The sequence below is a fragment of the Delphinapterus leucas genome, chromosome 18 (genome assembly GCF_059928025.1).
Source record: "Delphinapterus leucas isolate spDelLeu-1000000601 "Yukka" chromosome 18, BTC_Dleu_Yukka2, whole genome shotgun sequence".
NCBI lineage: Eukaryota > Metazoa > Chordata > Mammalia > Artiodactyla > Monodontidae > Delphinapterus > Delphinapterus leucas.
The window spans coordinates 60,931,954-60,988,250 of record NC_143146.1 but is presented as its reverse complement, the minus strand read 5'-3'; the positions used below and the strand labels follow the sequence as shown (position 1 = coordinate 60,988,250).

General features: G+C 37.6%; 1 protein-coding gene across 3 annotated transcripts; it reads right to left on the bottom strand.

The window, feature by feature from the left end:
• Positions 1-2,063: 2,063 nt before the first annotated feature.
• CDADC1 (cytidine and dCMP deaminase domain containing 1) lies at positions 2,064-42,784 on the bottom strand. 3 transcript variants are annotated; one of them, XM_022574819.2, is made up of 10 exons: positions 42,587-42,784; positions 41,756-41,853; positions 35,427-35,501; positions 31,840-32,017; positions 25,923-26,492; positions 20,160-20,209; positions 16,783-16,952; positions 14,994-15,076; positions 8,641-8,701; positions 2,064-2,546 (listed from the first exon to the last, which is right to left on the bottom strand). In XM_022574819.2, exons 1-9 carry the CDS (start codon positions 42,666-42,668, stop codon positions 8,667-8,669), a joined length of 1,341 nt encoding a protein of 446 aa, XP_022430527.1. In that variant the 5' UTR covers positions 42,669-42,784; the 3' UTR covers positions 2,064-2,546; positions 8,641-8,666. The 3 variants fall into 3 exon arrangements, with proteins under 3 accessions (XP_022430527.1, XP_022430528.1, XP_022430526.1); XM_022574820.3 differs by having other exon boundaries at positions 14,887-15,076; positions 42,587-42,782; XM_022574818.2 differs by lacking the exon at positions 35,427-35,501 and having other exon boundaries at positions 14,887-15,076.
• Positions 42,785-56,297: the final 13,513 nt, after the last annotated feature.

Sequence of the window (56,297 nt, the reverse complement as noted above, 5' to 3'; positions counted from 1 at the left end):
ACAGGAATGCTGGGCCCCGCCCCCAGAGTTTCTGACTCAGTAGATTTGGGTGGGCCTGAGAACTTGCACTTCTAACGAGTCCCCAGGCGAGGCTAATGCTGCTGGTCCAGGGACCCCCTTCTGAGAATCACTCTATTGCTTGATTTCATGCCTGCAACTTCCGCTAGACTGTGAGCTTCTTGAGGTCAGGACGCATTTCTTACACATATCATCTACAGGGTCTAGCCAGAGTCTAGCAGTCATTCAGTCAATCAACAAATATTTATTGAATGCCTGTTATGTGCCAGACACTGTTGTAGGTACTGGATTCAGCAGTTTAAATAACACGTGCGCGCGCGCGCGCGCACACACAGACACACACACACACACACACACACACATCCCTACACTCAAAGAGCTTTCCTTCTGGTACTACATGGTAAACTCTCAATAAATGTTGAAATCCGGCCAGTTGTACAGAAGAAAATATGGCATTATCATGACCATTTTAATAGTGCTACAGAAATAACCAGTTTTCCATTTCCTAATCATAGCTCTTCCCATTTGTATGTTTCTCCCTTCTGATATTCCCCACTATGTCCAACACATAAATCCACAAAACTGGCAAAACATTTGCTCATTGATTTACAAAATAGTTGATGTAGCTGACATCAGTTGAAAACAACACATCATATAAGATGAACTTAAGCATAATGTAAACAAATCTCAATATTTAATATCGATAAATGTTAAAGAATAGCTTAACCACTGGTTTTCAAATTAGCCTTAGTTACCTCTAAAGGCATCTTTTCTCCCATCCCTCTCTATTCCATGTCCTACATCTGTGGTGAAATGTTTACAGCAGTTCTCAACTGCCAGGTATGATGACTAAACCCCCGGAGGACCTAAGCTGCTGTCCAAGCAGGGACATCGGTCAACATGTGGATTGTCCTGTGTAAAATTCTGAGAAACTGATAGGAGGCCTTGTGATGATATGTGATGCCCTGGAAAGGGGGCAACAGCAGAGGCGAACCTGATTCCCCACATATAACCAGGGCAGTCATTCCTCAGCATGTCACACCCCAGGCCTGCAGGCCATAGGCCATGCAAATCCCTCTCTGACTCGGGCTAATTTTCTGAAAGTTTCTCAGCAAATAAAAATGAGAGGACTCACGAAGAGCAATTTGGAAAATAACTGAACTGACCATAACATTTACTTTCAAGACTTTCAGTATTCTTAAGGTTTGCAAGTGTTTTTATAAGGCTTTCCATTCAAAGCCATGAGACATTCTGTGCTAATTATATGGAGGGAATAATGGGCAGCGTTTATGAATGGAACTTGAAAAAGGCTAGTTTCAGTATTCCAGACTAAAATATTTCTTCTCTGTTAACATCATAACCAAATTTGAAGTTTGTTGTTAGTGGTTTAGAGAGTCAGTGATATCAAATAGTAATACTGTCTCAGAATTATATTCTCTTCCTTTGCTACCCAAAATCAGTGATATAAAAACACCCTAGTCCAACAAATGATCGTGATTTCTACATATCGAAAGACTGAAGAAAAATTAATAACCTTGTTAGGAATGTACTTTTATAATGGAGACCAGGTCCACCAACTTCATTTTTATGACTCAATCCTAATTAAGTAAATTCTGATTATTAGAAAGCTTTGAGTATAAACGGGAACTTTTGGTGAGCCACACACTGACTTAAAAATGGCCAGGTTGCCGTTTATTTTCCTGGAGTAGTTTACTAATTATCACCTTCATAATCCAAAAGAATTAATATTTCTGGGCTTCCCTAGTAGCGCAGTGGTTAAGAATCCGCCTGCAAATGCAGGGAACATGGGTTCAAGCCCTGGTTGGGGAAGATCCCACATGCCGCGGAGCAACTAAGCCCGTGTGCCACAACTACTGAGCCTTCGCTCTAGAGCCTGCGAGCCACAAGTACCGAAGCCCGCGTGCCTAGAGCCCCTGCTCTGCAACAAGAGAAGCCACCGCAATGAGAAGCCCGCGCACCGCAACGAAAAGTAGCCCCCGCTCGCCGCAACTAGAGAGATCCCGCGTGCAGCAACGAAGACCGAATGCAGCCAAAAATAATAAATTTATTTTTAAAAATTAATATTTCTGAAAAGGTATGTAATTCTTTGCTGAGATGTGTGATCCAATAAACCAGCCCCTTTCAAACTGGTTAATGTAAAGCTAAGACAAGGAGAAATCAATCTGTATGGCCGATTGAACTGGGTCTCATTAAATTATTGATACCTCATTCAGTGTAATAAAAAAACACACCACTATACTCTAGAAAACACACAAATCTAAAATAAAAATATTCTCATTAATATCATTCATATGCTAGTAATAAATTAGCTTTCTTTAAAAATTTTTTTCAATTATATCCAAAATCCATTCTTATTTTCTGAGTTAAGAAGGCTGGATTTTAAAAGTGCAATAAAAATTCTTGAGGCCTTCACCCTAGTTTACACAAGACTTCTTAGTGGTTTGCAAGACGCAGCTTCTTGTTTTGGTGCTGTTCTTCATCCCGGGGTATGGGTCCCAACACACCATCTAGTGTTCAAGAATAACGTAACGTCAGAAAAACGTCACTTCAAATAAATGACTATTTGTTAAAGTCACAGAGGTTGTAAGATCAAAATAATGCTTAAGTTAAAAAGGAATACTGATCTTATCTTAAAATAATTCTCAACTGTTGAAGAACAGATTCTAGATAACTCACTCAGGTAACACAATATCTGACCTTTTAAAAACTGGATTCATTCAACAGTGTATAGCCAACAATTCATAAAACTGTTTTGGGGGGACAGTTATTCTTACTAGGCTGGTGGAAACAAAATGCACCTACTTGTTTCTCTCTTTCTGACATACTTCACTCTGGATGACAGTCTCTAGATGCATCCACCTCTCTACAAATAACCCAATTTAGTTCCTTTTTATGGCTGAGTAATATTCCATTGTACATATGTACCACATCTTCTTTATCCATTCATCTGTCGATGTGCATTTAGTTGCTTCTATGACCTGGCTATTGTAAATAGTGCTGCAATGAACATTGGGGTGCATGTGTCTTTTTGAATTATGGTTTTCTCTGGGTATATGCCCAGTAGTGGGATTGCTGGGTCATATGGTAATTCTATTTTTAGTTTTTTAAGGAACCTCCATACTGTTCTCCATAGTGGCTATATCAGTTTACATTCCCACCAACAGTGCAAGAGGGTTCCCTTTTCTCCACACCCTCTCCAGCATTTGTTGTTTGTAGATTTTTTGATGATGGCCATTCTAACCAGTGTGAGGTGATACCTCATTGTAGTTTTGATTTGCATTTCTCTAATAATTAGTGATGTTGAGCATCTTTTCATGTGCTTCTTGGCCATCTGTATGCCTTCTTTGGAGAGCTGTCCATTTAGGTCTTCTGCCCATATTAGGATTGGGTTGTTTGTTTTTTTAATATTGAGCTGCATGAGCTGTTTATATATTTTGGAGATTAATCCTTGGTCCTAAGATTCGTTGGCAAACATTTTCTCCCATTCTGAGGGTTGTCTTTTCGTCTTGTTTATGGTTTCCTTTGCTGTGCAAAAGCTTTGAAGTTTCATTAGGTCCCATTTGTTTATTTTTGTTTTTATTTCCATTACCCTAGGAGGTGGATCAAAAAATATCTTGCTATGATTTATGTCAAAGATTGTTCTTCCTGTTTTCCACTAAGGGTTTTAGAGTGTCCATTCTTACATTTAGGTCTCGAATCCATTTTGAGTTTATTTTTGTGTATGGTGTTAGGGAGTGTTCTAATTTCATTCTTTTACAGGTAGCTGTCCAGTTTTCCCAGCACCACTTATTGAAGAGACTGTCTTTTCTCCATTGTATCTCCTTGCCTCCTTAGTCATAGATTAGTTGACCATAGGTGTGTGGGTTTATCTCTGGGCTTTCTATCCTGTCCCATTGATCTATATTTCTGTTTTTGTGCCAGTACCAATATTGTCTTGGTTATTGTAGCTTTGTAGTATAGTCTGAAGTCAGGGAGTCTGATTCCTCCAGCTCCATTTTTTTCCCTCAAGACTGCTTTGGCGATTCGGGGTCTTTTGTGTCTCCATACAAATTTTAAGATTTTTTTTTTCTAGTTCTGTACAAAGTGACATTGGTAATTTGACAGGGATTGCAATGAATCTGTAGATTGCTTTGGGTAGTATAGTCATTTTCACAATATTGATTCTTCCAATCCAAGAACATGGTATATCTCTCTATCTGTTGGTATCATCTTTAATTTCTTTCAACAGTGTCTTATAGTTTTCTGCATACAGGTCTTTTGTCTCCCTAGGTAGGTTTATTCCTAGGTATTTTATTCTTTTTGTTGCAGTGGTAAATGGGAGTGTTTCCTTAATTTCTCTTTCAGATTTTTCATCATTAGTGTATAGGAATGCAAGAGATTTCTGTGCATTAATTTTGTATCCTGTAACTTTACCAAATTCATTGATTAGCTCTAGTAGTTTTCTGGTGGCATCTTTAGGATTTTCTATGTATAGTATCATGTCATCTGCAAACAGTGACAGTTTTACTTCTTCTTTTCCAATTTGTATTCCTTTTCTTTTTCTTCTCTGATTGCCGCGGCTAGGACTTCCAAAACTATGTTGAATAACAGTGGTGAGACTGGACATCCTGTCTTCTTCCTGATCTTAGAGGAAATGCTTTCAGTTTTTCATCATTGAGAATAATGTTTGCTGTGGGTTTGTAGTATATGGCCTTTATTATGTTGAGGTAGGTTCCCTCTACGCCCACTTTCTGGAGAGTTTTTATCATAAACAGCTGTTGAATTCTGTCAAAAGCTTTTTCTGCATCTATTGAGATGAATATATAGTTTTTATTCTACAATTTATTTATATGGTGTAGCACACTGATTGATTTGCATATATTGAAGAATCCCTGCATCCCTGGGATAAATCCCACTTGATCATGGTGTATGATCCTTTTTTTTTTTTTTTTTTTTTTTGCGGTACGCAGGCCTCTCACTGTTGTGGCCTCTCCCATTGCGGAGCACAGGCTCCAGACGCTCAGGCTCAGCAGCCATGGCTCACGGGCCCAGCCACTCCGCAGCATGTGGGATCTTCCCAGACCGGGGCACGAACCCGTGTCCCCTTTATCGGCAGGTGGACTCTCAACCGCTATGCCACCAGGGAAGCCCGGTGTATGATCCTTTTAATGTGTTGTTGGATTCTGTTTGCTAGTAGTTTTTTGAGGATTTTTGCATCTATATTCATCAGTGATATTGGTCTGTAATTTTCTTTTTTTGTAGTATCTTTGGCTGGTTTTGGTATCAGGGTGATGGTGGCCTCATAGAATGAGTTTGGGAGTGTTCCATCCTCTGTAATTTTTTTGGAAGAGTTTGAGAAGGATGGGTGTTAGCTCTTCTCTAAATGTTTGATAGAATTCAATTGTGAAGCCATCTGGTCCTGAACTTTTGTTTGTTGGAAGATTTTTAATCACAGTTTCAATTTCATTACTTGTGATTGGTCTGTTCATATTTTCTATTTCTTCCTGGTTCAGTCTTGGAAGGTTATACTTTTCTAAGAATTTGTCCATTTCTTCCAGGTTGTCCATTTTATTGGCATAGAGTTGCTTCTAGTAGTCTCTTAGGATGCTTTGTATTTCTGCAGTGTCTGTTGTAACTTCTCCTTTTTCATTTCTAATTTTATTGATTTGAGTCCTCTCCTTCTTTTTCTTGATGAGTCTGGCTAATGGTTTATCAATTCTGTTTATCTTCTCAAAGAACCAGCTTTTAGTTTTATTGATCTTTGTTATTGCTTTCTTTGTTTCTATTTCATTTATTTCTGCTCTGATTTTTATGATTTCTTTCCTTTTGCTAACTTTGGTTTTGTTTGTTCTTCTTTCTCTAGTTCCCTTAGGTGTAAGGTTAGGTTGTTTCTTTGAGATTTTTCTTGTTTCTTGAGGTAGGCTTGTATAGCTATAAACTTCCCTCTTAGAACTTCTTTTGCTGCATCCCATAGGTTTTGAATCGTCGTGTTTTCATTAGCATTTTTCTCTAGGTATTTTTTGATTTCCTCTTTGATTTCTTCAGTGATCTCTTGGTTATTTAGTAATGTACTGTTTAGCCTCCATGTGTTTGTGTTTTTTACATTTTTTTCCCTGTAATTGATTTCTAATCTCATAGCCTTGTGGTCAGAAAAGATGCTTGATATGATTTCAATTTTCTTAAATTTACTGAGGCTTAATTTGTGACCCAAGATGTGATCTATCCTGGAGAATGTTCCATGTGCACTTGAGAAGAAAGTGTAATCTGCTGTTTTTGGATGGAATGTCCTATAAATATCAATTAAATCTATCTGGTCTATTCTGTCATTTACAGCTTGTGTTTCCTTATTAATTTTCTGTTTGGATGATCTGTCGATTGGTGTTAAGTGAGGTGTTAAAAGTCCCCCACTATTGTTGTGTTACTGTTGATTTCCTCTTTCATAGCTGTTAGCAGTGGCCTTATGTATTGAGGTGCTCCTATGTTGGGTGCATATATATTTATAATTGTTATATCTTCTTCTTGGATTGATCCCTTGATCATTATGTAGTGTCCTTCCTTGTCTCTTGTAGCATTCTTTATTTTAAAGTCTATTTTATCTGATATGAGTATTGCTACTCCAGCTTTCTTTTGATTTCCATTTGCATGTAATATCTTTTTCCATCCCCTCACTTTCGGTCTGTATGTGTCCCTAGGTCTGAAGTGGGTCTCTTGTAGACAACATATATATGGGTCTTGTTTTTGTATCCATTCAGCAAGCCTGTGTCTTTTAGTTAGAGCATTTAATCCATTCACATTTAAGGTAATTATCAATATGTATGTTCCTATTACCATTTTCTTAATTGTTCTGGGTTTGTTTTTGTAGGTCCTTTTCTTCTTTTGTGTTTCCCACTTAGAGAAGTTCCTTTAGCATTTGCTGTAGAGTTGGTTTGGTGGTGCTGAATTCTCTTAGCTTTTGCTTGTCTGTAAAGCTTTTGATTTCTCCATCAAATCTGAATGAGATCCTTGCCGGGTAGAGTAATCTTGGTTGTAGGTTCTCCCCTTTCATCACTTTAAGTATATCATGCCACTCCCTTCTGGCTTGTAGAGTTTCTGCTGAGAAATCAGCTGTTAACCTTATGGGAGTTCCCTTGTATGTTATTTGTCATTTTTCCCTTGCTGCTTTCAGTAATTTTTCTTTGTGTTTAATTTTTGCCAGTTTGATTACTATGTGTCTCGGCGTGTTTCTCCTTGGGTTTATCCTGTATGGGACTCTCTGTGCTTCCTGGACTTGGGTGGCTATTTCCTTTCCCATGTTAGGGAAGTTTTCGACTATAATCTCTTCAAATATTTTCTCGGGTCCTTTCTCTCTCTCTTCTCCTTCTGGGACCCCTATAATGCGAATGTTGTTGCATTTAATGTTGTCCCAGAGGTCTCTTAGGCTGTCTTCATTTCTTTTCATTCTTTTTTCTTTATTCTGTTCCACGGCAGTGAATTCCAGCACTCTGTCTTCCAAGTCACTTATCTGTTCTTCTGCCTCAGTTATTCTGCTATTGATTCCTTCCAGTGTATTTTTCATTTTAGTTATTGTATTGTTCATCTCTGTTTTTTGTTCTTTAATTCTTCTAGATCTGTGTTAAACATTTCTTGCATCTTCTCGATCTTTGCCTCCATTCTTTTTCCCAGGTCCTGGATCATTTTCACTGTCATTATTCTAAATTCTTTTTCTGGGAGATTGCCTATCTCCACTTCATTTAGTTGTTTTTCTCAGGTTGTATCTTGTTCCTTCATCTGGTACATAGCCCTCTGCCTTTTCATCTTGTCTGTCTTTCTGTGAATGTGGTTTTTGTTCCACAGGATTGTTCTTCTTGCTTCTGCCCATAAAGGCTTATATTTCCTGATTTTTCAGAGTAGTCAAATCATTGTTATTATCAAGAAAATTTTACTTTTTATACTAAGCTTCTACTTACCTTGAATTGAATTCAAACAGATAACATGGCTCATATTTTAACATAATATTGTACAGTTAATAATAATTAATGTTCCAAATTATGTGCCTGAGGAACTGCAAGATATCCCAAAGATTGTATTACATTAAAAATATCTGGTTAATATGCAAATAATAAAGCTCTGAAGATTACTAATTCATTTATGGTAACTGTGATGACTCTTAATTAGATTATTCAAATAACCAGAATATTTCCACTCTCTGACCAATCTGAGCTAATGTGGCTTTACTCTAATAAGAAAGTACATATCCTCATAATTTGGCCCTAATCCATCTGTATTAATTATATGTATTTTTCCTTTCTAACTGCCCAAGAGGCTTTTGTTTTGGTATAGAAGAGCACTGTCATCTACTTTCTCATGTAAATTTAATTTATAAATTCAATTTGTTCATGATTATTTGTATTAAACTGCAGAGCCCATAGGACTAGTCATTAATCAGCAGTTTCCATGACACCTAGCAAAGAGTAGATACACAAACGTCTGTGAACAAATTGAATGGCGAAAATGTAACCTGCAAAAAGAATATACTCCATCTCCAACCACATCAGTTTCCAACACCTGATCATTATAATTCACTATGTTTCTTTTCTTCTTAGCAGCAAAGTTAACCTCAGTAAAGGACTTGTAAATACTTACTTTCTCTGCTTTCAGGCTCATTTTGCTCAAGAACACAAGTTCTTGATGGATTCATTTGCCACTGTAAAAGGACACAAACATTTTATTTATATGTTTAATAAATAGCATTTCAGGGCTTCCCTGGTGGCGCAGTGGTTGAAAGTCTGCCTGCCGATGCAGGGGACACAGGTTTGTGCCCCGGTCTGGGAAGATCTCACATGCCGCAGAGCGGCTAGGCCCACGAGCCATGGCTGCTGAGCCTGTGCGTCCGGAGCCTGTGCTCCGCAACGAGAGAGGCCACAACAGTGAGAGGCCCACGTACCGCAAAAAAAAAAAAAAAAAAAAAAAAAGTAGCATTTCAGCACTGTGCTTTCAAATATCAAAACAGCTTAAAATAATGTAAGAAAAAAGAGTTAGTGTGTCATACCAACCAAGCCCTAATGAGGACTCTGAATGACCCTGAATGATATGACTTCTGAAATGAGAATCAATATTCTTAGAGAAGGAAGTGTAAAAATCCTCCTTTACCCTCGTTTTACAGGTAAGGAAGTGGAAGACCAGAGAAGCATAGTGACTTGCCCAAGGTTACATACTGACTAAAGACAGCAGTAGCACCAGAACCTGGGTCTGCCCATGCCCAATACTATAGAATTTCCACCACTTCATATTCTAGCTCCAGGTCCTACAGAATCTTATAATAGCTAGAGAAGACCTAGATAGAAAGAATGAAAATAAGACAAAGACTATCTTGCCTTTTAATATAGTAATATAATATATACTATTATTTTTATCATAGCATACCATTCATTGTATCATATCATATCATATCACATCTCCTCTGATTATAGTTTTCCATCTCAATCATTCAGAAAGAAATACAGAAGCATGAAGATTCTCAGATATTACAGTGAAGACTGGAGCAGCAGATAAGAAAAACTGCGTGTAATCAATATCTCAAAGCACACCCTTCCTTTCTTATTTGCCTAGAAATCCCCATCATCAGAAACACTAATGACTTAACCAAAAAAGCCCCACTAGGGCACTCTCTCCAGAAAGACACAATTAAGTGGATAGTTCCTGGGGGCCTCTTCCAGAAGCATCAGTTAGTTCATCAGATGAAGTCATTAATATCATGGGCCTTGAGGGAGAATGAGATATAAGACAGACATTTTACCATGTATAAAAAAGTCCTTGGAAGGGGAAGACATCTAGAACTGGTTGGTCACCTATAGAAATGGGACGGTTAGGATTAGCACCAGGAAAAAGGAGGATTTCCAAGCAATGGGAAGATATATGTGAAATTAAAAAAAAAAAAAAAGTCATGTTCAAAACATGTCAAACCATTAAAATCTATTACTTTGGGCAAAGTAAAAACTAATAACCTTGAATTTACATTTAAGGATCATCATAAAAAGACTATGTCTAACTGTGAAAACTTAGAAGCAATCTAGGTGTCCAACAAAAAGGGAATGGTTAAATAAGTTATGTCCATAGGTTGCAATACTGTGTAATCATTAAAAATTATTTCTGAAGAATTTTCAATGACACAGAAAATATAGCAACATGTTAACAGTGGTATCTATGAACTGTGGGATAATATCTGTTCTTTTTTTATTTTCATTTATATATCTGTTCTTTTTTCTATTTCCTCTATAATGAGCATACATTACTTTCACAATTAAAAAAAAAGTAATATAACCTAATAAAGAAAAATTTACATGTATTAAACAGAAAAAAAAATAGTTTCTCAGTAAATGGACTTGGGTTTACACAGGTAAAATATATTCTTGGAAATACTGTTGCCCAGCCCTAGCCTAGTCTGCAACAACCCCACAGAACAGAACCTCTTACCTCAAGGCATATGGTAACACCTCAAAGAGAAAAGAAAAAAATTTTCAAACAAAATTAATTTCAATTGGTTTAATGTTTAAAAAAATGAAATTTACTGGTACTCATGCTACTTTTGACAGTCTAAAAGCAATATAATCATTATAAAAATTCCAATGTGGAACAAATACTAGTTCGTGTTAGTTACTGGTATTTACAAAACTAGGCATTTAGCTATAACCAAGTAGTTTAAATCATTGACATAATATTGCAAGCCAGGCCAGATGAGGGAAAGGATGAGAGGGTGGAGAGCTAATCTTCACTGGAAGGAGTACAGAGAGACCAGGTGTACCTGAATGAGGGCACTCCTGGGTGGGTCTTGGCCCAACAGGTATTTCTGAATCCCATCTCTGCCCGAGGAGCCTTCACTCCCTTTGTCTTCCTGTCTCTTCCTGCTTCTCTTGCCCTGTCTTACATTCTTCTGATCTCTTCATTCTCTTTACGGTGGAAAAGCTACTAAAATCCACCAGTAAGCAAGATATTTCAGAATTCACTTAACCCAGCACTGACAGTCCTGAAGAGCTAGGTCACTTACACTTTATAAAGAGAATTATTTCCTCCCAATCTTCAGGAGGAATGAAGGAACAGAAAACAAAAATACAGAACTGGTGATTTCCCTTTTGATTAGATGGATACAAACTTGTTTAGTTTTACAAGAGGCATCTGTCCCACCTCTCCCTTCTTTCAGTGCCCCCCTTTTCTTTTTAAAATCATGTCTTTTAAATAAGACAACTGGAAATAAAAAACAAAAATATACTAATGATGAAAAATCTGAAAGTGAAATCAAGAAAACACTCCCATTTACCATTGCAACAAAAAGAATAAAATATCTAGGAATAAACCTACCTAAGGAGACAAAAGACCTGTATGCAGAAAACTATAAGACACTGATGAAAGAAATTAAAGATGATACAAATAGATGGAGAGATATACCATGTTCTTGGATGGGAAGAATCAACATTGTGAAAATGACTCTACTACCCAAAGCAATCTACAGATTCAATGCAATCCCTATCAAACTACCAATGGCATTTTTCACAGAACTGGAACAAAAAATTTCGCAATTTGTATGGAAACACAAAAGACCCCGAATAGCCAAAGCAATCTTGAGAACGAAAAAAGGAGCTGGAGGAATCAGGCTCCCTGACTTCAGACTATACTACAAAGCTACAGTAATCAAGACAGTATGGTACTGGCACAAAAACAGAAAGATAGATCAATGGAACAGGATAGAAAGCCCAGAGATAAACCCACGCACATATGGACACCTTATCTTTGATAAAGGTGGCAGGAATGTACAGTGGAGAAAGGACAGCCTCTTCAATAAATGGTGCTGGGAAAACTGGACAGGTACATGTAAAAGTATGAGATTAGATCACTCCCTAACACCATACACAAAAATAAGCTCAAAATGGATTAAAGACCTAAATGTAAGGCCAGAAACTATCAAACTCTTAGAGGAAAACATAGGCAGAACACTCTATGACATAAATCACAGCAAGATCCTTTCTGACCCACCTCCTAGAGTAATGGAAATAAAAACAAAAATAAACAAATGGGACCTAATGAAACTTCAAAGCTTTTGCACAGCAAAGGAAACCATAAACAAGGCCAAAAGACAACCCTCAGAATGGGAGAAAATATTTGCAAATGAAGCAACTGACAAAGGATTAATCTCCAAAATTTACAAGCAGCTCATGCAGCTCAATAACAAAAAAACAAACAACCCAATCCAAAAATGGGCAGAAGACCTAAATAGACATTTCTCCAAAGAAGATATACAGAATGCCAACAAACACATGAAAGAGTGCTCAACATCATTAATCATTAGAGAAATGCAAATCAAAACTACAATGAGATATCATCTCACACCAGTCAGAATGGCCATCATCAAAAAATCTAGAAACAATAAATGCTGGAGAGGGTGTGGAGAAAAGGGAACACTCTTGCACTGCTGGTGGGAATGTGAATTGGTTCAGCCACTATGGAGAACAGTATGGAGGTTCCTTAAAAAACTACAACTAGAATTACCATATGACCCAGCAATCCCACTACTGGGCATATACCCTGAGAAAACCAAAATTCAAAAAGAGTCATGTACCAAAATGTTCATTGCAGCTCTATTTACAATAGCCCGGAGATGGAAACGACCTAAGTGCCCATCATCGGATGAATGGATAAAGAAGATGTGGCACATATATACAATGGAATATTACTCAGCCTTAAAAAGAAACGAAATTGAGTTATTTGTAATGAGACTGATAGACCTAGAGTCTGTCATACAGAGTGAAGTAAGTCAGAAAGAAAAAGACAAATACCGTATGCTAACACATATATATGGAATTTAAGAAAAAAAAAGGATGTCATGAAGAACCTAGGGGTAAGACATGAATAAAGACGCAGACCTACTGGAGAACGGACTTGAGGATAAGGGGAGGGGGAAGGGTGAGCTTTGACAGGGCGAGAGAGAGTCATGGACATACACACACTAACAAACGTAGTAAGGTAGATAGCTAGTGGGAAGCAGCCGCATGGCACAGGGATATTAGCTCGGTGCTTTGTGACAGCCTGGAGGGGTGGGATAGGGAGAGTGGGAGGGAGGGAGACGCAAGAGGGAGGACATATGGGAACGTATGTATATATATAACTGATTCACTTTGTTATAGAGCAGAAACTAACACACCATTGTAAAGAAATTGTACCCCAATAAAGATGTTAAAAAAAGTAATAATAATAATAAAAAAAATAAAAATAAATAAAAAGGATAAAAATATATGATTCTTCACACACAAACTAGAACACTAAATAGTGTGTTGCTATATTAATTTTTAAATAAATTTTTAAATATATATATGGTTTAGTAAGTAATTTTTAGGTGCCTTATATGTTCCAGGCACCCTGGATTCAAACAGAAAAGTAAAGTTGAAATTTATAAACAGTTCTATCATATGCCTTTTGTACCCACTGCAAACTACAGTATATAAATATTATATTAAATGCCAGAATTATGGGACTTCCCCGGTGGCGCAGTGGATAAGACTCCGTGCTCCTAATGCCAGGGGCCCAGGTTCGATCCCTGGTCAGGGAACTAGATTCCACATGCATGCCACAACTGAGTTCACATGCCACAACTAAGGAGCTGGCAAGCCGCAACTAAGGAGCCCACCTGCTGTAACTAAGGAGCCCATGTGCTGCAACTAAGGAGCCAGCGAGCTGCAACTAAGACCCGGTGCAACCAAATAAATAAATATTAAAAAAAAAAAAAGCCAGAATTATCAAAGCAACATATGATTCTGGACAGGATCCTTTTGCTGTATAGAACTTTATTGGGACAACTGGTAAACCGTGACTGGACTCTGTGGATTAAATGGTAGCAACATATCAATGATAATTTCCTGAGTTTTGTGGTGGTTATGTAGGATAATATACTGTTTGAGGAAATATACAAGAAAGTATCTGAGAGTGATCTGGCATCATAGCAACAACTTAACTCTCAAATGTTCTGGAAAAAAAATTATTTGTAGTATTTTTGTAACTTCTGTATGCTTGAGATTATTTCTAAAAAGAAAAAGGTTTTTTTGTTTTTTTTTCCGGTACACGGGCCTCTCACTGTTGTGGCCTCTCCCGTTGCGGAGCGCAGGCTCAGCGGCCATGGCTCACGGGCCCAGCCGCTCCGTGGCATGTGGGATCTTCCCAGACCGGGGCACCAACCCGTGTTTCCTGCATCAGCAGGTGGACTCCCAACCACTGCGCCACCGGGGAAGCCCAAGGAAAAGTTTTTTATAAACATTCTTTGTAACTTTTCTATATGCTTGAGATTATTTCTAAAAACAAAAAGTTTTTTAGAAACCAAAGTAGTAAAAAAGCACAAAGAATTAAAGTTCTGAGTTTTCCACAAACCACCCCAGCACTTTTTTGGAAATGTCAAATATTAAATTCTTATTTTTTCCTGGTTTTTCTCATGAGAAATGCACACGTGTGTGTGTGTGTGTGTGTGTGTGTGTGTGTGTGTGTGTGTGTGTGTGTCCGTGTCCCCTTCTTTTGGGTAATCTTAAACTACTTTCACCTCTGTCTACCACTTCAATCCAGAAAGAAGGGTGAGGGAAGAGGTGGGTCAAGGATTTTCTTTTGTTAGCCACCAGATGGCACCAAAGGACTAACTAATTCAAGGTCTGCAAGGTCAAGGCACAACTCTTGACAGAGATCTATATTCATAAGGCAGATCCTAAGCTGAACATTTGTAGTTAAGCAAGTGCTTGCACATAAAAATAAACTCAATGATAACTCTTTAAAAGGGTAAGAATCACTAATTTAAAATATGCAGCAGAGTACCTAACAATATAATAAAAAGTATATTTGAAAAAATGTGTATCTACTTACTGTAAATTTGCTAACACCTTCAAGTTCCCCAAATCTCATGTAAGAGATGTCTGCCTTCTTTTTTCCAACATCTACATCCCCTGCATAGATTTGTTTTATGCCCGCACCTTTAATTAAAGGTACACATTCATCACATGGGCACTTTGTCACAAAAATCATACTTCTTTCTTCTGGTTTTATCTCTTGACACCTACAAAAAATATATATAAAATATCAGGAAGATAGTTTCTAAAAGGGTAAGTTATGTTTTAGAAAAATCTTTAAACATTAAAATTGAGCTGCTTTAGGAACAGATTTACAACATTATACACAATAATGATCAAGCCTTATTCTTGCTGAATTAGTCAATGGCAAGATTTTCAGTATTACATTACAAAGGAAATGAAAAGAGAGAGAGAGAGAGAGAGAGAGAGAAAACAATGCTTTCTAAGTAAGAAACTCTTTATAATGCCAGAATTAGGGGCTAGAACTAACACCCTCCCTAAGAATGTACCACGTGTGATTAGACATTAAGTCATCATGGTAGCCAAAAGGTCTACCTCTTATCTGGTAACTAACAGATATTTAATAATGCTTACTAAATTGATAAATTAATATTAGAGTTCTGTTTTGAGTTACAGTTCCCTTACTCCCTTCCCTAACACAGGATAATTTTATTTAACAAGCATTTGGATTTGACAAAACAAAGCAAGTAATCTGTAATGAAGAGCACAAGGAAAAAAAACAGAGGAGTTTGGTGAAATTTTACATGCCAGGGGTAGTTTAGGACTAAGGAATGCTTCATCTGAGGATACAGGAGTTGTACTTCTGGGTTCTATGGTTTACACTGCTCTCAGTCTTACATTCCCCACCACCAGCCTTCTGCATCCATGTCCTTAGTTCAGATTCTCATTCTGTTCCCCTGTACTAGGGCAGCAGAATTGTACGCATCTAGTCTGTTCAAACAATATGCTTGCAACCTAAGTAATCATTAGTGTGGCTCTGTCAATGTCATTCAATTTCTCCACTACCTACCAAATGAAGTCTAAACTCAAAGTCCTCCCTTGTCAGTCTCAACCGATCCCATGTGCTCCATGGTGCAGCCTAAGTGGAACATCTGTGTTCCTAAACACACAAGCATTTTCCTACTTCTAGCCCACTGCTATGCCTGAAGCAAGAATGGTTTCCCTTCAAGTAAGCATCTCCAATGGCCATAATCCTACCAAACCTTTAAAGCACAGCTCAAATGCCAGTTTCTCCATAAAGCTTTTCCCTCTCACTCCCCCTCCATCCGTAGCAGCCCCTGAATTTCCACCCACTTTGTGTTGGCCTTTCCCACACAACTGACCATGTTAGGTTGAATACAGTCTTATATCCCATACTGTGTTATAAGCTCCTCAAGGACAGAAACCATGACTTATGCAGATTTAAATCCCCTAAGATCACCCACTTAATGGTAAATGCTGAGAAATGTTTGTGGAAATGATCTAAATTAACATTAGAAGGAGGTAATAATGCCAGTTATAATCTCTAACAAAAACTATGTTAAAGCAATTTGATTCATAATAAAATCTATATATTCATAAATATAAATATATGGGCTCTACATTTAGAAAACAAAACTGATTATATAATGCAGAAATATGCAAGACCCTAAGGACAAACTTCAAGCAGTTTTATACCGGACAGGGAAAGAAGAAAGGAAAAAAGACTTGCTCAATAAATTTGAAGGCCTGCAGGATCCCTGACAATGGCTTCAGGTCAGGTAGCAAAGACCAAGTAGGACCAAAGTTATACTTCTGAAAAGAATATTTCTTGGAATTTTTAAAAAAGGCAATAAATTACAGCTAAAATAAAACTAATTTTAACTAACCCTTGCTACATTTTATAGAAAATACATGCGAACAAATTTCATACCTAAATGTCAAGGCATTCTGTTCTGCGTGTACAATGTATCTGAATTTCCTTATTTCTCTGTCTTTCTGTTTGTCATCCATGTGCGGGAAGTCAGCATACTCAGATCCAACAGGAAAAGCATTATAACCACATCCTATGAAGTACATTGCTCCTGTTCCATCACAATTTCTCTATGAAAAGTAAGCAAACCAACAAAGCTGTTTTCAACATTCTGAAAAGGCATCTTACATTGTATCTTTAAAGCCTAGTATCATACTTCTTATAATGAATTCACTTTTCCATGATAAACTGAGCCACCAGAAAAATACAATATTAGATTTTCCTGCCACAGTGTGGTCTTGTCGAAGTTAAATTTCAAGCAGCCTGATCATCTCTAGTATATAATCTCAAGGCAGTCCTTTGTTTTAGCAGTTAATTAAATAGTAGCTTAATTCACAAACTGTTTCATTTGATTCAGACACCTCTCCCTGAATAGGTTATAAGATCCTAGAGAACAGAAACCATGTTTTATACCTCCTCTCTACCCCTTAAAGTAGACCTATTACAGTGTTCCATACACAGCAGGTACACAATAAATTATTGTTAATTTCTTATATGCTCTGTGCTGTGCTACTGGTTAGCAAGTCAGAAATCCTAAAAATATTTTGAACAGACAATTTCTGTTTTGGGCTAAAAATGTGTTAGTGTATATAGTTGGAAAATAAATAATGCACTTTCCTTTAATTTTCATGTTTACTGAGCCTCTACTGTGTTTTTGTGTATATGTGCGTGTGTGTATGTGTGTGTGTGTGTATGTAATAGAACTTCCTACTTAAGCGGTTTTTTTATTTCTCCTGGTCAGTGGCATATTAGGTGTCAATATGAATGTTTTATCAACTATAAAAGTAAAATATTTTATAAATCAGAACTGTTTATAATAGTTTGGAATATGCCATAAACCTCACTAAATTTCAATATATTATACATAGTTACTCATGTGATAGTTTCAACAGACTCAGTACTATAGCAGCTTGATAAAAAATCATTGTTATGATGAGCCGACAGAAGCTTACAAATAATATCTCATTAATAATAAATTATCCTTGAGCATTCACTAAAGGTTAAACATCATGCTCACTTTTATATGTGTTACTTCATTTAATTAATCCTCACAACATCCTAGACAGTAGTACTATTACTATTCCCATTGTATAGATAAGGAAACTGAGGCCAAAAGAGATTAAATAACTTGTCCAAAGTCACAAAGCTGGTAAGCAACATAGCCAGAATTCAAGGAGGGGTTGCTTGGCTCCAAACCCATGTCCTTCCACTTTACCATGCTGCCTACACTCTAGATAATATAACTGGAAACCTAAATTCTCCAAAAAGTAGTTGAGAACCAGGTGTTAAGCCAAAAGGCTGCTGAGCATTTATATAAATCCAAGGGAGAGTTCCAACCATAGGCCAGGCCCTGTGCTAGGTTCTGGGAATACACTGGTAAATGTGACAGAGAATCCCAGCCCTCATGAACCTTCTGATCTGGAGACGATAAGAAACTGGACATGTAAATTTAACTGTCATGAGCGTCACCATGGAGTTGTACAGAATACTATGGGAGCTTCTGGCAGAGGAACCTATTCTAATAGGTGCTAACAATTTGCGAAGAAATAAGAGTCAAGAGATAGTCTGAAGGTGGAATTCACAGCATTTGGTGATTGATTGTTTGAGTGGAATGGGGAATGGGATGGTGACCACTAGTGAAGGAATAGGTTAGCCGGGAAGATACTGAATGTATTGGCTAGGTTGAACTTGAGGGGCTCATGACATATCCAGCCAAATAGTAAAATTACTTGCTATAAAGTCTGTTGAAAGACACTTAGGCTGCCCTACTCATCTTTTAGTCATCCTCATAGTTACGAAGTATCTCTTGGTTCCATGCCCTGCCAACCCATCCACAGAATTCCAAGTCCTCATCATCTCTTTTTATTAACCTCCCTAGTTCCTGTCTAGCCCCACTTCATTTTTTACATGCAAATCTAATCAAATCATTTTCCCACTTGAAATATTCTTGGATTGCTCTGTCCAGTATAGTAGCCAGTAGCACCATGTGGTCAGTGCAAACTGAGAGGTGCTGTAAGTATAAAATACATACAGGATTGTGAAGAATCAATACTCCCCCCAAATGCAAAACATTTTATTAAAAACATTAACCAATATTTTTATATTGGTTACATGTTGAAATGATAATATTTCTGGACAGACGATTAAGTAAAATACATATATATATATTTTTTGGCCGCGCTGCACGACACGTGGGACCTTAGTTCCCCAACCAGGGATCGAACCCGTGCCCCCTGCAGTGGAAACGCGGTGTCTTCACCACTGGACCGCCAGGGAAGTCCCAAGTAAAATATATTCTTAAAATTAATTCACCTGTTTCTTTTTATTTTATTTATTTATTTATTTATTTTTTGCGGTACACGGGCCCCTCACTGTTGTGGCCTCTCTCGCTGCGGAGCACAGGCTCCAGACGCGCAGGCTCAGCGGCCACGGCTCACGGGCCCAGCCGCTCCGCGGCATGTGGGATCTTCCCGGACCGGGGCACGAACCCGTGTCCCCTGCATCGGCAGGTGGACTCTCAACCACTGTGCCACCAGGGAAGCCCTCTTTTTATTTTTTTAATGTGGCTCCTAAAAAAATTTAAATCACGTATGTGGCTTGCCTTTTATTTCTGTTGGTTAGCACTGTGCTAGTGTATCCCACTTTATCTGATGGATAAAGTCTAAACTCTCTATGTGGTATACAGAGTTCTTCATGGTGCAGCCCAATTTTTTGCTACTCTGCTAGACACAGGACCCTGGACTTCAATGTGCCAAATCACTTGCATTTCCCCACATTCTCACGCCCTACCTCTGCATGTTACCCTTCTAGTCCCACTAACTTGCTCTGCCTGATGAACTCCTACTCATTCTTCAAGACTAATAGCACCTGACCTCCCCTAATAGTATTTTACTCATTTCTCCAAGCGGAGTAAAGGTGCCTCCTCTGTGCTCTCACGGTATCAGGTTATAATTACAGTTATATACCAGTCACTTTTTCACCTCTGTCTCCATCTCTAGACTATATAAGGCTATGAAGGGTGGACTATGTGATCCTTAACTCCCCATTGTTCACTGTGGCACAGAGCCTACCCTGTAGAAGGTGTTTAATAAATGTTCACTAAATGAATAAATCTATATAAAAAACTGTTGAGAGAATATGCAAATGTTTATAAGACTTAATAAATACACCAGTAATATTAATCCCCAGGGGTCAACAAAATGTCATGTACTTAAGATCAAAATATGTTTAAACAAAATCAAGTTTAAATGTTTATAAAGAATTATTTTCATACTCACAGATTTTCCTTCTGCCCAGATGACTGCTCCAACTCCTGTTTTATGATCCTCTGAAAGATACATGGCATGTAACTCAGTAAAAATCAATGATTTGTGAGTTTCAGAAATACATTTTTTCCAAAAATAATAAACATGTATTTATTGAAATATACTTCATAAATGTAGCAGCAATCCTTGATAACCTAATTACGGAAAAATATGAAAATAAATATTGTCAAGCATAGAATATATGGGAGCTAGGTACGAACTAACTATAGACAGTGTCACTACCAACCCAATCTCACATGATCTATGTGCAGAGATAACACAGTGGCAGTGCCCGCACTCAGGTGACTTCAAAGCTGTAACCAGAACTGAGTGTAACTTTATTGAATTTCCACCAACTAGTCAGTTTTTAAATGACTATTTCTAATAGACGATGAAATCAATTAAGAAAGAAGTTTCTGAACTAATGGATTTAGTGTAATAACCATTCACAACAATCAAATCTGTCTTCTCCTAGCATTTTTTGCACTCTAATCATGGAAAATACATTTCATGAAAGTGTTCTTGCTATGAAAAAAGTTCACATTCATAATACAAACATAAATCTTTATGGGCTTTCATATATATATATATATATATATATATATATACACACACACACACACATATTTTTTTTTGCTGGAAGGTACATGAAAGGAATTTTGATTTAAATAAAATGATGCCCTTTCCCTGACCTTCACAGTTTACCTTGAGGGGGAAAGAATGCCAAGTTAGTGACATGATGCGCGTTTCTAAATCAAGTGGCAGAAGTCACAAATATAACATTATAATTTCCCTGCAGAACCAACCTATTTACTTTGCAACAAGAAAGGCTGTATTTCTTAAAACTATTAACCTTAAACAAAAAATACAAAACCAAAATAGAAATTCTAAATATTAAGAACTGACTTTTTCTTTCTACTACTACTAAGGGTGAGTTAAAAATTTCTAAGACAATTATACACAAATTATAAAAATCATAGTATTTATCAAAATCTTAATAAGAGACCAATATAGTTAAGTAGGTACATTTACACAGAGAAAGTGAAAATTATCTGTGAACTTGCCCTCAGGCATTTTCATATTGATGAGGATTAAACGAAACTGTGGCTTCACCCCACAATTTCCTAAAAGTTAATCCTTCCAATAATAACATATTTAAATACTTTTCTAGTAAAAGTACAAAGAAACATTATTCTACCTATGCATGAAAAACTAGGATGCCTGATAAAGTTAATTTTTAAAGAAAGTTATGATACTATAATGAAATTCCCCATCTTCAGGTCAAGCAAGCTTGGGTTTTCAAAATTATACCACAAAGCATTTTTATAATTTATTTTAAGCACTTGTTGTCCATTATCTCATTTTTATCCTAAAGGTAAAGCAGACAAAATTTCCTTTTCTAGATGAGAAAACAGGCAAAGAAATTAAATGACTAAAATTTAGCCCTCCACACCCAACCGGCTTGCCTCCCTCCAATGTGAAGAATTTTGTAACAAAGGTTCCCCTTTACTGAATACCTGAGTGCCTATACTCACGAAGCTTATGGTCCAATGGAGAAGGAAGATGGTAACAAGGAAACATCTAAGAACCTAGGTGCTGTGCTGGACTATGAAGGCAAGGAGCAGGATGCTGAGGAACAGTGTATGGGAGAAACATACTTTATAGAGTGGAGACTGTCAGGAAAGGAATTTGGGGGTAAAAGTTTTGTTCCATCCAAGATTGTCAGAATACAACATGAAGGGAAAAGAATATAATTATGGCTTTATGCTCCTTTCTAAGGTAAGCAGTATAGAAGTTAAAAACCTAAGATTATATTTCATTTATATTATAAATGAAAGCCTTTAAGTAAAATTGTACTTAATACATGTATAAATCTGAAACAGAAAATGAAAAACTCAAATAGAAACTCTTCATATCAAGAGTCTACTTTTCCTACCATTGATACTAAGTATTTTTCATATTATTATTTTTTAGTCCAGGAGCCACTTTTTCTGTTTCAGTCTAGGGACAGCCTAAATCTTGTCAGGAGGAAAAAAAATGTGATTTTTTAAACTAAGCTCAGGGACTTCCTTGGTGACACAGTGGTTAAGAATCTACCTGCCAATGCAGGGGATAGGGGTTCGAGCCCTGGTCTGGGAAGATCCCACATGGCGCACAGCAACTAAACCCGTGCGCCACAACTACTGAGCCCTCATGCCACAACTACTGAAGCCCACGCACCTAGAGCCCGTGCTCCGCAACAAGAGAAGCCACCGCCATGAGAAGCCTGCACACCGCAACGAAGAGCAACCCCTCTCACTGCAACTAGAGAAAGCCTGCGCGCGGCAACAAAGACCCAACGCAGCCAAAAATAAAGCTCTACTGCTTAGCTAAGGTTAGTTTCACCAAGAAAATATTCTTTACTACATGTCTTTTGAAATCAGAATAAAATTTCATCCATATACTATGAGTAGATTTCACCCAGCCCCCAAGGTTGGATGACAGATGAGGTAATTTCTCAAAAATCTTTTCACATCAGTACTTTTTATGTAAAGTTTCTCAAAAAGCTTTCATGTCTGTAAATTGCTCCCCAAGATCTGGTCATTCACAGGATTTTCTCTGTATACCCTTGAAGGAAAGGTCAACTTAAAATCACTGAGCCAAATTCCTGAGACTCTTCGGTCACTGAAAGTCAGAGGACTCTTTATCCTATGGTTCTGGAACACAGGCATGGTTATTTTAGCTCCCAATACTGTGGTCATGTCAGGGTTTGTCCAAGTGTGGTTCACAAACCAACTGCATCAGAATGACTGGACGCTTGTTACAAAGGCAGACTCCTGGCTCCCATGGAAATTCCATGAATCAACCTCTCCAAGGGAGGCGGCAGACTCAGGAATCTGTACTTCTCATGAGCATCACCTCTGATTCGTAGGCAACTAAAAATTGAGAACCGCTGAGTTATGATTTGAAACAGTTAACTTTCTTGGCTACTCGAACCTACTTTCATCATTAGCGTTGTGGTTCAGAAGGAGGGCATAATCGTCAGCTTTGGAAAACGCCTAGTCTAATGGGAAACAGGACATAAAAAGAAATCAAAACTCACACTTAAACCAGGTAGGTAAGATGTGATGCCCTCCTATCTGTTTTTTTCCCCTAGAGTCTAAACAAATTTTGTCACTTTTTTGCTACCCTCAAAGTAGCTTAGAAACATATTTTTAATGACACCTCTGTGGATCCTATTTACTGATCACTCAAAAATCAATTATTAATTACCTACTTTCAATTAGTTTCAGAACTCTTGTTAGAAGTTTCGGCATTCTTTTTAATCATATGTATATTTTTAAATGAAATGGTTTAACGGAATGATTTCTTCACCTATTAGAGTGAAATAAAGTTATGTGAGCTGAACAGCATAAAATTTAGAGTTATTAGAAACACACTAAGTCAAGGGTATATCTACCTTCCTGGATTGTCCTCAATGTTAAGTGAGGTACATATATAAATCACCTAGCTCTGTGCCTGACACGTAGTAGGTGCTCAATAAATTTTTTATTATTATCATCAATGAGGAGTATCAGTCCAGAATTCCTTATCTGCAATCCCTTATATCAAGTTTTTTAAAACAGCTTGACACACATACATATAGCATGTACATATTATTTTTCTAAAATCTGAATTCCTTTTCATCTGGCTTCAAGAGCTTTGGGTAGGGGACTGTGGACCATTTATCTTTGTATATAAAAATATTTCTTTTGTGCTAAGGGAAAAACAATGATGAGGACATGGTCTCTCCCCTGGCAGCGCTCACAGTGGAAAGGAGCACATGACGTAAGAGTCGCATTCTATTCAGGATTCGGGTTCCAGGCAAGAAAGTCATACATAGACAAAAAATTAACCTTGAAAAACCTAAATCACCCATCAAGCGCGTAAAACACCCATCAAGTACAAAACTCTGCATAGTAACAGCAGATAAATTTACAATACTATAACTATACTAGTAGAGTATCTAATAAAGAATATATATGCAAATTTATATCTATACATTACTGCTTCTTTAAATAGTGGAGCCATACACGGTATTATTAGGTATTAGGAGAGGAGCTCCTGAGATTAAGTAAAAAAACAGACTCACACCTCCCATCTTACGCTCACTCTGGAATCTGCTGAATTCTAATTAGCAAATGAGAATTAGTGAAGTATAGCTGTAACAGCTGTTTCCATTTATGTTTCTGTCCTTCCAGAATGGTTGGGAGAAAAATTCTTTATAAAGCTGGAGTTGGCAGAGACTAACATAGAGCACGATACAAGATACTTACATTAAGTCAGACCTTTACAGAATACAGTTGTTTGACATCACGTAGTTTGTGCCTATAGTAGAATCAAATTCTTTAATAAGAATCAAGTGATTATTAACCCTGCTGAATGTTGGAATCCCTTACAGAAATTTAAAAACTCACAGACCTAGGACATACCCTTAGGGACCAGGTTTAGTAGGTCTGGGTTAGAATTTGAGCATTCTTACTTTTAATAAAAGTTTCTAGGGTGATTCTAACATGCTGCCATTTGAAAACCTCCATTTTACTGAAATTACTTCAACCTGTGGTCTTTGTTGAGCGTATACTGCAGACCAGTGGCATTTGTATGGACTTTTTCTGAAGATTTTCTCTCTTCTCCTTCTTTCTTGGGATAAGTTTAAAAATTCCTACTATAGCCTACTCACCAAATCTTACTCTACTGTTCCTCCTGCCTGCATTTTCTTTTCCTTATTTCAAAGTTGCATTTTAAAAAGTGATCATGTGGGGAGGGGGAAGGGTAAGCTGTGACAAAGCGAGAGAGAGGCACGGACATATATACACTACCAAACATAAGGTAGATAGCTAGTGGGAAGCAGCCGCATAGCACAGGGAGATCAGCTCGGTGCTTTGTGACCGCCTGGAGGGGTGGGATAGGGAGGGTGGGAGGGAGGGAGACACAAGAGGGAAGAGATATGGGAACATATGTATATGTATAACTGATTCACTTTGTTATAAAGCAGAAACACACCATTGTAAAGCAATTATACTCCAATAAAGATGTAAAAAAAAAAAGTGATCATGATTCTACTTTGAAAAATGTTATGTCTGCTGAGATGTAAAAAGACTGCTCTGTAATTGAAAATACAGATACCGCCTTTTATCATGATAGAGAAAATTCCCAAGTAATATTTTCCTTTTTCACATACTTACTCAGGTACAACTTAATAAAGTAAAAATGTTTGACTTCTCCACTTGCTGATTGAAGACATACCAGAAATTGGAAGAATATGAAAAAATTCTCCTTTACTTTGATTCTATTTGTTATTTTGAATTCATATTTTTAGTTTAAAGATTTTTTAAGTTTTTACTAAATACTGAATACCTACAGAATATTGAAGAGTTAAGAAAAAAATGAATAATTCTGGTTCTCTCTCCCCTCTCTTTTTGTCCTATCTCTAGCGGAGGGCTCATTCAACTGTGAAATGATAAAAGCAAGAAGCAGAAAGGGCCTAATCAGATCCTGATTTATAAATGTAGCACCCGATACAGGCCACAAGAAATCCTAAAACTACTCTAAGAGTTGTCTACTCAAGGGTCTCACTAACTTCTCTTTATTTGTATGACCAACAAAACCTTAGTATCTAAGAGTCAATAAACACCACCATAGAGGAAATGAATACTTTACTTCTGAGACAAATACGACCCAAGCAGCCCCGATTTATGAACTAAGCGTATAACTCACCAGTTCGATATGCCAATAACCTTGCCTGAACCATGCAGTGCCTTGCAATTTCTTGCGGCAAACTCTGATTGTGAATTTCATTAATCTGTTCGGTATTGCTACAATAAAATCCGTAGTGTTTAAAGTTGGGCACACTGGAAGCTACTGTGGCCAAAAGTAGGATAAGGTCTTTCATGTTTTGTCTTAGATTGCTAAAGTACGGATTTTCACACAGGTTCTCCAAACCTATAGTCATCAGTATTTGCTTATGCATTTCTTCTCCGGAAACCAAAAATATCATTTCATATTCTTTTATTCTTTCTTGTTTACATTCAGAATAAAAGTCAATGGTAGTGTCCGGCAATGTTTTTGAAATTTTTTGAATAAAGTCACATTTGTAAGAGGTCTCCTCTACAAACTGCACCATGTAACACACCAAAGGCTGAAGTAAGACACACACATGGGCCCGACTGTTTGACTTCAATCTTTCCACTGCTTTGGCATCTAACTTTGCATCTTCAGAACTAGAGGCCTCAGTAAGCAAGCTTATTTCTGGATCAGCAGGCCAATATGAAATTCGGTTAACTCCAGCTGAAACACAAAATCGGAACGGTAGTTATCAGATGCATGCTGAAATTAAGGGTTTTCTTGATAAATCCACCATATCACTGCAGTAGGTCCAAAGGTCCCAATATAATAAAAGTCTATTACCAAGTCACCAATAATAGAGCCCAAGTGCTGGCAAACTACGGCCACAGGCCAAATCTGTCCTGTTGCCTATTTTTATACAGCTTGCAGGTCAACAATGGATTTCGCAGTTTTAAATAGTTGGAAAATCAAAAGAAAACTGTTTTGTGACATGAAAATCATATAAAACCCAAATTTCAGTGCCTATAAAGATTTGTGGAAACACAGACAAACCTAATCTTTGACATTGTCTCTGGCTGTTTCTGTACTACAATGGAGTAGCTGAGTTGAGAGCTGAACAGCTAGCTGTATGGATACCCTACGGCTTGCAAAGCCTAAAATACTTACTATCTGGCCCTTTATAGGAAAAATCTGCCAACAACAAAACCCATGGAAGGTATCTGTGGCATCACTACCTTTGCTAAGTGTGGTCCCAAAGCCCAGAGATAGGACTATATACCAGAGTCCTCCAAGTAATCGAATGGCGGCTTTTAGAAATACCATAACATAACTGATACTGGCTAGAGTTTTGTACCTGAAATAACAATTCAACCACACATGAAAAATGTACCTGTACTCTAAACTCTTCCTCTGGGAAGCTCTTCTAAGAAAATATTTTAAATAAAGACAAAAGAAAATTCATGCATGCGTATGTTTAGTGCAGCATTGTTTAAAACAGTAAAAACACAGAAAAAATCTAAATGGCCAAAATAGAGGAATGGTTTAACACATCACAGTCTTCCTCATAATAAAATATGCAGTTATCCAAAACGTCCACAAAGAATTTGTAATGTGAGGGCAGCAGGGAAGCGGGGGGAGAGGAAGCAATATTAATTGTTTTTAAGTCCACAAAATTGAAGCCAAAACAACAAACTAGAAGGAACGTTTTTCAATAAATGTAACAGAGAAAAGGTTAGTAATCTTTGATATAGAGATTTTAATCCACTAAGAGCACATATGAATTGACAAGAATAAAGCCTCCAAGAGAGACAAAATAAATGAACAATTTACAAAAGAGAAAACAAAACTGGATAATATGAAAAAAGTTTTTAATTTGTGTTTGAGAATGAACGATGAGATGCCTTATACAAAACTAAGCACATAAATGTTTATCAATTAGTTACTATTTTACAACAAAGAAACGCCTTTGCTAGTGTCTCATGTAACTTCTGCTAGGAGAGGCATTTATGTTTTTGATAATTGTGCCCAGAAGTGAACAGGCAGATGGCCCACACGTTTTCTTCATTCAAAGATACAGATGAACTAAAAAATTCGAGTTAAACAAACACACATTTCTATCTACTCCCTCCTACTACTGACCCTTACTGTGCCTTGGGCTGTAAAGTAATCTTGAAGGCCTCAAAGCTATCAGAATGTTTCCTCTGGCTGTTTCTTTTTCCCTCTGTTGGAGTTCTCATAATTCATTTCCTAACCAGCAGTAATGATCAATCTTTCATCTAAGCATTCTGGTTGCTTCTAGTAATCTTGATTCAAGAAGAGGGGATGACCAATGTTTAAACGTATTTTCATGTACTAGTAGCAGAAGCTACAGCAAAGGTTCTCAAATTTTTTGTCTCAGACTCTGTTACACTCTTAAAAATCAATGAGGACCCCAAAGAGTTTTTGTTTATGTGGACTATATCTACTGATATTTACTGCATTAGAAAATTTAAACAAAATTTTAAAATATTAATTCATTAAAAATAGCAATAAGAACCATCATAAATTAATATAAATAACAGTTCAATAAAAAATAACAATTTTCCAAAACAAACGCCAGTTGAGAAGAATGGCATTAAAGTTTATACAAATCTCTTTATTATCCGGCTGAATAGAAGATAGTTGGGTTCTCAAGTCCACTTCTGCTTTCAACCTCTTGCCTTAGCTTTTCACTGAAGTATATATAAAAAGTGTCCGGCCTCACATGATATGCAGTTAAAAAAGGAGTATTTTAACAGCCATTTCAAATAATTATGAATATTCTTCACACTACATAAAATTTTGAGAAGGGATAGTTTCTTAGAGGTAAGTAACAGTGTGGAACCTAAAATCACACAACAAACTTTTGGAATGTTAAAGTCCACTTGTCTATCTTACACTTAGAATGGCTCTTTCACTCACGCGTGATTTTCTAGCATCATGCACTGGTCATTTGGAAAACAAGAGTTTACTGATTTCACAATACTTAAGAAAAAACCAAAACTCATTCATTAATAGTAACCACCAATCTCATCAGAAGAGTCTTTAAGCAGTGGGAAGCTGTAAGCTTATGATGATGGTAGATAGGAGTTTTTCAATTCTAATTTTCACTTGAAGGCTCAAATTTTATCAGTGGCAATAAATGCTGTCAGCTGTTTTCCTGGAAGTGACGGTTTCACTTCATTCATTTTTGAGAAAATGTCTGCCAAATAGCCAAGTCTAAGTAACTATGGTTTGTTAGTTCATGGTGTTCCATGAAAAAAATTGGATAATTCAGTTTGTGACTCAAACAATTGCATAAGCGGTTTTCCTTAAGGCAAACTTCATACTTAGGTTTATAGCAAAAGTGCTTTATGTCCACCTCCTATTTTCTCATACAGAATCTTAAAAAGATGCGTACTAAGGGCTGGGTTTAATAAAATTGATTTTTTTTTTTACTGTTTCATCAATGACATTCTTACATGAAACTCCACACCCTCCACCTTTTTTTTTAACTCCAAGTAGGTGGCTATGTAAGAGTACAATGACTACTACTATTGCCTTGATTCATACAACTGCAACAGTAGTCTTACTCAACATTTTTTTAGTACTATTAGCATAAATGTAGTATTATTATGAAAATAGTTTTGACCTTGTGGACCATGAGGAGGTCACAGACCACAGTTTGAGAACCACTATGCTTTAGAAATGTTTGCTTTGTAACTGAGGTAACAGTAATTATAACTGAAATAAGTTAGCTAGAGCATGGGGTTAAACCATGCCCCTTTCCAAGATAAGTAAATAACGTATAAGCCTAATCAAACATAGCAATTTTATTTATATATGGCTCTAATACCAGCATAAAAGCATTTCCATTGCATGTTCTTCCTTATTTTCCACATTTCATTATCTCTCTTGCAAGGTTTAAGTGTCTGAACTCAAAGACACAAGCAATGGTGAATTACTCGTACTCCTCCATTTTTCTAATTCTTGGCTCTGAGGCTATTAAGAGTGCTTTAAGTGTAGTCAACTCAGCGCAAAACACGACTTTTATTCATTCTTCTCTCTTGACTCTAGAAGAGATCAGTCGACAAATGTCTGGTTCTTTCACATTCTTTCCTTTCTAGATCAATGCCGCCACCTGAACCCTATTTTACACCTTATCTAATGCAAGTCTACTAATCAAGCTCTCAAGCTCTTTATCTTTCCATGTTCTAATTCAATAACAACAACAAATAATCATCTTAATCATGTTACATCCTGCTCAAAACTCTTCAATGGGAAAAGGAGAAAAAAATGCCACCACCACTATCACACTTACCTTCTCTATTCGTAATTGCAGGGGAAAGACTACAGAATCTAATAACTTATCATAGGTACCTACTTACCAGCTTGAAATACTCGATGCAGGCCAGGAGACTCTAGCCACATGACCATTTCTTCTGGAAGTGCTTCCACTTGTAGCTTAAGGGAACTGCCCTGATCACCGATCTGATCATTACTCTTAAGACTTTGATATAAACAAAAACAGCTCTTCCTCAAAGCAAATTTAGCAACTCTGTTCTATAAGATAAAGCCCAAAGGCCAGACAGTTTTTCAGAGTTCTCCATTAAGGCCCCAACCTATCATTATAATCCTTCTGCCACTATTCTCTTCAAGAATAATTTTCCACCCCGAACACTGACCCCCAGAACCCTGCTTCTCACAACTTGATGACCCCGCATGCATTGTCCTCCTGACCAGGAATGTGTTCCTCCTCCTCTACATCTGACCCATGAAGGTCCAGCTTAAGCCCCAGCTATTTATAACATGCCAGCCTGCAGGGATCACTTGTCTCTCCTCTGAGCTCATATATCATTTACAGCTGTTATTACTCATTTGGTATTACATGATGTATTACATTAAATTGGTTTTTGCCCCTTTTTGCCCCCAAATAACAGCTTGAGGGAAAGGATTAGGAACTACATTAGCCTTTTTTTCCCCAGAAGCTCTCTGAACCGTGTCCTTTTGGGTTTTAAGGAAGCTTCATTACATAGGCATGATTGATTAGGTCACTGGCCATTGGTGTTTGAACTCAAACTGTAGCCTGGCTCTCCTCCCCAGAGGTCTGGTCGGGGTGAGGCTGCAAGTTCCAACCCTCTAGTCACCTGGCTGGTTCCCCTGGCAACCATGCCCCATCCATAGGGGATTCCCAAAAGTTACTTCATTAACATAAACTCAGTAATGGTGGAAAGGGACTTGTTATGAATAACAAAAGACACCTTTCTCATTCTTAACACTCAGGAAATTCAAAAGATTTTAGTTGCTCTGTGTCCAGAATGGAATGGAGACTAAGTATATAATTCATATTATAAATCAAAATCATCACAGTGCCTATGTAAAAGATATACTATTTTTTAAATAGGAAAGTGGTCTGAATACTTACCTGGGTGCAAAATAGAATCATAAGCACAAAAAGGATTAGTGAGTAGCCCAGAGTGGCAGAGATAGATAGCTATATGTTAATACTTTGTTCTCCTCCTTCCAAAGGGTAGAGTAGTCATTGGGAGGCAGCCGCCCAGCCAGAAACTACAGTTCCCACAATGGATGTGAACAGAAATGATGTCTGTGACTTCCAGGCCAGGGTTTTTAAGAAGCAGGTATGCCTTCTCTACTCTCTGTCTCTAGATGCAGAGGAGGCCAGAAGGATGACAGTAGCAACAAGACAGAAGATGCCTAGGCCCACAGATCAACCACATGGAGAATAGCTGTCTGCTGTTCAGCAACACTTGCACTGGACTATTACATGAGTGATAAGTATCTAGTGTATTAAGCCACTGAAATGTTGATGTTTATTTGTTATAGCAGCTAGTATTAAATCTACCAATACACTGAGGGTCATCTAACTAGTTAGTGACAGAGCTGAGACCAGAATCCATGTTTTCCGACTCTTCTTCTTACAGTACATCAAACTGTCTTCAGATATATATTTATATTTTTAAATTATCTCTGTGGTATTCAGGCAATTTGTTCCCACTTGATTTGTTCTCAGATAAATGCTATTAATCTCCAACAAAGCCTTATCTGCACTTACCATTTACAATCATTTTCAAACAAGCAGAACATGGTTTTCTGGAAAAATAAAGATCACAGTTTTTCAACCTTGACCCATGTTTTATCAGAGCGATTTTCCCAGCATGTAAATCTTCACTTGAACAGTGGAGACCAACAATTTTCATGTTTTTCACCACCACAAGACCAGTTCTCTTCACCTACATTAAGATACAAAATAATAATTTATTTTATAATTTATGTGATTAGTTATAATATCTAATGATCGTATCATGGATTATACTTGATTTATTAATAAAATGAAAGTTTTGTTTAATTCTTCATCTGAACACAGTTTGAACAAAAGCACATTTCTCATTAGGTCCAAAAATTTTTCTGAAAGTTTAATGTTGACTTTCTACCAGAAATTTTCTAAATCTAGGCTTTATTAACCAAACAATTATGCATTTAATTATCATAAATTTACCCTAGTAAAAAACGAATACATTTTAACCTAGTAAAGGGCAATAATGAAGTCGATTTGACTTGTTTCTTAATCTAGTCTAAGACTACTTAGTATTAAGCTTCTAGATAATAAGTAAAAACTTGGAAAACCCTGTGATTTTACACATGAATAAGTGAAGCCCAGAGTTTACATGATTTTCTGAAAGACCCATAGATGGTAAAAGGCAGAACTAAATCAGAGGTCATATTAAGTTTTCAAAAAAATTTTTTTTATTGAAGTATAGTTGATTTACAATGTTGTGTTACTGCTGTAAAGCAAAGTGATTCAGCTATACATATATATATATATATTCTTTTTTTTTAAATATTCTTTTCCATTATGGTTTATGATAGGATATTGAATATAGTTCTCTGTGCTATACAGGGACCTTGTTGTTTATCCATCCTATATACGATAGCTTACGTCTACTAAATTTTTAAATATTTTAAATACTGACTAAAATAAAGATAATTCTCAACTTCTTTCTAAAAATTGACTCTAACAATCTTTAGGACTATGGCAGTCTAGCCTAATGTGGTAGGACCCACCTCCTACAAATATACAGATTATTTATAATTTTAAAAATGTTTTAAAATGCATAGTCAAGCTCAAAAGAAAGGAAGACATAACCCTCAGGTGTTAGGAAGGAAGACAGAACTCAAAGCATAAGCAGTAAAGTGCAGCTATCTCAGCAGGTTCCCACCCACAGTAAGGGACTGGGCCGACTTTGCTTTAAGCCCCAGAGGCTGAGCACTGGCTGGAGTTCTGAAGAGTGGTTACTTTAAACCTAAAGTGTCCTAACTTATACAGATACTAATCAAATAAGCTGCTATAACAATATTAATATCAGATAGAATAGACTAAGGTTAAAAATCAGTTCTACATAAGCCACAAAACAGTCTACGCTGTTTTCACAGCAAAAGATCCTGAAGTAAGGAATGTAAACCTAATCCTTAGGTTCATACGGGATTTTATAATATGAGGGGGACTTGGGCTGAGAACAGTGTCCATTATTCCCTACTCCCTTTCAAAGGGATTTTACTCTACAGTTATTCCCAATAGGACACATTTGAAATCACTTTAAAGATCAGTCCAAAGCTGTATTTACTAAAATAGTCAAGTTTCGGTTTCAATTATGAGCATAAATTTTTGAAACTATGGAGAATGATACTTTGTGAAATGTGAAGGAACAGAGAAGATTTCATAGAATTTCCTTTCAGAGGTAATCAACCATCTCCTAAACATTCTGGACATTTAAAAGGAATATAAAAATCCTTCCCTTACAAAACATATGTCCAAAAACATAGATTAAATATGAAAGACCTGCCTATACTGGCTTTTAAAATAAGCCTTAAATTTACCTTGACTCCTTTCCCCTCCCTATCCCAAAATTTCTTAAGAGCTTTATGTTCCTCAAACATAAAGTTTATGTTAGTATCTACTTCTAAATACTTCCAGCAAGCTTTTAAAAAAATTGCCACTGATGAGGCCTTATCAAAAGATCTTAGTAGACTAGAGCTCCTTTTATTTAAATGCACCAATTGTGACCAATGGAAATGGCTGCAATTAAATGATTTTAGCTTTAGATTTTCTAAGTAGTTATGCAGACAGAGATAAAGCCAGAAACCCTGACCACAAAAGACTTTAAAAAAAATTATTCCTAAAAAATGGGAAACATACTCAACAATTTATTTTTTTATTGGAACAATCTTTTAGGCCAAGTTTATCACTTTTTTGTCTAGAGTCCTTTTCACTTCAGAAAATATCTTTTTTCTTTTTCCATTTTGTTTCTAGTTAAGGCCAAAATATCAAGTTTGAGACCAAGATTTTTCCATCCCAAACTGAAAACAAAACAAAACCAATAAAAGCCTAAGTTGCATTCCATTTCGATACTTCCACTTACTCCAACTCCCAGAAGACTGAATCTTTGCAGTGAATCACTGTTCTGGATCCTGATTTTGCTTCACTTCACTAACATCTTGGCAAGTGTCTATGTAATCCTAGTCACAGAGTTCTACATTAAAACATAGGCAAAAGAGGACAGTCTGGTTTGTACATGAAGTAGTACATTTATTTAAATGGCAATTCATGTCTCTTTTCCCTTTTGCCTTTCTTATAATTAAAAACATCTAACTATTCTAAAATAAATTATTTCTATATTCTTTTGGGCATTCTAGAGACTCACTCTCAGAAATAGTCAGGAAATCTCCAGGAATGTACATCAGAATCATCAAGGTAACTTTTTTCAAAATATACATGTCTCCACTTCACACCCAATGAATCAGAATCTCTCTGGAAAACTCAAAAGATTAAAATAGCAAGGAAATACTATGCAATATTAAAAAGAACAAGGCTCATCTTGCCAGGTTTGGGCTTTGATTTTACCCTACTTACAAGCTAGTAAGTTAGCCTGTTACTGTTTCATGGATGCTAGCAGAAGACATGAAACTCCTGGGTCAGAAACAAAGGACTTTATGGTTCACAGCACAGCAAGCCATGTGACATCATGTTTGTGATGGTTCCCTTGCCCCCAAGTCCCACAAGGGGTCATGCAGATGGGTCCATATGGATTCCTGGACATGAAGCAGGTTGTGTTACAGGAGAGGAACACTGAGCTCGGGAATCTGTTATGTTTTATTGCAAATAGTGAGCAAACCTGCTCTATGTCCCAGAGGGAGACATTATCTCAACCCTCAAGGTTGCTTGCGGCAAACACAACTCTTGAGAAATGGCCTAGGTAAAGAACAGTTAGGGCCTTGCATTCTTGGCAAGACCAGCAGGATGTGTTGGAGTTTGAAAGAACATGAAGAGTGTTTCTCAACACATCTATGTAAACTAATATGGGAAGGTGAGAAGAGTTAAATTTGAAAAATTTTAAGAAAGAGCAAGATGTAGGAACGTATTACAGAATACATAATCCCATCTGTTCTCCCTCACCACCCCCAACCTTTGGAGAGACATGTATAGTCTTGTAAATGTATGATTTTTAGAAGAGGATACAAAAACTCTCTTGGAAGTGGGAATGGGGAACTTGAGTATAAAAGAGACTTTTATTCTACTTTATACCATTCCTTTTGCTTTGTTATTATGAGCCTATGCTTTTTTTTTAAATCATAAAAATTCACCTGTTTTTTGTCAGTAGATACTCTGGCCATCTCTTCATAATCTCCTAAGGGTCCATGCTTTCCTTCCTCCCTTTCCTAATTAAACGCAGATTAAGGGGGGAAAAAAAGATTAGTACATAAGATGTGATTAATTCAATATTTCCTATTTAAAGACTGGTTTCTTTGGCTGTGGCCATTTATTTTTTTCCTCGATGAAACTCTGTACTGACTTCCTGCTTTGTTCAGGTTCAAGTTCAGGCTACTCAACCTAGTAAATAAGGCTTTTATAATCTGGTCCCTGAATACTTTTCCAAATTACAGAAGAACTGAAAATAAAATTCTGTAGTTTAAGGTTTCAGAGTTGGGGCAGTTTTGAGCAATGGAAAAGTCCTAATGTGGCCATGGCTAAGAAGGACAAAAGGGGAATAGAGGTAAATTACCTGGTACTGGGAAGGTGAAGAACTATGTAGCAAGGATATGAACTATGGATTGTGGTAGGCAGAATAACGGTCCCCCAAAGACCTCCCAGTCCCAATCCCTGGAGCCTGTGGCTATGTTATATTACATGGCAAGGTTGCATACGGAATTAAAGTTGCAAATCATCTTGAGATGGGGAGGTTGTCCTGGATTATCTGGGCAATGTAATCACATTACCAGTGTAATCACAAGGGTCCTAAAAGTGAAAGAGGGAGGCAGGAGAGTCAGTGCTAGAGGGATGTAACATGAAAAAGCCTCATCCCGCCATTGCTGGCATTGAAGGTGGAAGAAGAGGTTCACAAGCTAAGGAATGTGTGCAGCTTCTAGAAGCAGGAAAAGGCAAGGAAACAGATTCTCCCTGAGAGTCTATAGAAGGAATGCAGCCCTGGCAACATTTTGATTTTAGTCTAGTGAGACCCATTTTGGACTTCTGATCTATAGAACTGTAAGAATATACATTTGTGTTGTTTTAAGCCATGAGCTTTGTTGACACTAATATAGGAATGTCCATAAGTCTCCTCTAAAAGTAAAACTTGAAGTAGAAAGTTTTGAACCAGGGGATAATTTCGTTCATCCATCCATCCATCCATGCAACCAGTTTTTGAACATAAATTTTCTTAGCAGATTTATTTTTCATTTATTAATTCAACAAATATTTACTGAACCCTTTCTATGTGCCAGCCATAAACCCAGTTGCTCAGGATGCAGCTCTTACAGAGCTTATGATTTAAGAACACAGGAAAGTGATTATGAGGTAAGTAGATGACAGAACGAAATAGCAGAATCCTGTGAGCCCCAAAGTAGGTGTGATATGCAATAAATTGAAGAAAGTTTGAAAGTGGGAATGACAAACTCGGTGTATGCTGACCTCTTGGTTTTCTGAAACAAGGGCTGGATGCTAGAAAAGGAGTAACCTCTAAGAAATTTACAAGAAAAGCCATGTCCTGGGAATGAGGTTTCTGTTCAAGTAGAATGGGAAGTGGAGGAAGTAATTATGTTGGTAATGTAATTATGGGGATGTGGATGGTAGTAGTGGTGATGCTGATTATATGTATGATAATAATAATAATACCTAACATTTACTGAGTGTTGGCCATGTATCAGGCCCTAAATTACCTCATGTAATCTTTACAAAAGTAGCTATGATTATTCCCATTTTGCAGATGAAGAAACTGTGGATAGAGATTAAATATCTCAAACATGGTTACATAACTAATAAATGGGTAAGCAAGGATCTGAGCCCCACATCCATTGTCTTCACTGTTATCCTATATTACTTCTGTTCTGGAAAAGTATGTGAGGTCTTTCAGCATAAAGATAAGGTACAACACCAGAGGACACAATGGGAAGACCTGGGAGAGAAAGACAAATATGTGATGTGCAGAGAAATATGAGGGAACAATGCAGTTATTCTAATTCTTACTAAAGTAACATTCAGGCAATTTAGGTAAGTCTTACTTAACTGAAATTTAAAACTATAAACCAGTAGGAGAGAGAACTATTTTTAAATGACAGCCATGTTCAACAGTACTCGATTTGTACTTCAAAACTTTTAAGTACTTACTTAAAAGTAAGTACTCAGAAGTCTCATAAATAGTTTCTCTCCTACTCATTTATCTAGTTTTAGACTGGATTATTAAAAATTCTTTTTCTTTATACTCAATATATAACTTGCTGAACAATCCTCAAGGCACACTCATACACTGTAAATATTTGACAACATAGAAAACTCAGATAGTAGTTATATTCTGAAGTGGTTGAAGTTAATAATTCCATAAGACTGGTAAAAATGACAGACAATTTAAATGTTCAATAATAAGGGAATAAACATGTTACATTGCTACAATGGACTGTTATGCAATCATTAAGAGGACAATAAAATGATAATAAAAACCATACAATTCCTAGAAGAAAACAGGTGGTAAGCTCCTTGACATAGATTTTGGCAATTTTTTGAATCTGACACCAAGAGCAAAAGCAACAAAAGCAAAAATAAACAACTGGGAATACAACAAACTAAAAAGCTTCTGCACAGCAAAAGAAGCCATCAAGAAAACGAAAAGGCAACCTACTGAATGGGAGAAAATATTTGCAAATCACATATCTGACAAAAGGCTAATATCCCAAATATATAAAGAACTCATACAACTCAATAGCAAAAACCCAACAAATCCAGTTAAAAAACGGGCAGAAGATATGAATACACATTTTTCCAAAGAAGATATACAGATGGCCAACAGGTACACAAAAGGATACTCTACATCATTAATCATCAGGGAAATGCAAATCAGAACCACAGTGAGATACCACCTCACACCTGTCAGAATGGCTATTATCAAAAAGACTAGAAGTAACAAGTGTTGGGGTTAGGGTGTGATGAAAAGGGAGCTGTCAGGCACTGCTGGTGAGAGTGTAAGTTGGTGCAGCCACTATGGAGAACAGTATGGAGGGTCCTCTAAAAATTAAAAATAGAACTACAATATGATCCAGCAATTTCACTTCTGGGTACTTATCCAAAGAAGATGAAAACACTGACTTGAAGAGACATATGCACTCCCAATGTTCACTGAAGCATCATTTACTTACAAAAGCCAAAATATGAAAACAACCTAAGTGTCCATCAACGGATGGATAAAGAAATTGTGGCATATATATACATACACACACAGTGGAACATTATCTAGCCATAAAACAATGAAATCTTGCCATCTGGAACAACACACAGGGATCTCAAGAGCATTATGCTAAGTGAAGTAAGTCAGACAGAGAAAGACAAATACCATATGATCTCTCTTATATGTGGGATCTAAAAACAAACAAACAAAAACCCCCAAGTTCACAGACACAGAGAACAGAATGGTGGTTGACAAAGATAAGGGTGGGGGTGGGAGAAATTGGTGAACTTTAAAAAAAAATTTAGTTTAAATAAACTGAATTTAAAAATAAAATAAAATAAAAATAACAAACACATAAAGTACATAGTATATGCCAAGCACTATCTAAGACCTTTACAAATATCAAGTCATTCATTTTTCAATAAAAGTTCCATGTAGTATGTACCAGTAACACTCCATTTTACAGATGAGGAAGATGACACAGAAAAAGGTAAAGTAACTCACGCAAGGTTACACAACTAGCAAGAGATGAAGCCAGGATTTGAACCCAGGCAAGCTAATTGCGAAACCACTGGCTACTCCCAAAGCATTAGACTAAGTTGCCACTCCAGTGTTTATGATAGTATTACAGCATGAGGATTTTCCTATGTTAAGTGAAAAGGGCAGGATCCAGAATTAAATGATATCAAATGAGTAAAGGAAATAGAGAAAAAAGATTGAGAAACAACACAAAAATGTTAGTAGTCTCTAGGTGGTGGAATTATGAGGGATTTTTTGTTCTGTCAATTTTATAAGTAATAAACATGGGGCTTCCCTGGTGGCGCAGTGGTTGAGAGTCCCCCTGCCGATGCCGGGGACACGGGTTCATGCCCCGGTCCAGGAAGATCCCACATGCCGCAGAGCGGCTGGGCCCGTGAGCCACGGCCGCTGAGCCTGCGCGTCTGGAGCCTGTGCTCTGCAACGGGAGAGGCCACAACGGTGAGAGGCCCGTGTACCGCAAAAAAAAAATAATAATAAACATGTATTACTTTCATAACACATAAAAATATTTTATTTTTAAAAAGACAAAGGTTTGTAAAGTATCAGAAGCAATGTTTCCAATACAAGTACTTGTGAAATTGCATCTTAGAGTTTCTGTGACTTAATTTGTATAGCAAAAGCAGGATAAATAATTTAAGTGAAACAAATTTATTACTTTAGCTTAAAGAACATTTTTCTTCTCTTAATAGGAAAAAGATCTTAATCAACTTTATGAACATCATGTGCAATTAACAGTGGAATTATTTATTTAATTTAATGTGCCTCTCTGCTGAAAAAGAACAGGATGTATTCTTGGGGTGTGTGTGCGCGTGTGTGTGTGTGGTGTGTGAATGAATTAAAATGAGACCAAATCTTGATACTAAAAAAGGTTCTTCAAAATTATTACTCAATTTGTAAAAAGCCCAGCTTTTAATTTATTAATTTATTTATTTATTTTTGCTGTACGCGGGCCTCTCACTGTTGTGGCCTCTCCCGTTGCGGGCGCTGCATCGGCAGGCGGACTCTCAACCACTGCGCCACCAGGGAAGCCCTATTTAATTTATTTTTAACTGAAATATACTTGACATATAACATTGCGCAAAATTAAGGTGTATAATACATTAATTTGATACATTTATATATTGTAATATGATTGTCATTGTAGCGATAATTAGCACCTCTAGGGACTTTGCTAGTGGCCCAGTGGATAAGACTCCACGCTCTCAATGCAGGGGACCCAGGTTCAATCCCTGGTCAGGGAACTAGATCCCACATGCCGCAACTAAGAGTTCGCATGCCACAACCAGCAAGTCCACATGCCGCAACTAAGATCCAGTGCAGAAAAAAGAAAATAATAATAAAATAATAATAATAATTAGCACCTCTATCTCTTAGCATGTTTGATGATTATAATACAATATTGTTTTCTACATTCACTGCACTGTGCATTAGATCTCTAGGGCTTACTTACTACTCATAAGTTTGTACCCTTAAACAACATCTGTCCCTGTCCCCCCGCCCCAGCTCATGGTAACCACCATTTTACTCTCTCTGAGTTTGGCTTTTCTAGATTCTACATATAAGTGAGATCATACAGTACTTGCCTTTCTCTGTCTGACTTATCTCATTTGGCATAATGTGCTCAAGGTCCATTTACAGTGCTGCAAATGGCAGGATGTCTTTCCTTCCTGTGGTTGAATAACACTCCACTGCAAAGCCCAGCTTTTTAAATGCACTTTTAAAAGGCTTAAATCTCTAAACATTTGCTTCTAATCTGTCTCTTCAAGAGAAATTTCATCAGCAAAAAACCAAAACAAACCAAAAAAAGGAAACCCAACAGCTTAGAAGTCTTCTACTTTCATAAAATAATACTAAGCTGTTAATAACTAGGAAGAATAAAGGACTTCAAAATCCATGAAGAAAATGAAGAACTTTCTCAAAGCCATTAATAATATGTGGAGCCAGGGTGGGGGTTAAGGGAGTGGTTGAAAAATAGGGGATAAAAATGCATAACATTTTAAATAATGTTTTATTATTTATAAAACATTTTACATAGGTATTGGGAGAAAACTACTCCAAGAGATATCATTGTATCATGAAAAGTGAATTCCTTATCTACACACAGACCTTACACCCTTCACAAAAACTAACTCAAAATGCGTCATAGACCTAAATGTAAAATACAAAACTATAACACTCCTAGAAGATAACCATAGGAGAAAATCTAGGTGATCTTGAGTATGGCGATGACTTTTTAATTACAACACCAAAGGCATGATGCATGAAAGAAATCAATGATAAGGTGGACTTCATTAAAATTAAAAACTTCTCTGCAAAGGACAATGTCAGGAGAATGAGAAGACAAGTCACAGACTAGGAGAAAATATCATAAAAGACACATCTGATAAAAGACTGTTCTCCAAAATATATAAAGAACTCTTAAAACTCAACAGTAAGAAAACAAACAACCTGATTAAAAAATGGGCCAAAGACCTTAACAGACACCTGAGCAAAGAAAATACAGATGGCAGTCTGAGAGGATAACTACATATTCTACTTTTAGACTGGAAAGAGAAACTATCACAGCTATGAATTACAAGTATCACACTAAACCATGAAGGTATTTTGCAAATTTGAAGCCTTGTTGAGTTTAAGTGTGACCGAAACTAGAGCAATAAAATCAAATTGTAGACCACCGCCTGTCTAAGGGGAAAAACTGTCCAAGGAAACAAATTATACCTGACACTTTTGTCTTTGACTTTTGACTGATGGGAAGAGCTCCATCCAGAGACTGAGCAGAGTGAAAAGGTTGACTTTAGAAAGCCTTGGTATTTCACCTGCAAAAGAGAGGGCAAACACTTTAACATTTTACTAATGATGAAAATAAGAACTAAGTTCAATGCCACTTGGGTGCTGCAGCCTTAGCTCAGCTGTTTTAGCAGGAGGCAGAGCGAAAGGATTCGTGTGCAAGAGAATCAAAGTTCTTTCTTATCAGGAGACTGATTTCAACCTCCTTGCCGGCAACGTCTTCCAGCATTTTCCAAAGTTGGGCCCTCTTTCACCCAGCAGAAAAAAATAGTACAGCTGATACACGTAGCTATGGGAACACTCCAAAAAAAGTTATGAAAAGTCCTTGCGTCTGAGATCATCGTGGAGCAACCTTTACTTTGGACTGTGATGAAGCGCTGCAACAAGGGCAGTGGTTAGAACCCAGACCTAAAAATACGGTGACCTTAGAAGGAAAAGCAGTTGAAATATAGGAAAGCGTCGCGTGCGGCTAATTTTGAAATCGAATAAAAAACACAGTTTGGGGAATTTGCAGGCTCGTCGATCCCAGCTCCAGGTCCTGGGAGGAAAAGTAAAGGGGAGTAGTGAGCGCAACTTCAAAAGCCAGTGCAGCCGGGCCAAGCGATTCCGGTGACCGAGGTAGGGACGCGCCCAGGGCGGGGATGGGACACCCAGGAGCAGAAACGCAGGCGAAGACGGCCAGGCAGGGAACCCAGAGTAAAACAGCGGGAGACGCACAGAGAAGAGCGAAAGGCGAGTGGCGGGAGGATTCGGGGCACTCACCGGTCATGCTGCCAGTCTGGGTGCTGACTGACCGTCCGGCCCCCTCGCTCTCCAGATTTTGCATCTGCCCTGCTTCTTTCATCGCCAGCCCAGCGGCCTCTGCTGCCCAGGAAACCTCTCGCTGTCCTGCATGATCTTTGCCCCTGCTACCCCACTTGTCGCCTCCTCCCAGCAACTGTATAGCAACGGCCAACTCTGCGCGACCGAATGACGTAGGGTCCGGCGGCCATTTCCCGGCGCCCTGTGTGACGTCACGGCGAGGCGTGGGTGAGGCGACGCAAGGCTGCTCCTCCGGCGGCGACCGTGTGTGTAGGAAACACAACACAGTAAATCATTTGATACTTGTATTTGACTGTGTTCGTAGGTTTTGCTGAAATCTGGTCGCTTGAGGATGTCTTGGCTCGAAGTCCCAAGTTGCGCAGACTCTCAGAGGGTGATGAGGGCTTCGCATACATGAGAGTTTTGGTCAGAGAGCGAAGGAGAATTGAAATGGAAACCTGCCCAATCTGTCGTGGTCAAGGTCTTGGAGAATTTGGGAGACAAACGGGGTGGGAGCTGGGCCGTCCAGATTGTTATTATCCTCAAAGATTGGCTAGTCCTGGGGAACTTAGTGCCAGGGACCACCACAGGAACGTTCTGCTTCTTATTAAACACATGAAGACATTAAGAGGTAGAACTGTAGTTGTGGGAAAATTGAAGATAGGAGGAAGTGGCCCCTGGAAAATCTGAGAAGTACCTGGCATTGTGGACTTGTGCCCAGTGCAATTTATTATTTTATAAGTGTCCTAGGCATGACTCAAAATGAAGCCCCTCCCTCCACCAGTGACTCAGAGCCTGTTTTCCATCACCAACTTGGGCTATCACAACTTGAAATACTTAAAAATAGTGAGACAGAAAAACTTCTCCGAGACTCTGAAAGCAAAAGCCAACATTATGAAAGTACATTATTTTGTAAAGGATTAAAGAGAGAATTTACAGTGTTGATGGGTATGACTGTGGTTCATTAATTGTCACTGCTGTATAGTATTTCATTGTAGCTATATACCACAATTTATTTATCCATATTTGAGTCAAAAGACATTTGCACTATCTCCAGCTTTTTGCTATTGCAAGCAATGCTGCTTTAAACATTTTTGTATATGTTCCTTATGTTCATATGGAAGAGTTTCTTTAGGGACTACACTTAGGAGTAGAATTCTTGAGTTGTTGTTGTCAAGTTTCCCTGATAATGCTGAAAATTTTTCCAGAGAGATTGGGCCAATTTACATAGCTGTATATCCCCACTAATTCTTGGTATTGTCAAACTTTTAATGTTTACCAATCTGGTTGGCATAAAATGATATCTTGTGGTTGTGATTCCCCCTGATTTCTACTTAGATAGATTGGCTATACATGTGTCCTCTCTATGAAATACCTGTTAACCATTTTCCATTTGGTGGTTATTTCTTATTCATTTGTAAGCATTTTTTATACATCCTGGATATTCATTCTCAGTTGGGTATGTGTACGGTAAATATCTTCTCCCCATTTGTCACTTGCTTTTTCACTTAATGATGTTTTTCAGTGCATAGTTCTTTATTTTAATGTGCTAAATATACAAATAATTTTCTTAAATGGGTTTTGTATCTTTTTAAAAAGCATTTTCTACCCAAGGTTATAAATTATTTTTATTTTTCTATGTCAGTTATACCTCCATTTTTAAAAAATAACTTTTATATTTCCTCTAAAAGCCATACGTTTTTCCTTTTATATTTGTATCCTCATTCATCTAGAATTTATTTTTGTGTATGATGTAAGGTAGGGATCCAGTTTTTTTTCCACTTGGATAATCAGTTATCCCAGCACTATTTTCTCATTGATCGACAGTGTCACCTCTGTCATGTATCAGATCTCCATATACACATGAGTCTGTTTCTGGGTTCTAAATTGTATATCATTGGTTGATTACACCTCTGCCCCCTTACCACCCGCCCAAAACACCTTATTTTCTTCAGGAATATCTTGGTTATTCTCTCTCTTTTTTTAAATGTTTTAAAAAATATTTATTTAGGCTGTGCCGGGTCTTAGTTGCGGCATGCAGGATCTTCGTTACAGCATGTGAGATCTTTAGTTGTGGCATGCGGGCTTCTTAGTTGCGGCATGCGGACTTCTTAGCTGTGGTGTGTGGACTCTTAGTTGCAGCATGCCTGCAGATCTAGTTCCCCAACCAGGGATTAAACCCAGGCCCCCTGCATTGGGAGTGTGGAGTCTTAACCGCTGGACCACCAGGGAAGTCCCTCTTGGTTATTCTTGACCCTTTAATCTTCCATGTAAGTTTTAGAATCATAGTGTCACATTCCTCAAAAAGTTCCTCTGACATGTTGATTGGAAGTGCATTGAATTTATAGATCAGTTTGAGATATAGAGGCTTCCCATCCCTGAACATGGTGTATCTGTGTTAACTTTGTATATTGGTTTTTTCAAAAGGTTTTAAAATTTTTCTCCACAAAGATTCTGCATATATTTTATGATTTAATCTTATGTTTTGTTGCTCTTATAAATAACATCTTTTTAAAAGTTGTATTTGTATGTATTTGTGCCTAATATATAGAAATGCAAGTGATTTTTATATATTAATCTTATATTAAGCAATCTTGCTAAATTTTATTAATTCTAATACTATTTATTTTTAGTTTCTTTTGTTTTCTAGACTGAACCTATATTATCTATAAATAATGAAAATTTTATTTGTATCCTTCTAATCTTCAAACCTTTTATATCATATTCTTGTCTTACTGCACTTTAGAATCGCTAGGGAAATGTTGAATAGAGATAAAGACACAGGCATCTTTTCTTGTTCCTGATTTTAGAGGAAACTATTTTATGTTAAACTTTAAAGTATGGTTTTTGCTGTAGGCTTTTGATAGCTGTCCTTTATCATATTATGCAAATTCACTTATATTTATTTTTTTAATCAGATGTTGAACGTTATTAAATGCTCACGGTAGATGCCTCTAATCAGCTTAAGAAAGGTCCTTTCTCTTCTGTCTTGCTGAGAATTATTATCATGAATGGATGTTGAGTTTTATCAAATGCATTCTTTGCATCTAATAATATGATCCTATACTTTTTCTCCCGTAATCAATTAATGTGGTGAATTATACTAAAAGATTGCTTAATGTTAAACCAGCCTTGTGTTCCTTTGGTAGACCCATCTTGGTCATTATGGGTTTTAATTTTATTCATTGCTGGATTAAATTTGCTAATATCCTATTAAGATTTTTGAATCTGTGTTCATGAGTGAGCTTAGTGTGTAATTTACCATGGTCTCTTTGGTTTTGATGTCTTGATTAGGGCAACCTCTTAAATGAGTTGGGTAGTGTTTCCTATTTTTCTTTTCTCAGGAAGAAGTTGTGTAAGATTGGAATTATTTGTTCCTTGAACGTTTATTAAAATTCTCTTGGAAAAGCCATTTGAGCCTAGTGTCTTCTAAATGGAAAAATATTTCACTACTAATTCAATTTCTTTATTGGTTAAAGAACTACTCAGACTGTCTATTTCTTCTTGGTCAGTTTTTGGTACGTTATATTTTTCTCAAAATTTGTACATGCTACTAAATTACCCACCAATCATGGATCCTTTGCCTGTTACTTCACCTCTTGTCAGTACGAAGAGCTCCCATATCTTCTCCCCAAATTTTCAGTTTACTACATTTACACTATCTTTTATAATTCTTTCTCTCTCTCTTACCTTTGCACACCACTCCCCCTCATTCTTTTTTATGAATCATTTGAGAGCAGGTTAAAGACAGTATACTCAATTCCACCCTGCCCCCAAATAAGGACTCTAACTCATGCTAATTCATCCATCCAAAACAAGAAATCACCGTCGATTGGACACTACTGTTCAACCCACAGGCCCTTTCAAATTTCAAAAAGTGTTTCAACGTGTCATTTTCCTTTCTGGTTCAGCATCCCATCCAGAATCACTGAGTTTTGCATCTTGTTAATTTCCTTCAATCTGGAACATTTTCCTCAGTCTTTCCCTCTGTTTCACAACATTAACAGTTTTAAAGGGTACAAGCTTTTCATTCTGTAAGATTTCTGTCAACGAGGGTCATTCTGAGGTTTCCTCACAACCAGACGCAGATGGGAATGCTGCAGAAGATGCTGTGCTGTTTTCCATGGATGACCTCAGGAAGCAACTCTGTGTTAACTCATCCCACCCCTGGTGATGCCAACCTCAGTCATCTGGAAAGTTAGTGCCTGTCAGTTTTCTACACCATAAAGTCACTATTTTTCCCTTTGTAATTTATAAGTATTTTGTGGGGAGATACTCCCAAAACTATACCAATACCCTATATATGTTAAACCCGCATGCACCAACTTTAACATCTATTGGTGATTCCCACATGAATTAACTACCATCGTGACGGTTGTCCGATTGTGATTTTCTGTTTCCACCATTTCTTCTACATGTAGTAGTTGTCATTCTACTATAAGGAAGAGCTTTTCCCTCCTCCTCATTCATTCGTTTATTCATTTATATCAATATGGATTTGTGAATTCCTATTTCATTCAGTGGCCTGTAATCTGTTATTTATTTTAATCCTCAAATTGTCCCACATTTGGCTGATAAAATCCCCTACAGGTTGACTCCTTTATTCTTTTGATGTGACCCTATCATTCTTTGAGCATTTTCTTACATTCTGGTGTAAGAAGATGCTCCAGGCTCATCATGTTCCTTCCCTGCCCCAGACCTGGAATCAACCATTCCCCCAAGTAGCCCTGGTTCCTCTTAGTGTTTTTTTTTTAATTTTTATTGAAATATAGTTGATTTGCAATGTTGTGTTAGTTTCAGGTGTACAATAAAGTGATTCAGTTATATATTCTTCTGTTTTTTTTTAACATTCTCTTCCATTTTAGGTTTTTACAAGATATCGAGCATAGTTCCCTGTGCTAAACAGTAGGTCCTTGTTGGTTATCTATTTAATACATAGTAGTATGTATATGTTAATCCCAAACTCCTAATTTATCCCTCCCCCTCCTCTTTCCCCTTTGGTAACCAAAAGTTTGTTTTCTATGTCTGTGGGTCTGTTTCTGTTTTGTATATAAATTCATTTGTATCATTTTTTTTTAGGTTCCACATATAAGCTGTATCATATGATATTTGTTTTTCTCTGTCTGGCTTACTTCACTTAGTATGAAGTGAATCTCTAGGTCCATACATGTTGCAGCAAATGACATTATTTCATTCTTTTTTATGGCTGAGTAATATTCCATTATATATATATATATATGTATATGTATACACACCACACCTTCGTTATTCATTCATCTGTCGATGGACATTTAGGTTGCTTCCATGTCTTGTAAACAGTGCTGCTGTGAACACTGGGGTGCAAATATCTTTTCAAATTATGGTTTTCTCCGAGTATATGCCCAGGAGTGGGATTGCAGGATCATGTGGTAGCTCTATTTTTAGTTTTTTAAAGAACATCCATACTGCTGTCCATAGTGGCTGTACCAATTTACATTCCCACCAACAGTGTAGGAGAGTTCCTTTTTCTCCACACCCTCTCCAGCATTTATTATTTGTAGACTTTTTGATGATGGCTATTCTGCCTGGTGATACCTAACTGTAGTTTTGATTTTCATTTCTCTAATAGTTAGCGATGTTGAACATCTTTTCATGTGCCTTTTGGCCATCTGTATGTCTTTTTGGAGATGTCTATTTAGATCTTCTGTCCATTTTTTGATTGGGTTGTTTGTTTGTTTGTTTTTTGATATTGATCTGTATGAGCTGTTTGTATATTTTGGAGATTAATCCCTTGTTGGTTGCATCGTTTCAAATATTTTCTCCCATTCTGTAGGTTGTCTTTTTGTTTTGTTTATGGTTTCCTTTGCTATGCAAAAGCTTTTAAGTTTAATTAGGTCCTATTGGTTTATTTTTGTTTTTATTTCCATTACTCCAGGAGATGGATCCAAAAAGATATTGCTGTGATTTATGTCAAAGAGTGTTCTGCCTATGTTTTCTTCTAGGATTTTTTTTTAATTAATTACTTTATTTGTTTTTATTTTTGGCTGTGTTGGGTCTTCATTGCTGTGTGCAGGCTTCCTCTATTTGTGGCAAGCAGGGGCTACTCTTCATTGCAGTGTGCAGGCTTCTCATTGTCGTGGCTTCTCGTTGCATAGCATAGGCTATAGGTGCGTGGGCTTCAGTAGTTGTGACATGCAGACTCAGTAGTTGTGGCTCGCGGGCTCTAGAGCGCAGGCTCAGTAGTTGTGGCACATGGGCTTAGTTGCTCCGTGGCATGTGGGATCCTCCCGGGCCAGGGATCAAACCCATGTTCCCTGTATTGGCAGGCGGATTCTTAACCACTGCACCACCAGGGAAGCCCCTCTTCTAGGAGTTTTATAATATCTGGTTTTACAGTCAGGTCTTTAATCCACTTTGAGTTTGTTTTTGTGTATGGTATTAGAGAATGTTCTAATTTCATTCTTTTACATGTAGCTGTCCAGTTTTCCCATTACCACTTACTGAAGAGACTGTCTTTTCTCCATTGTATATTCTTGTCCCGTTTGTTGTAGATTCGTTGACCATAGGTGTGTGGGTTTATTTCTGGGCTTTCTATCCTGTACCATTGATCTATATTCCTGTTTTTGTGCCAGTACCATACTGTTTTGATTATCATAGCTTTGTAATATAGTGTGAAGTCAGGGAGCCTGATTCCTCCAGCTCCATTTTTCTCTCTCAAGATTGCTGTGGCTATTCAGGGTCTTTTGTGTTTCCATACAAATTTTAAAAAATTTTTGTTCTAGTTCTATGAAAAGTGCCATTGGTAATTTGAAAAGGATTGCATTGAATCTGCAGATTGCCTTGGGTAATATAGTCATTTTGACAATATTGATTCTTCCAGTCCAAGAACATAGTATATCTTTCTGTTTGTGTCATCTTCAATTTCTTTCATCAGCATCTTATAGTTTTTGGAGTACAGGTCTTTTGCCTCCTTAAATGGGTTTATTCCTAGGTATTTTGTTCTTTTTGATGCAGCGGTACATGGGATTGTTTTGTTAATTTCTCTTTCTAATCTTTTGTTGCTAATGTATTGAAATGCAACAGATTTGTATATTAATCTTGTATCATGCAACTTTATCGAATTCATTGTTTAGCTCTAGCAGTTTTCTGGTAATGTGTTTAGGTTTTCTATGTGTAGTATCGTGTCATCTGCAAACTGTGACAGTTTTACTTCTTTTCCAATCTGGATTCCTCTTATTTCTTTTTCTTCTCTGATTGCTGTGGCTAGGACTTCCAAAACTATGTTAAATAAAAGTGGCAAGAGTGGACATCCTTGTCTTGTTTCTGATTTTTGAGAGAATGCTTTCAGCTTTTCACCATTGAGTATGATGTTAGCTGTGAGTTTGTCATATATGGCCTTTATTGTGTTGAGGTAGGTTCCATCTATGCCCACTTTCTGGAGAGTTTTTATCATAAATGGATATTGAACTTTATAAGAAGCTTTTTCTGCATCTCTTAAGATGATCATATGATTTTTATTCTTCAATTTGTTAATGTGATATATCACACTGATTGATTTGCAGATATTGACAAATCTTTGCGTCTCTGGGATAAATGCCACTTGATCATGGTATACGATCCTTTCAATGTATCATTGGATTTGGTTCAGTAGTATTTTGTTGAGGTTTTTTGTGTCTATGTTCATCAGTGATATTGGCCTGTAATTTTCTTTTTTTGTGGTATCGTTGTCTGGTTTTGGTATAAGGGTGATCGTGGCCTCATAGAGTGAGTTTAGAAGTGTTCCTTCCTCTGCAATTTTTTGAAATACTTTCAGAAGGATGGGTGTTAACTCTTCTCTAAATGTTTGATAGAATTCGCCTGTGAAGCCATCTGGCCCTGGACTTTTGTTTGTTGAGAGTTTTTCAATCACAGATTCAATTTTAGTACTTGTAATTGGTCTGTTCATATTTTCTCTTTCTTCCTGGTTCAGTCTTGGGTGATTGTACCTTTCTAAGAATTTGTCCATTTCTCCAGGTTATCCATTTTTTTGGCATGTAGTTGCCTGTAGTAATCTCTTATGGTCCTTTTTATTTCTGTGGTGTTGGTTGTAACTTCTTCTTTTTCATTTCTAGTTTGATTTGGGCCCCCCTCCCTTTTTTTTCTTGATTAGTCTGGCTAAAGGTTTATGAATTTTGTTTATCTTATCGAAGAATCAGCTTTTAGTTTCTTTTTTTTTAACATCTTTATTGGAGTATAATTGCTTTGCAATGGTGTGTTAGTTTCTGCTTTATAACAAGGTGAGTCAGTTATGCATATACATATGTCCCCATATCTCTTCCCTCTTGCGTCTCCCTCCCTCCCACCCTCCCTATCCCACCCCTCTAGGTGGTCACAAAGCACCGAGCAGATCTCCCTGTGCTATGCGGCTGCTTCCCACTAGCTATCTATTTTACGTTTGGTAGTGTATATATGTCCATGCTACTCTCTCACTTTGTCCCAGCTTACCCTTCCCCCTCCCCGTATCCTCAAGTCCATTCTCTAGTAGGTCTGTGTCTTTATTCCCATCTTTCCCCTAGGTTCTTCATGACCATTTTTTTAGATTCCATATATATGTGTTAGCATACAGTATTTATTCTTCTCTTTCTGACTTACTTCACTCTGTTTGACAGTCTCTAGGTCCATCCACCTCACTACAGCTTTTAGTTTCATTGATCTTTGCTATTGTTTTCTTCATTTCTATTTCATTTATTTCTGCTCTGATCTTTATGATTTCCTTCCTTCTATTAACTTTGGGTTTTGTTTGTTCTTCTTTATCTAGTTGCTTTAGGTTTAAGGTTAGGTTGTTTATTTGAGATTTTTCTTGTTTCCTGAGGTAAGTTTTTGTCACTATAAACTTCCCTTGTGGAACTGCTTTTGCTGCATCCCATAGATTTTGGATTGTTGTGTTTTCATTTTTATTTGTCTCTAGATATTTTTCTGTTTCTTCTTTGACTTCTTCAGTGATCCATTGGTTGTTTAGTAGCATGTTGTTTAGCCTCCACGTGTTGGTGTTTTTTGCAGTTTTTTTCTGTAGTTGATTTTTTTTTTTTTTGTGGTACGCAGGCCTCTCACTCTTGTGGCCTCTCCGTTGTGGAGCACAGGCTCCAGACGTGCAGGCTCAGCGGCCATGGCTCACGGGCCTAGCCGCTCTGTGGCATGTGGGATCTTCCCGGACCAGGGCACGAACCCACGTCCCCTGCACCGGCAGGCGGACTCTCAACCACTGCGCCACCAGAGAAGCCCCTCTGTAGTTGATTTTTAAAAAATATTTATTTATTTATTTGGTTGCACTAGGTCTTAGTTGCGGCTCACAGGATTCATAGTTGCAGCTCGCAGGCTCCTTAGTTGCGGCATGTGAACTCTGAGTTGCAGCATGCATGTGGGATCTAGTTCCCTGACCAGGGATCAAACCCAGCCTCCCCCTGGAGTGTGGAATTTCTATCCACTGTGCCACCAGGGAAGTTCCTTGTAGTTGATTTCTAATCTCATAATGTTGTATTTGGAAGATATGCTTGATTTCAGTTTTCTTAAATTTACCAAGGCTTGCTTTGTGGCACAGCATGTGATCTATCCTGGAGAATGTTCCATGTGCACTTGAAAAGAATGTGTATTCTGCTGCTGTTGGATGGCGTGCTCTATAAATATCAATTAAGTCCATCTGGTCTAATGTGTCATTTAAGGCCTGTGTTTCCTTATTGATTTTCTGTCTGGATAATATGTCCACTGTTGTAAGTGGGGTGTTAAAGTCCCCCACTGTTATTGTGTTACTGTCAATTTCTCCTTTTATGTCTGTTAACATTTGCCTTATATATTGAGGTGCTCCTATGTTGGGTGCACATATATTTCCAATTGTTGTTGTCTTCTTCTTGATTTGATCCCTTTATCATTATGCAGTGTCCTTCTTTGTCTCTTGTAACAGTTTTTATTTTAAAGTCTATTTTGTCTGATATGAGTATTGCTAATCCAGCTTTCTTTTGATTTCCATTTGCATGGAATACCTTTTCCCATACCCTCACTTTCAGTTTCTATGGGTCTCTAGATCTGAAGCAGGTCTCTTGTAGAAAGCATATATACAGGTCTTGTTCTTGTATCCATTCATCCAGTCTTTGTCTTTTGGAAATGGAGCATTTAATCTGTCTACATTTAAGGTAATTATCAATATGTATGTTCTTATTGCCATTTTGTTAATTGTTTTGGATTTGTTTTTGTAAGTCTTTTTTCTTCCTTTCCTCTTTTGTTCTCTTCTCTTGTGATTTGATGTCTATCTTTAGTGTTGTGTTTAGGTTCCTTTTTCTTTTTTGTATGTATATCTATTATAGCCTTTTGGTTTGTGGCTACCATGAGGTTTTGATATAGCAGTCTATATATACATAATTGTTTTAAGTTGCTGATCTCTCAATTTCAAATGCATTTCAGATATCCTGCATTTGTACTTTTCTTCTCTCAGGATTACTGGTTTATATATCACATTTGTGTGTGGATGATTTCCTACCTTTACTGTATGTTTGCCTTTACTGGTAGCTTTCCCATTTAATAGTTTTCTCTTTTTTATTTTATTATATCTTTATTGGAGTATAATTGCTTTACAATGTTATGTTAGTTTCTGTTGTGCAGCAAAGTGAATCAGCTATATGTATACATATATCCCCGTATCCCCTCTGTCTTGAGCCTCCCTTCCACCTCTCTAGGTCGTCACAAAGCATTGAGCTGATCTCCCTGTGCTATGCAGCAGCTTCCCACTAGCCATCCATTTTACATTTGGTAGTGTATATATGTCAGTGCTACTTTCTCACTTCATCTCAGTTTCCCCTTCCCCCGCTGTGTCCTCAAGTCTGTTCTCTACGTCTGCATCTTTATTCCTGCCCTGCCACTAGGTTCATCAGTACCACTTTATTTTAGTTTCCATATATGTGCGTTGGCATACAGTATTTGTTTTTCTCTTTCTGACTTACTTCACTCTGTATCACAGACTCTAGGTCCATCCACCTCGTTACAAATAACTCAATTTCGTTCCTTTTCATGGCTGAGTAATATTCCATTGTATATATGTGCCACATCTTCTTTAGCCATTCATCTGTTGATGGACATTTAGGTTACTTCAGTGTCCTGGCTATTGTAAATAGTGCTGCAATGAACATTGTGGTATGTGTATCTTTTTGAATTATGGTTTTCTCAGGGTATATGCCCAGTAGTGGGATTGCTTGGTCATATGGTAGTTCTATTTTTAGTTTTTTAAGGAACCTCCATACTGTTCTCCATAGTGGCTGTATCAGTTTGCATTCCCACCAACAGTGCAAGAGGGTTCCCTTTTCTCCACACCCTCTCCAGCATTTATTGTTTCTAGATTTTTTGATGATGGCCATTCTGACTGGTGTGAGGTGATACCTCATTATGGTTTTGATTTGCATTTCTCTAAGGATTAGTGATGTTGAGCATCTTTTCATGTGTTTGTTGGCAATCTTTATGCCTACTTTGGAGAAGTGTCTATTTAGGTCTTCTCATAGTTTTCTTGTTTCTAGTTGCAGCCTTTTCCACCTAGAGAAGTTCCTTTAGCGTTTGTTGTAAAGCTGGTTTGGTGGTGCTGAACTCTATCAGCTTTTGCTTGTCTGTAAAGGTTTTAATTTCTCCATCAAATCTGAATGATAGTCTTACTTGGGTAGAGTATTCTTAGTTATAGGTTTTCCCCTTTCATCACTTTAAATATATGATGCCATTCCCTTCTGGCCTGCAGACTTTCTGCTGAAAAATCAACGGGTAACTTTATGGGTTTCCCTTGTATGTTATTTGTTGCTTTTCCCTTGTTGCCTTTAATGTTTTCTCTTTATCTTTAATTTTTGTCAATTTGATGACTGTGTCTCAGAGTATTGCTCCTTGAGTTTATCCTGTCTGGGACTCTGTGCTTCCTGGACTTGGGTGACGGTTTCCTTTCGCATGTTAGGGAAGTTTTCAGCTGTTATCTCTTCCAACATTTTCTCAGGCTCTTTCTCTCTTCTGCTTCTGAGACCCCTATAATGTGAATGTTGGTGTGTTTGTCATTGTCCCAGAGGTCTCTTAGATTGCCCTCATTTCTTTTCATTCTTTTTTCTTTATTCTGTTCCATGGCTGATTTCCACCACTCTGTCTTCCAGATGACTTACCCATTCTTCTGCCTCATTTATTCTGCTATTGATTCCTTCTAGTGTATTTTTCATTTCAGTTATTGTATTCTTCAACTCGGTTTGGTTGCTCTCTATATTTTCTAACTCTTTGTTCAGAACTTCTTGTAACTTCTCCCTCTGTGCATCCATTCTTTTCCCAAGTTCTTGGATCATCTTCACAGTCATTACTCTGAACTCTTTCTTGGGTAGATTTTCTAGCTCCATGTCACTTAGTTGTTCTTCTGGGGTTTTATCTTGTTCCTTCGTCTGAAACATATTCCTCTGCCATGTCATTTTGTCTCAATTTCTATTTGTATTTTTATGTATGTGGAATGTTATGTTTTTCGACCTTGGAAAAGTGGCCGTCTGTAGGGGATGTCCTATATGTCCCAGCAGTGCACTCCCCTCTTGTCATCTAAGGGCCAGTGACCAGCTGGTCCCAGGGTAGGTTCTGACTTGCCTTTGCAGACTCAGTTCCACAGGCTGCTGGATTGTAGTTTTCTTGCTTCTGGTGTCTGCCCTCTGGTGGATGAGGCTGGTCTAGAGGCTTGTGCAGGCCTCCTGGTGGGAGGGGTCAGTGCCTGCCCACTGGTGGATGAGCTGGTTCTTGGCTCTCCGATGGGCATGGCCATGTCTCAGGGCATGTCTAAATGTGGGTGTGGGCTCAGGAAGTCTTTAGGGAGACTGTCTGCTGATGGATAGGTTGTGTTCCCGCCCTGTTGGTTGTTTGGCCTGAGGCACTGGAGCCTACAGGCTCTGGATGGAGCCAGATCTTGGTGCTAATTACCCAAACAAGATGTTTGCCTCCAACAAGAGTTCAAGTAGATGAACACTCTCTGATATTTCTGCCACCGGCTTTTATGACTCCAGAGAGAGCCATGGCCACCCTCCCCCCAACCCCCTCTGAGACCAGCATGTAGGTCTGGCCCAGACTCCTATGAAGTCACTGCTTTTGCCCTGGGTCACAGTGTATATGAGACCTTGTGTGCACCCTCCAAGAGTAGAGTCTCTGTTTCCCCCAGTCCTGTGGAGCTCCTGTGATCAAGCCCCACTGACCTTCAAAGCCAAATGCTCCGGGGGTTCATCCTCCCCATGCCAGGCCCTCAGGCTGGGGAGCCTGACATGGGGCTCAGAACTCTTCCTCTTGTGGGAAGACTTCTGTGATATAATTATTCTTCAGTTTGTAGGTTGCTCATCCGGGAGGTATAGCATTTGATTAGATCACACGTGCGCCCCTCCTACTGTCTCATTTGGTTTCTTTTTTATGTCTTTGGATGTAGAATATTTTTTTTAGTAGGTTCCAGTCTCTTTTATTGATGGCTGTTCAGCAGTTAGTTGTGTTTTTGATGTTGTCATGAGACCTTGAGGTGAGCTCAAGGGCCTTCTACTCCACTATCTTGTTTCTAATCCCCCGCTCCTTAGTGTTTAAAAACCTAAGATCTAGGCAGTAAGTGTGCTCATTGCTACTGGTATGTCATTACCACTAGACCCTCTGAGAGGCTAGATCTACAAAACATTTATATCTATATATGTGTGTA

Excerpts from the sequence above, each read along its gene's own strand:
- CDADC1 (XM_022574820.3), bottom strand. The coding sequence starts at position 42,668 with ATGAAAGAAGCAGGGCAGATGCAAAATCTGGAGAGCGAGGGGGCCGGA. Across the intron at positions 15,077-16,782 it reads CAGAATGCCTTGACATTTAG|GTGTCAAGAGATAAAACCAG; the intron begins GTATGAAATTTG and ends TATTTTTTGTAG. Across the intron at positions 2,547-8,640 it reads TGAGCCTGAAAGCAGAGAAA|ATGGTGTGTTGGGACCCATA; the intron begins GTAAGTATTTAC and ends CTTGAACACTAG.